We start from the raw sequence: 72089 nt of genomic DNA, 5'->3' as shown, positions 1-72089 counted from the left end.
GTTCTACCAAATTTACCTCCCTATTGTATCCATGGCGAAAGGCTGTCTGTCTAGGCTACATTATGAAATTAATCTGAACAAAATCCACCAAATGAATTACATCCTTTTCCACCAATGTTGCCAAAAAGCATAAATTCGAGATTGGTCTATAATGATCTGCCTTCAAAGGATCTAATAATTTATCTTTTAAAAGTGGGTATGCTACAGCATACTTCCATTCTGATGGTAACTCACCCGTCTGTAAACTCTGATTTATCATGGCCAGAACCAATGGTAACAGGCCATGGTTTGATTATAATAACCAGTTTGAAGGAACAGAGTCCAGCAGGAGAGTAGGTTTCTTAACCTGATGCACCACCTGCTCCAAAGACTCCAAAGAAATAATCTCAAAATCATTCTAGCATACTTCCTTAAATAATGGACTCATTATTTAAGACAATCGTAGGGACAGATGCACTACCAACAACCTGCATCATAACCTCAAAGATTCAGTTTGACAGAGTCTAACCTCTTTATTCAACTAATGCAACCCAGAGGGATACCATTGGGTCTGCCTATTCCCATTTACCCTCACCTTACATAACGGTGCAATTCCCTCAAACACCCTGTTCAATGTTTCAATCCAAACAACAGCTATCTTTCCTATGGACATATCCAAAAAATCAGGTTGAAAAATTCTGACACAACGGGGGTACAGGAGCAGGATCTGCCCCACCCAGAAAACACGAAAAAAAAACTTCCCCCTGCTGCAACTTCCCCTACAATTCCTTTCTTAGGAGATTTGTACAAAAAGCATTATTGCTTTATGGTCTGGCCAAGACAAAAGATGCCCTATAATATCCATAATAATAACATCTGAAAACAAATTAGAAAACACCAAATCTAAAATATAACCCCCTACATGGGCCAATTCATGTACCCACTGAATCAAATCTTAATTCTGATAAAATGAATAAACTCTTTGTAGGGTAATCTATCAGTTCTCAATTCAATCAGGGGCCAACTACTACAAATCGCCAATCCTCCTCCTCTACAGGATGAGTGTATAAGTATACCAAATAAAACTCTTCTCCAGGATGTAGCAAAGTCTCAGTAACACAATCTCTGGCGACTTCTCAACTGATAGAAGGGCTCCAGTTCTCCTCAAATCCAGCCCACCTTAACAAGGGAGAACCTAGCATCATGGATGGGGCCCAAGGGAGGAAGCTGAAAACCCAGGTCCAGAGTGGAGCAGGGAGGCTCAGACCAGAAGGAAGAAGCTCCCCAGCATATGCTTGGACTGTATCTGGCCGATATTCAGCACTATTTAACCAGCCAGGAAACGCTCCTGACTGGTTAGACAGCACTTAGCTGGCAAAGCACTAATATTCAGCGTGAGAAGCTGGTTATCTCTGCTGAATATTAGTGGTTAGTGCATATGGGCTATCCGGCTATATCACACAATATAACCAGCTAGCTGCAAATATTCAGTGCTTCACCGGCTAGAAGCCTAAATAGCAGTCCTATCTTTGGCTGCTATAAACTTAGGGTCCTCCTACTAAGATGCATAGAGGGGGATATTCAAACTGGGGCGCCCATCTCTAAGGATGGCCCCATAAAGGGGCAGGGCAACCTGTATTATTGAAACAAGATGGGCGTCCATCTTTTGTTTCGATAATATGGTCGGGGACGCCGAAATCATGAAATTTAGGTCGACCTTAGAGATGGTCATCCCCGGTTTTCGGCGATAATGGAAACCGAGGACGCCCATCTCAGAAATGACCGAATCCAAGCCATTTGGTCGTGGGAGGAGCCAGCATTCGTAGTGCACTGGTCCCACTAACTGAATGGAAAAAGCCCTTCCTGATCCGGAAAGGAACGGGTATGCATGAAGGAAATTGCATGCAAATGAGCTGCTTGCTTGTTTACACACAATTTCCTTCCTAAGGAGGGGAAGCAACAGCAGTTGAGGATGTCCAATATGTGGATGTTTCTGTGAGAAGGACATCCATGCCTTTGCTATGCCTCTGACACCCACTTTATTAATTTATTTATTTGGATTTTGGATCACAAGTAGTAGCAGTGGGATTTGAACTGGCCACCTCTAGATTGCAAGACCAATGCTCTAATCACTAGGCCACTCTGCTACTCCTCCACTCTACTCTACTCCCTTGAAATTTGGCCGTCCCTGTGGGGGCCAGTTGAGGACGTCCAAAATGTTTGAAAGAAGAACGTCCATGCCTTCATTATGTCTCCGCTGACACACACATACCTCCCCCCCAGGGACCTGCATACTGCCCCCCCCCCCCCCACCCCCACAGGGATGGCCAAATTTCAAGGGAGTGGAGTGGAGTGGCCTAATGGTTAGAGCACTGGTCTTGTAATCCAGAGGTGGCTGGTTCAAATCTTGCTACTGCTCCTTGTGATCTTGGGCAAGTCACTTAACCCTCCATTGCCTCAAGTACAAACTTAGATTGTGAGCCCTCCTGGGACAGAGAAATATCCAATGTACCTGAATGTAACTCACCTTGAGCTACTACTGAAAACAATGTGAGCAAAGTCTAAATAAATATAAACTTCAGCATAGGGGATTCTTTTCCCATCACACTTGCATCCCAGCTCAAAGGACTCCTCACCGCACTTTGTACCCAACACAATCGTGTTTTGAGCATGACGTTCTCTGCTTCTGGGAAAATCTTGTTTAATAAAGCAGCAAACTGATCATTCTCCAAACTTCTCTGTGAATTTTCTTTGTAAACCCTTTCCCATCCCTATCCCCAAACATACCTCCATATAAATTTACATGCTCCCAAGTTGTATGTATATAAGTTACATTTACTATGTACTGTATCAGCGGACAATTTTATAAAAGTCTTTTTCCAATGATAAAGCAATGTTTGACTTGTGAAAATTTATTTATTGGGATTTATTAACTGCCTTTATGAAGAGATTCACCTAAGGCGCTGTACATAAGAATAGTAAAATAAACAAGTATAAACATAAATACAGTGAAAGAGGAACACTTGAAAACAGCAAACTGAAACCTAATAATAGGACTACCATGAAACAGGATCAGAAATATACATATTTAACTGCACTGAAATTAAAATAACAGAGATATAATACAATGTCAGCATAATACTAATGAAACATATAATAAGCATGCATTAGAACATTCAACTAACATAGATATAATACTAATGTACACCATTCTTTAAATTAGTCACCTTATTTTCTAACTCCTCTAACTCTCTTACCTATTTATATGTTAACCATCTCTATGGCCCCATGTGCAACTTTCTTTAATTTAGTTGCCTTACTTTCTAACTCTTCTTACGTTCTTACCTTACTTTCGACCATATCTCAAACAATTAATTATTACCTGAATTGGTTATTACTCTATTAACCATTAACTTTCTCTTTGCCTCATGTACAATTTCTCATTCATAATAGATTTTCTAAATGTTAAACATCCATAGCTATCCCAGTATGTTTAGGATACTGTATTGTAAAATTGGATTCTTACAACAAATTATTTTCTTATGCATTATTCTTTGTTATGTATCCTATACTGTTTATTGTAAGCCTCATTGAGCTCTGACTTGTTTGGGATAATAAATCTATATGTTCCATCTTTGTTTATATCCTACACTGTCAATTAAAATGTTCTATTACGTATTGTGTTGATATTATAAGTAGTATACTATGCTATACTTTGTATTGTTATTTGAATATTTTTACTGTTGTAATTGCCTGTTCCTCATGCTTGATTTACTCTTACCGTACACCACCTTGAGTGAATTCCTTCAAAAAGACGGTAAATGAATCCTAATAAATAAATTGTGATGTTCTACAATACAGCTTACCATATAGCTGAGGGGCCAAATGCCCATATAAATAAATATATGGATTGGGACAACATTTGTGGTACAGAGTCAGTTGGGATAAATAGATGGGAGACTAAACTCAAGGCAAGTTCTTAGTACAGTTAATCAAGATATAAGGAACTGGTCTAAGTTACAGTGTGTGTAGCAAACTAGTTCAGGAAATATGTTTGAAAATTATCCTCCCTGAGTTCATTTTGCTACAGTGCCAATGGATCCCAGCTGATCTCTGACATTCACTCACTTCTTCACAATTAAGGATCCTCTGTTTATTCAGTCACCTCTTGAGTTCTGCTACTGTTTTGGCCTCCGCCATTTCCAATAAATGTAGAAAAACAATTGCATAAAAGTAAGCAAAAAAAGGCACCATCATGACAATTGCTCAATTATACTTTGGAAAGCCAGGTAAAAAAAAAAAAACAACAAAAGAAAAGTCAGTGACTGCTTATTCTTCAGTCAGACACACACTGAAATGTTAAAGCATCATCTCATTTTCGTTGGGTTTTTTTTTTCTTGGTTTTAATCACAAAGTTTATAAATGCTAAGCTTACAGTAGGGCCTGTTTGTTTTATTACACTAGTTGAGATTCCTGCTGTTCTGTTTTGTAGCTTCATTTCATATTTCTTCTGGGAAAAAAACAACAAAATTGAGGGCTATTAGTTGTCATTTCAATTTAGCCTTTATTTAACTTCCAGCTGTTGACCGTGAATCAATTAAACCAATCCTCGGATTGTGCCAGAAAGGAGATTTCCCCATGTAATTTCAAACATAAGCACAAAAATCTATATTCATACAAATTGTGGCCAAAGATGAGTGAACACCTGTGTAAACAAAACTTACTTTTTCGTGAAGTACACCAAAGCTCAATTCCAGTGTAAAAACAAATCATCACAAGAATGCCACTGAGCTTAGAAGCGATATTTACAGTACCTGTATATCACTTGAGTGTTTGCAAGATCTTCATAATCTGTGTTATGCTGCGCAATCTGGCTCTGAGACGTGGTTTGCTAGTCTCTGAAGACCAGCCCTTGGCTGAGGAACCTGCAGACTCATAAAAGCATCTGACAGACACTGAGACACCAGCTGTTGTAGTCAAGGAGAGGAGATTATATCTAGTCTATTGGTACTTGAATAAGTGGGATCTGGATTTCTCTACATATGTGAAGTTATATCACCCTATGTAACTCTCAAGAAGGCAGACATCAAGGGGATACTTAGTAGAACAAAGGAGAAGGGGTCAAAAGAGAAGAAATGAATGCTGACAAATCATCTGACTTTAATCTCTGTATCCAGGAGGCTGGTCTGGTAGGAAGATTGTAGCCCAAGAGGAGACAGGAGATTGTGAAGGAGTTTTGCACACTACTAAGGGGGAATTCATCAAGGTGCACCGTGCAGTAAAGGTTTGCTCTTTACCGCACCTTGATGCCTTGCGGGATTCAACAACCTGTGGGATCCCAGTACTGCAGGTTGCTGAATCCTGGGCCAAGAGACTAATTCTGCTTGCAAACTGGACTGCAGCTCTGTGTCCCTCCCCTCCCCCCGATTTAACCCCCCCCCCCCCGACATAAGATCCCCCTAAAGCCTGCACACCCACCCCCATAGTGACTACCTTAGTGGTTATTGGTGGTCCAGGGCGGTCATTCGATGGCTCATCAGGCAGAACCAATGCCCAATCGCCACTGCCCACTCCGGGCACCATCCTCAAAATAGCACCCCTAGTGGTAGTGTACTGCTAGAGGTCATATTTCCAAGTTGTGTTAGGGTATTTGTATAGTAATGAAATGCAAAACATGTTTGCATATTTTGCATCTCATTACTCACTATCCCTCAGCAACTTAAATATCACCTCAATATTTTTAGAAAAGTGGCTTTTGGACTGTTTAAGTCACATTAAGGGCCAACTAACGTAACTTAAAGCCCTAACACTGCTTGATGAATCCCCCATAGTGTTCTTTTGGTATAGAATACAAACATTAAAAACTCATTTGTTTGTCAATCCATCTGAAAGTCCCCTAGACAAATCGTTGGACTACTGTAAATCTGTTTTGCTTCCAGCAAAAATAAAAGTGTGGTGAGGGAGGAAGGGGACCATTTGGAGTGATGGGCAGCTGTAAAATTTTTGTTTTTCATCCTCTCACATGCCATTTCCAGGAATGTTCATTTTATTTGAGTTTTCTTGTCCATTCTGTCATTACGGGAGCAATGCCATTGAGAATGTGCATTATTTGCCAAGAGGGTACACTATTATTGACAGACAAAAAAAAATACACAAAATGTAGTGTTTTTTTTCCGCTCATTTTTGTTTGCTAATGACATGTAATGACATTGGATATATCATTGCAAATGACGGCCCATCCCTAGTCATTTGGACACATGCTGACCTTTTATGCCACTATTCCTCCTATCTTACAACTTGTAAGCCACTGGTAGTTCGTTATGGGGCCCTTTTACTAAGGCGTGCCCAAAAGTGGCCTGTGCTGGTGTAGGCACATGTTTTGGATGTCCGCTAGTCCATGTCTTGAGTGTACCTGGAAAAAAAAAGGAATTTTTTTAATGTGCCGGAAAATGGATGTGTGGCAAAATGAAAACCATCGCGCGTCCATTTTTGTATTGAGACCTTACCACCACCCATTGACTTAGCTGTAAGGTCTCACACACGCTAACTGGGCAGTAAGTATCCAGTGCACGCCAACAGCCGATTACTGCCAGGTAAGCGCCCTGCGGTAGAAAATAGAAAATATTTTTTATTGCGTGTTTGGACACACACCATGCCTTCCATACTTGTAATAAAAATATTTTCAAATAAATAAATAAACTTACTAGCTGGGCTATGCGGTAGCCAGGCAGTAGTGCTAATTTGACGTGCATTGGACACAAGTGGAGGAGCATAATTGAATGGGGCGCCCAAGTTTTCATGAGGGCGTCCTTGCAGGACAGCCCCGTAAAGGGGCGGGCCAACCCGTATTATCGAAACAAGATGGGCGTCCATTTTTCGTTTCGATAATACAGTCGGGGACGCCCAAATCATGAAATTTAGGTCGACCATAGAGATGGTCGTCCTTAGGTTGTTTTTGAGATGGTCGTCCCCGGTTTTCGGCCATAATGAAAACCGAGGACGCCCATCTCAAAAATGACCAAATCCAAGCTATTTGGTCGTGGGAGGAGCCAGCATTCATAGTGCACTGGTCCCCCCTCACATGCCAGGACACCAACCGGGCACCCTAGGGGGCACTGTAGTGGACTTCACAAATTGCTCCCAGCTACATAGCTCCCTTACCTTCGGTGCTGAGCCCCCCCGCAAAAAAAACCAAAACCCACTCCCCACAACTGTACACCACTACCATAGCCCTAAGGGGCAAAGGGAGGCACCTACATGTGGATACAGTGGGTTTTGGGGGGATTTGGAGGGCTCAACATTTACCACCACAAGTGTAACAGGTAGGGGGGGGTAGGCCTGGGTCCACCAGCCTGAAGTGCACTGCACCCACTAAAAACTGCACCAGGGACCTGCATACTGCTGTCATGGAGATGGGTATGACTTTTGAGGCTGGCATAGAAGCTGGCAAAAAATGTTTCTAAATTTTTTTTTTGGGTGGGAGGGAGTTGGTGACCACTGGGGGAGTAAGGGGAAGTTATCCCCGATTCCCTCAGGTGGTCATCTGGTCAGTTCAGGCACCTTTTCGAGGCTTGGTTGTGAAAAAAATGGACCAAGTAATTGAGTCATCCAAATGCTCATCAGGGACGCCCTTCTTTTTTCCATTATTGGACGTGGACGCCCATCTCTAAATCACGCCCCAGTCCCGCCTTTGGTATGGTGCCAACACGCCCCCGTGAATTTTGGTTGTCCCCACAACGGACAGCAATTGAGGATGCCCAAAATCGGCTTTCCATTATGCCGATTTGGGTGACCCTGAGAGAAGGACGCCCATCTCCCAATTTGTGTCGGAAGACGGGCGTCCTTCTCTTTCGAAAATAAGCCTGATAGGCACCTACGCACCTTTGTAAAAGGGTATCTATGTAACTGTAATAATCTGTTTGAACTGAGTAGACCCCATAGGCGTCACCTTTGCCTGATTCATCTCCATTTGGCCTCCCACACATTCTTATTCCCCAGTTTGCCCAACTAGCTATTTTTCACTGGCTGCTTTCCAGTAGTTAATCAGCTTCTTAAAGATGGATTAATAATTATTAAGCAAAGGATAAATCTGAAGTAAAGAGTGAAGAAATGTAATTTTCTTAAAATTCTGTGTCAAAAGGGACAGACTAAGTCAGACCTGGTATTATTCAATTGCGTGCATGGAGGTAGTAATAAATGGAGTTAATGATGTGGCAATAGCATACATAGTAGCTAATGAATGACATATAGTGATTATTAGCATAGTGGGTTGCAAACCAGAGAATTCTACTTACCCTCCTTGTGAATGTGGGTAAGTTGATTTACCCTCTTTTGCTTCAGGTGCAGACTTAGACCCCTGTTTACAAAGTTGCAGTTATGGCATTAACGTGTTAATGTATGTTGCAGTAAAAAAAAATACCACAATAAGATGGACATTTTACCACAGCTTAATTTACTGTGGGAGTCAAAGAAATAATGCAACTTGCAATCAACCATGCAGGTTGAGTTATTCTGCCTGAAGTTCTCAGGGAGCATTTCTTTAAAAGGCCAAATTGAAATGTGGTCTGAGGGTTCCCCCTCCCCCTCAGAAAAAGCCCCTAAAGATACCCTCCCTCTCCTCTGAAGACACATCAGTTTAGAAGAAGTCAATCCCTACTCCACCTGCATTAGACTCCCCTGGATCCCCCAGGACTCCCTAATATAGGCCCCCAGGGCCTACCTGAAGTATTTTTTGTGGCAGGGGTCCCAGGGCAGGAGCAATCACCACTCATTCCTGCCCCTACTGGCACTGGGTTCAAAGTAGTTCCCCTGACTCCTAGTGTCTCGGTGATCTCAGGCTTTGAGCTGGTATTATTTTTCCTGGAATAATATAGCATGTGAAGTTCAATGCAAATTGCATTATTTAATTTACATAGCAATGAGGTGTTTTGCATGTGTTTACATGCTTTGCATATAACAAAAGAGAGGGAACGAAGTACAAACTAAAGTCCAAACAAAAAAAAAAAAACACAGCACCACGGGCCTTTAAAAATGGAACACAGTTCTTTAATGAATGAGCCTTGACAAAAAGACCCGACACGGGCCGTGTTTCGGTGACTAGCACCTGCGTCAGGGGTCACAGTGATGACGTGGAAAACTTGGGGAATAACTCGAATATATTCCTCTACAATATATTATTCCTTACCCCATGTCTCATATAGTAAAAGCTACAAAGCACCAAGGCACTTTCACTTTCTGTATCCAAACGGATGAAAAGCTTTTTGGATACAGAAAGTGAAAGTGCCTTGGTGCTTTGTAGCTTTTACTATATGAGACATGGGGTAAGGAATAATATATTGTAGAAGAATATATTCGAGTTATTCCCCAAGTTTTCCACATCATCACTGTGACCCCTGACGCAGGTGCTAGTCACCGAAACACGGCCCGTGTCGGGTCTTTTTGTCAAGGCTCATTCATTAAAGAACTGTGTTCCATTTTTAAAGGCCCGTGGTGCTGTGTTTTTTTTGTTTACATGCTTTGCATGTCATTCTTATGTAGCTCACGGTACCTTAAATTAACATGTGTTATGGTAAAATAACACATGATTTTGCCATTTAATGTACATTGGGAGGCAAAAATTGTGTGTTATTTCCATAATGCACATTAGTAAATACTCTTCCAATAATAATGAGCTGTGCAACATGCAAATACTCAGCTTTCAGCTGCAATAAATCAAGGAATAACTTACCACCTTTTAGATATGGTTTGTTTGGCAATTACAGTTGGTCTTGGTCTCCCTCCTCCCTCCATCCTGACATGGCTATGTTAGTGCACTGCCTTGTCATTTATTAAAGACTCTTGATAAGTTACAGAAACTGACATAAAAATATGGCAGGAATGGTGCTTTTTTAAATGTCAGCAAAAAAATGTAGACAACAAAAGTAACACATCCTACACAAGTAACTATCCAGGAGAAAACCTTTATTGGCACCAGTATGGACCTGACACAGGTTTTTGCCATGGCGTCCTATTGTGACTCCGTTGCTCATTGCAGCTTTTTTAAGCTTTGCCTTTTCCTGCACCACTCTGTGAGCTGTGTTCATCTACATTTACATATGCTACTTGCTCCAGGATTATATGTTTTCACCGATATCTAACATCCATAAGTGTTTCTATGACCCCTGAGGCAGGCAGTTTTGTCTCGCCAAAACACAGTCTTGTGTCAGGTCCACACTGGTGCCAATAAAGGTTTTCTCCTGGATAGTTACTTGTGTGGGATCTCCTTGCATATACTCCCAGAGCTATTACTTTTGTTGACTTCTCTACTTTTTTTATTGACTTTGAATTTTCGTAGAGGTGGTTTCCTGTTTTTCTGCTTTTTAAATGTCAGCTGTACCGCAGTAGATCCTTTTGTTATACAGAACTGACCAGCATTTTAGTTGCCTGTGATAGTAGGTAAACAGTCTACCTGAAATCTATTCATGCTGCTCTGCATTTTTTCCTATGTAAAATTATGCACATTACGTTTGTTTTTGATACAGTTAATCATAAAAAGTTAAACTGTAATGTTATCAGAACTAGGCTTTAGTGCTCTTTTTTTGGTAAATGGGCGATATCCAGTGATTAGGGATGGTAGATTTTCTTTCTCCTGATGATCGCCTTGTGGAGTCTCACAGGGGTGTTCTATTTCTCCGTTGTTATATAACATCTATATGAGTTCTCTTGGAAAGGTTAAGCTGGAATCTGGTGTGAAACCTTTGTCATGTGCAGATAATATTTTCTTGTTAATACAGATTAGATGAAGATTCTTTGGTTTAGTACAAATTCAGCTAATATTCTTAGCCATCTCTGTTGTTTAGATGGATCTCAGTTAACAGCAGATAGAACATCTAGAGTTTTGGGGGTCATTTTAGATTCTGCTATGACAATGAATGATCAAATTAAATTTCTATTTCAGAAGGTTTTCTATAAGTTGAAACAACTCGGTTAGTCTGTTCTTATTTTATCCCTAATCGCTTTAAAGGGAAAGGGGAGATGGGACTTGATATACTTCCTTTCTGTGGTTACATATTATGTACAGGTACTTATTTTGTACCTGGGGCAATGGAGAGTTAAGTGATTTGCCCAGAATCACAAGGAGCTGTAGTGGGCATCAAACCCAGTTCCCCAGGGTCTCAGGCCGCTGCACTAACCACTAGGCTACTCCTCCACGCCTGCACTAAAGTACTAGTGCAGTTATCAATTTTAGCACAATTGGCTTAATGTAATTCTCTGTATATTGGATTTACTCAAAAGCAACTACAGAGATTGCAGCTATTTCAGAATATGGAATCTAGACGTATTATTCGTGAAGATAAATTTGATCATGTGACCCCATTGCGCTGATTAATTTGCATACTGGGCTAGATGGACCATCGGTCTGACCCAGTATGGCTACTCGTATGTTCTTATGAAGTCAGCACTTGGCCGCTTAAGTGCTGATATTCAGCCCTGGATGGCCAGGTTTACCGCATAAATGGGATTGCATAAAAGTCTGTTCTATTTTTATGCGGTTAACCATGGCCGCTTAAGTGCTGAAAATTGACTTAAGAAGCTATGTTTTAACCGGCTTAAAAATAGCCGGATATTCAAAGCCAGAGACCACACAGGACTCCGGCTTTGAATATCTGGGAATAACGCCAATGGAAGGTGAGCAAGAATGTGCACTGCTGATGGCTGAATAATGACCCCTGCGTGCATAAATGTACGCTTACCTGTGAAAGTGCTAGTGTTCTGTCATTTTCTGCATGCAAGTAGTACATAAACAGAGGTGATCTAGTATAGAATTGCCCTTCACAACTGAATTTGATATGCCGGCATTAAACATTTTCCAGACGATATTCAGCGTTATTTAACCATCCAGGAACAGCTTCTGGCCGGTTAAATAGCACTTAATCAGCTAAGTGCTAATATTCAATGTGACATAGATGGTTATCTCTCTCTGCTGAATATTACCACTTAGCGCATACCCCCAGATTCTATATAGTGCATCTAGAGATCTGCGCCAACATCCAGGCATATTCTATAACAGCACGCATAACTTAATTGGCTTAATAAGCCAATCAGCATTGATAACAGTACTTAACAAGCGATAATAAGCACTAATTGGTAATAATTAGAATTTACGCACACAGCTGACTAAGTGTATTCTGTCATGAACTGCGCCTAAATCCTAATGCCTGCAGTTCAAAAGGGGCATGGCCATGGGCAGGGAAATGGGCAATTTGTGGACATTCCAAAATCTACGTGTGTAGTTATAGAATATGGCTCAGTGCACATAAATCTACATGCAGGGATTTACGCCACATTTTCATTGGTGTAAATAGAGACACGTAGTTTTAGCGCTGGGATATCAACTAAGCGTATTCTATATACCATCCTTAAATCTAGACACCACTTACAGAATACACTTAGGCAGAAATATTTAGGCACCTTATATAGAATCTGGCCCATAGTGTCTAACCAGCAATATTGCATAATATAACCAGCAAGCCACAAATATTCAGCGCATCACCGACTAGGTTTGGAAGCCAAATCGGGCCGCCTAAATAGCAGTCCTATCTTTGGCTGCTATAAACTAAACAAGCCAGCGCTGAATATTAACTTGGCCAGTTACCTTTAAAGCAGCCCCCAAAAATGGATATTCCTTGCCGGTCACCAGAAACAGCCCAGCACTGAATATCTGGGCTAAGCACCAATCGCGGGACTAAGCCGGCCTGTCTCCCGCAGGCTGAATATCAACCAGTTTATATCTTATTGTGGGGTTTCCTTTCAACAGGTCAAGAGAATTTGGGATTAATCTAGGAGATGTTTAATCTCTTGGTTTTTTTCTTACTTTTTCGTCTATCCAGAATATATGGGCTGGTGCAACAACATTATTGACCAAATTCAGTAAATGGTGCCCAAATTTGGGCACCGGAAAAAATTGGCGCCTAGCGCTATTCTATTAAGGATGCTCCAGGTTGAGCCCCCTTTATAGAATAGCATGTAATGCCAATTCCCATGCCCAAATTTGGGTTCCAGGACACAAATTTACCCAAATTAGGGTACTAGGACCCTGCAGAAACCCGGTATAATTCCTGGCGCCCAATTTGGGTGCACATCCATGATTTTCTATAACACTACATGCAAATTTCCAGAACACTCCTGATTCTCCTATGCCCCTCCCGTGGCTACTGTCATGTCTCTTACCTCAATGCAAGCGGCATCCTTGGGCTGCGCAGGGTCCCGTCGACACGCACACTTGACTGGCACTGCCCTGAGCCATGTGTGTGTAGCTCTTCTCTAGGTTTGTTCAGAGAGTGGTGGTTGCAGGCTCCTTAATTGCTTTGCTTCCATGCACCTGTGTCTGCTCTCTGCCTGGCTTCCCTTGCTTCTCTCCTATTGGTCTTCTGGTTCCTCCTTCCCCTGCTCTTGTCCTATGGCTGTGCTCCTTCTCCCTGCTGGTTCCTGCTGATGTCAGACGCCAACACTTTATCAGCTGAGCTCTTCCTGGACTCCATGCTTCGGCTTCGACTTTAGTAGGTGTTACTTGTTCAGTAGTTTGCTTCTTATCTACTTGTCCCTCGTTGCCTGTACCTGGATCTCTCTGTTGACTGTTGCCTGCCTATTGACTTTGCTTGTACCTGGATTACTCTCTTGCCTGCTGCCTGCCTATTGACTTTACCTGTGCCTAGATTACTCTCTTGCCTGCTGCCTGCCTACTGACTCTGCCTGGACCTGGATTACTCTCTTGTCTGCTGCCTGCCTACTGACCTTGCCTGTACCTGGATTACTCTTGTGTCTGCTGCCTGCCTACTGACTCTGCCTGTACCTGGATTACTCTTGTGTCTGCTGCCTGCCTCCTGACCTTGCCTGTACCTGGATTACTCTCTTGACCTGCTGCCTGCCTACTGACTGCCTGTACCTGGATCACTCTCTTGCCTGCTGCCTGTCTGGCTGTCACATTCATCACCCCGCTTCCTGTTCCATCTCGTAAGTCCTGCAGGCCGCACGCACCTAGGGGCTCAACCTCTGGGGAACGGCGGTCAGCGCAGGTGAAACCCGGGGTTGTCCAGCCACCAAGCAGAACCTGGACCGAGTACCGGGCTCAGCAGCGCTCTACTTGGTACAAGAACTCACAAGTCTGACAGTAAGCCGAAGCCATGAGTTCGCCGGACAAACCCAACCTGAGTTGGCCCAGGTTCTTCAGCAGCAACAGGCCCAGCTAAACCGTCTGTCCGGAGTTCTACAGGATGTGTGTTCCCAGATGTCAACCCTTCAATCCCAACGACAGCCTCCTGCTGCATCGTCCGGATCCATGTTATCTACTCCAGGGTTGCGGCTTCCTGAACCTCCCCGGTTCAATGGCACCCCTTCTGCTTGCCAAGGGTTCCTCAACCAATGTCTTATGCTGTTTGAAATGCAACCAGCAGCCTTTTCTACTGATAGACTCAAGATAACCTATATCATCTCTCTACTCTCCGGATCCCCCTTGGCTTGAGCCTCTCCTCTCTGGGAGCAACGGGACCCTTTACTTACTGATCTTGGAGAATTTCTTCACCGCTTCCGGTTAGTTTTTCGATGTGCCGGGACAGCCCTCCTCTGTAGTTGCAGAACTTCTACGAATTCAACAAGGCAATTGTTCTGTTGGTGCCTATGCCGTTCGCTTTTGAACCCTAGCTTCAGAGGTAAGATGGAACCAAGAGGCCCTTATGGTCATTTTTTGGCAAGGACTCAACAGAGAGGGCTCACCGTTGGGACAATCAATTTTGCCTCTACTGTGGGCAGGCTGGCCACTTCCTAAGACATTGTCTGAATAAACTGGGAAATGCCTAGACCCAGGGTCACTGAAGGGGGTGGCTCTGGATCGTTTTTCGCCTCTTCCAGATAACCTTGTCTCTGTTCCAATCTCCTTGCATTGGAAAGAATTTTGAGTTAGCACCAAGGCTTTGCTCGATTCAGGAGCAGGAGGAAATTTTATTGACCCCAGTCTCCTGAACCAACTAGGAGCTCCTTCAATTCCTTGCAAACTTATGCTACAAGTGACCTCCATTCAAGGTTTAACTCTTCCCTACTCCATCACTCACGTTGCCCAGCCCTTGCAGATGCTAGTTGGAATTTTACATAAGGAGGAGATTCAATTTCTGGTGCTTCCCTGAGCCATTCATCCCGTTATTTTGGGCCTACCCTGGTTACAACAACACGCACCAAATATCAACTGGACTACTGGTGATACCTGCAGTTGGGGTTCTCAATGTTTCGCTACATGTTTCACACCAGTGGTGCCATCACGAGGACTATTGCTGCCTCCCCAAGGGTCTTGTGCCCGTGTGATGCTTCTCTCCCCAAGGAATACCGTGATTTCCAAGACGTCTTTAATGTGCAGGAGGTGGACTCCCTTCCTCCACATCACCCTTTTGACTGCCCCATTGAGCTACTCCCAGGCAAAATGCCCCCTTGGGGCGGTTCTACACCCTTTCTCGGGAGGAATCTAATACCATGCGGGAATATATTCAAGAAAACCTCCGTAAGGGCTTCATCAGACCCTCTTCATCCCTGGTGGGGGCAGGGTTCTTTTTTGTTTCCAAGAAAGTCTGAACGAAATAACCATCAAAAATTGATATCCGCTTCCCCTCATTCCAGAACATTTTGATCGTCTGCAAGGGGCATCTATCTTCACCAAGTTAGATCTCTGAGGGGCATACAACCTAGTCCAAATTCGCCATGGGGATGAATGGAAGACCACTTTTAATACCCATGAGGGACATTTTGAGTATTTAGTTATGCCGTTTGGCCTTTGCAATGCACCTGCGGTGTTTCAGGAATTCATCAATTTTATTTTTCAAGATCTTCTGTACTCCTCGGTCATAGTTTACTTGGATGACGTCCTGGTTTTCTCTACTTCTGTTAAGGACCATGTCCATCATGTGTGTACGGTCCTTCAGCGCCTCCGAAAGCCACCGCCTATTTGCCAAGCTGGAGAAGTGCTCATTTCATCAACAGTCTATCCTATTCTTGGGATATATCATCTCCTCAAATGACCTCCAAATGGACCCTGCTAAACTCCAAGCCATCAGAGATTGGCCTGTGCCCCAGGGTCTCCGGGCCTTGCAACAATTTTTGGGCTTTGCTAACTACTACTGGCAGTTCATCCATTGATATTCCATCATCACAGCCCCTCTCACCACGCTGACCAGGAAGGGGGCAAGGGCAACATCTCCTCTTATTTCCTCTACTTTCCCTTCCTCCCGTCCCCCATGGGAACAATATTCTCTCTTCTTTCTTCCCTTCTGCTCCCCTCCCCTCTCTCCCTCCATGGACACTTCCTCTCTTCTTTCTTCTCTTCCCTTCTCCTGTCCACTCCCCTCCTCTCCTCTCCCCTCTATGATCATCCCTTCCCCCTCCAAAGGAACCATCCCCTTCCTTCCTTCCTTCCTTTCTCCCTTCCCTTCCCATCCCCTCCCCTGCATGGGCGCAATCTCCCTTGTTTGTTTATCCCATTCCCTATTTCAGACCCTGGCATCTTTGCCTGGCCTGTCTGCATCTCCACCCTTTTGCCTGCACTCTGAAATGTCGCATTTTCCTCCCCCCCCCCCCCAGCCACCCTATAGTCTCTCAGTTTTCTCCCACGGGTCCCACCATCTTTCTCTGCCTCTCCTCTCTCCCAGCACTCTGGCATCTGACACTCCCTAGCTCTCCCTGCTTGCCATTAATGTCGCTTGTCCCAAGCCAAGAGCCCTCCCTCTGTAGCATCCCACCAACAGGGAACAGAAAGTTCTGTTAGAGGAGGTGGGAGCTACAGATGGAGGACTCCCAGTTCGAAAGAAGCAGCATGCATCTAATGCTGCACACCTTCTTTGTGCTGCAAACAGTAAAGGCAAACTAGGATGGGGAGGGAAGGGAGAGAGAGATACCAGAGCTCTGAGTGCGGAAGGAGGCGGGGTGCCAGGAAGCGGAAGCAGTGTAAGCAGGAGAAAAGGAAAAAGCTGAAAGAAGATGACAACAGGAGAGATGGGGAGAGACACAGGTAGCAGGGCAAGGAGCAGGGAATGTAATCCGATTATCGCGTTAAAATTATTAACGCAAGTTAAAATTTTAACACAATAATCATGTTAAAAACACGTTAAATATACAGACCTAGTTAAAAGATATTCAGTAACTGCAGAAGAACTTTGACAGACTAGGAAACTGGGCATCTAAATGGAAAAAAGTTTAATGTGGACAAGTACAAAGTGAGGCAAGTGGAGAATATTCTACTCCTTGAGATTATATATCCTGGATGATTACACTATATTTCAGAAAAAGCTCAACATTTTTATTTCAAAAGTTCTTGTTTATATCATGAGATTATACTGTTTTGCCATAATTTTCATTGTATGACACTTTCTGCTCAATAGTTATTCTTTTGATTATTATTGTTCAGCTTTGTAAGCCACATTGAATTTTATAGCTGATGTGGGATAGAAATGTGTTTTAATGTAATATAATGTAATGTACCTATAAGTACATGATGGTGGGTTCCACATTAGCAATCACTGTGGAGAATCCAGTAGGTTAATATCTTTAATGCAGTGTGCAGTGGCAATCTAAAATGAAAATAAAATATTAGGATTTGGTAGAAGAATGGAGAATAAAACAGAGGACATCATAATCCCTCTGTATAGGTTTATTGCAAAACTGGATCTTCAGCCCGGAGCACAGATAACTGAAAAAGGTTATGATAGAGATCCATAAAATTATGAATGCGGTAGAACAAGTTATTTACTACTTTGAATAGTATTCAGAGCAGGGGACACTCCACAAAACTATCTGGTAGCAGTTTTTAAAGTAGAAGGAAGTATTTTTCACTCAGTGCATAATTCAGCTGTGGAATATCTTACTGGAAGATATGGTCAAGGCATCTAGCATAACTGGATTTAAAAGGGCACGTTTTTGAAGGAAAGTCCATCAACAATTATTAGTTCCATTGTCTCAGGTACAAACATAAAAAAACAGTTCCATAACTGGATGCATGCTGTTACATGCTGTTCTATAAGAATGCATAAGTGCCACAGTAAAAAAACAGCAATGGAGAAGGGGGTATATACCTGGGCAGAGCATAGGATGGACATGAATGTGTTTCCAACTTGCATGTCCAACTTATAGAATACTATGTTATATGCTTTGCATCGTGTTCTTAGGCATGCCTATTTATACCAGGCTGGCATAAATGGTTGCAACTCATTTAAGCGTAACAATGCAGGTTTATGCTAGCTTTCTAGAATTGGGCTCCTAGATGCATTTATAGAATAAGCATTGGGGTGCCTTAGTAGAGGCGTCCTGTGGTAAAACTGCCCCCTTAAGCCCTTTTGGGAAAGGGAAATACCTCCTGCACCTAAATGTAACTTGCCTTGAACTACTGAGAAAGGCAGAAGCCAAACCCAAATCCTTTTCCCAAGGATCATTCTAGATACTTTCTAGTGATCCAGATTGGTCTGCCCCAGCATGGCACTTGCTATGGTGTTATGTATTTTTGTGCCCAAGGAATAAACACTATGGGGCCAATATTCAGACTGCAGGAGGTAGCCGGGCTGCCTCCCACATTGGCGCTGAGCCCGGATATTCAATGCCGGGTCATTTCCGGGGACGGGCATTGAATATTCGTTTTAAATTTGGCTGGTTTCAACTTAACCGGCTAAGCCGATATTCAGCACCGGCCGGTTAAGTTGGAAATGGCCAAAGTTATTACACTTATTGACTCGACCAAAGATGGCTGCCAAACTTAACAGACTTTGCGCTGAAAATCAGCAGATAGCCAGTTATATTGTGTGATATAACCGGCTATCTGCTAGGTGCTAAACAGCGATATTCAGGCGGAGATAGCCGGCTATCCCCAGCTGTATATCACCAGATAGCCAGCTAAGTGCCATTTAGGCAGCTATGAATCTATCCATCAATGCACATTTTTGTTGGCCTCTTTTTCTGGAATTACCTTCCGTTGTCCTCCATTCTGAGATTTCTTATAAGAAGTTCCAGACATTATTAAGAACTCATCTCTTTAATATGGTATTCGAAGGATCTTCTTGAGGTCATAACGTGGGGCTTCCCTTCTGTATTGGACCACCAACCCCTGGCTGTATATGTACATTTTACTAACATTCCATGTGTAATCCTTTGGTTGATGTGGTCTAGGCGGCTGCTTAGACTATACCCAGGATAAGTGGACAAAAGGGGTGCACACTATTATTTATTTTTTGGGAACAGGTGGGACTAGGATTTACCCAGAAGTCTAAGCAAGCTCTGCATCAGACCACACAATGATGGAGACCACACCAGTTCTTTTGCTGAAAGCCAGAACCTTTACTGTTCAATTGACGAGGGTACAACTTCAACCATTTCAACACAGATGGCCAACTATTTACAATAGCCTCCTCCTTTCCTCCAATCAAGCACAGAAATTACACACTGCATCTCCTTATTCTTTTTGTTACTCAAATCCACTCACCAGTGTGGTGAGGGCTTAGCTTGGCTTGCACAGTTCACTTCCTATTACACTTAAGCAGATGTTACTTGTTATCAAAAATCAATTAATTAGTAATCACTTAAAGGATATCTAGGTGAACTGCTCCCCAAAACTTCTGATGGTGCCGGCGCCTATTTTGTATGCAATCTGTTGTGCTTAAAACATGCGCCGGCACCATCAGCAGTCTGCTCTCCACTCCCCCCCACGCCTTCAACCTGGCTACGCTTCTGGCAGACTGCCTGGATGTCACCACAGGTATCCTGAATCAATCCTCACTCCTTCTTCCCTGGACTACACAGGGCTGAGAAAGTTCCCCATATCTCCCCACTAAAAGAAGCCAGCAACTGGGTTTCGGGTCTGTTACTTGTCCCTTGGTCCTTGAATCCTTGCTCCTTTAGCAAATGTCTTATAGTGCCAACTTGTAGGAGTATAACAGGCTGATTCTGCATTCAGGATTATTGCATCAGGCTGGACAGTAGGGATCTCCCTCTTCTCATTGGTCAAAGGCAGGAGAAGGAACCTAAGACAAATTTGGCGGGCAAGCAAGAGGCTTATAATACTTAGAGGGGAGGTTACTGCTACTACCAGACCCTTCCCCAAATAAATCCTCCTACCCTTCCTTCAGTTTCTAGAGGCTTCTACCCTATTCCCTTTAGTTCTATATGTCACGTTCTCAAGGCTGGAAACTAGGTTGTGAGCCCAGTGGCGTTCCTAGGGGGGCTGGCACCCGGGGCGGATCGCCGATGCGCCCCGCCCCCTGGGTGCAGTGCCCCCCCCCCGGAACAGCGCGACGCCCCCCCCCCCCCCGGTGAAAGAACCCCCGATCCCCCAGCGAAAGAACCCCCACCCCGGGTGCACGCCGCTGGGGGGGGGAGGGGGGGTGCCGGGCGCCTGCCGGCTCTTCATTTTCATGCTTCCTCTGCCCCGGAACAGGAAGTAACCTGTTCCTGGGCAAAGGGAGCATGAAAACGAAGAGCCGACAGGCGCGCGGCACCCCCCCCAGCGGCGTGCACCGGGGGCGGACCGCCCCCAACGCCCCCCCCCTTGGTACGCCACTGTGTGAGCCCTTGGGCCACTGCCGAGGAGCGGCAGTGGCAGGCAAAACCACCCCACGCTAGAGACAGGGCAAATCTCGGGCAAACAGTTAGGCTTCACCTGCACTTGGCCACTTTTTACCAAGAGTTGAGCTCTGGGCTTCAGGTGGCCGGCAGGACTTGCTGGACAGGGCAGGACTGGATAACAGCAAGGCAGCATAGGGACTGAGGGTCAGAGGGGAAAGGGAGGAACATGGGCAGCAAGGCAGGAGACTGGGCAAGGAAGGGAAAGCTAAAGGGCAGAACAGCCACTAAACAGGGAACAAACACTGACTAACAAGACACAGAACTAAGAGGTGCAAGCAGCCCCAAAGCCAGAACACAGACAAACAGAAACTAAACACAGAATTACAAACAAGAAACCAGGCAAGGAAAGCAAGTAAAACCTAAACTAAACTAAACTAAACACAGACTAACTAGAAACAGGCAAGAATCTCAGGCAAACACTGGACTAGCAGAAGTGCAACAAGCACCAACATACCAGGGCCTTAGACACAATGCAAAGGCAAAGCAGCAAGGTTTCAGAATGGCTAATAAGCCCAGCAGCACCTGGAGCTCAGCTGCAACCATCACCAGGAAACTATGGGTGCTGTGTAGGTTCAATCCAAGCAAGCAAGTCTGGCAGGCCAGGAGATCCGGACCGGACTAGGCTGAAATCTGGAATGGGTGACGGTCCACAGCAGCCACTGGTTCTGGCCACCAGAGGGTGAGGTGAGTACAGACGTGACACTATACCTCTATGGAAACTTCTAATGGGAAGATGTTATTTCCTGACAGGTGCAGGTACAGAAAAAAAACAACAGTTTCACAGAAAGGCCACAACAGAAACTGACTCAAAGCTGTCTATCTAGTAAAGAGGAAATGCACAGAACACTGGCGCCATTCTCTACAGCACCAGAAAACACTGGCTGAACACCGATTTTTTTTTTTTTAGCAGCCAATGCTCAACACTAACAGCATGCAAATTATATGCACACTGTTAGTGTTGAGCATCGGTCGGTAAAGGGGTCTAAGTATTCCTGGTACTTTCCCACAAGAGCTGTGTGCATGTCCAGTGTATTTGTTGGGGGGAGCTCCCAATGTGCTTAATTCCCTGGTGGTCCAGTACACTCTTGCTGACTGCCCCAACCTAAAACAAATCCCTGGTCTTTCAACTCCCCCAAACCTTAAAAAAATTCCCGGTGGTCCAGTGGACCCCTCCTGACTCCCCCATATAATAGCCTGGTGAACCAGCAGGCCCAACGACCTGACCTCCTAGTCACCACTGGCCCTGGTGGTCTAGTAGAATCCCACCTCCACCCCCAGACCCCTCCACATAAAGTTTTCATTTTATGGTACTTAGGCCCTCCCAGTGCATCCCAGGAAGCATTGGGCAGGGGCAGAGCACTGACATTTTGAAGAAGGCGGGCCCAGAGGCAGGAGGGAGTAGCCATCCCTCCTGCCTCCTACCAGAGGTATGTGGAAGGGGCTGGGGGGCTGGGATTTCACTAGACCAACAGGGCCAGTGGTGACTAGGGATTTGGGCTTGGCCCGGCCAGGGGCTTGCCAGGTTGGGCCGGTGGGCCCACTGGACCACCAAGTTATTTGGGGAAGGGAATTGGAGGGGTCCACTGGACCACCAGAGATTTTTTTAGGTCTGGGTGGTCAGGAGGGTTTTTTTTTTGGGGGGGGGGGGTTGGGAGGTCAGGAGGGGTCCATCAGACCACCAGGGATTTTTGTGGTTGGGGGAGAGAGCCTTGGGCTTGAGCAAGGGTTTGGGGTTTAGGGACCAGCATACTGCCACTTTGATTTTCCTGTCAGTGCCTGAGCCAATCAGCACTCAAGTACTGACAGGAAAGTTAGCACCGGACCCTAACGACAGCTCAAGAGCTGTCAGTAGTCAGGGCCGGTCTTAGACAGAGGCAACCAAGGCGGCCGCATAGGGCCCCGCGCCTAAGGGGGCCCCGCGCGGCGTGCCTCAACTCTGCCTCGCTCGTGCCTCCGCTCCAACCTCCGCCACTGCTCGCCTCGGACGACCGTCTGCATAATCATCATCACACTCCCGCTCCGCTCCCACCACCACCGGCGCGGCGCCCACCCCCGGATTGGGCCTGCTGAGCCCGCCATCAGCTCCCGAGTCCCCGGACCCCGGCGACTAACTTTGCAGCGATGCCAGCGAGCCAGCCCAGGCAGCGACGGCCCCTCCCCTGACAGCAATGACAGACAGTTGCAGCGCGACGGCTCACCGCCAGGCTCCAGCTTCCTGCTCAATGTCCCGCCTTCTGATGTATTTCCTGTTTCCGGACCGCGAGGGCGGGAGTCACTGAGCGGGAAAAGCTGGAGCCTGGTCCGAGGTGGTGAAGTGACCCATCGTCGCTGCTGACGCCTACAACAAAATCAATTGGATTCCATTAAGGCAGGCAGGCAGCAAGCCAGGTATGATTGATAGCTTTTTTTTTCTAGGAAGAACCTTTTTAAATTAAAGTACTGTCTGTCTCTGTCTGTAGTGGTTTGAGAAATATTTCAGCTGCCTGTATGTCCACCATTTTGTCAAAGGTTTTTTTGCTTGTGGGACCCACCCTTGCTTCCAGTGAGCCACAGTAGTCTCCTTCCTCCCCTTTCAGTCCCTGCCCACCTTTACCCATAGATATCCTTTTACTCATCTTTTACCTCCCTTCTTCAATGCACCTTAATTTTATTAATTCTTCCTTCTGAGCCTTACTCATCCTCCCCTAAGTGGTCCCATATGCCTCATCCTTCCCCAGGGTTCACCCCAAGTCTCACCTGTACTCCACACTACACCTTAGTCACCCTCCACCCTCCCAGTATCATTCATTCTCTCACTAGTGCTGCCACACATCCCCATCCATCTTCCTCCCTTAGTGCTCTCCCACTCCAGATCCTGTTATCCTTTCCCAATATTTATGTCCAAGCCTCTCATCTCCCCAGTAGCCTGTATTACAGCCTTAGTCATCCTTGCTGCAGTGCTCCCTTAACTTCATTCATCCTTCCGCTCTCACTCATCCTGCCTCCAAAGTGAATAGAAAAACTAAATGCACAGACAAATATAGAAAAAACTATTTTATTCAGAATGTATTAATTGGAATATGTCAGCCTTTGGAAATGTGCATCTGTGATATTTTGCATGTCGTATTGCTGCATGCTGAGTCTGACTTCTTGAGGTAACTTTCCAGGTCAGTATTTTGCCTTCATATCTGTTGTGTCATGTGTTTTTCATGTGTGATCAAGGTGCAGTATCCTGTTAGCATGTAGTATTTGCAGCCCTTCTTGTTTTTTTTTTTTTTCACGAGGTAGTGTATTGGTGTTTTAGAGCCTGGTGTAATTACAGTTCTGCCTTTCCACGCATAAGGTTATAGCTTGTCCTGTCCTTGGAATTAGTGCTCTTATAGTTTGGTAAGGTTATGAGTGTGTTTTTGCACAAGTTTGTGTATAGTGTTTTGCAGTGGAGAGATTGTGTGTCCACACCTCTGACCCCCCCGGGGTTATGAGAATTGGAACTACTAATTGTAGTGGACTTGAACTGAATAATTTCTGGGGAGGGGGGGTTTCATGATAGCATTGTGCTTATTATTTCAATCAGTTTTTCTGTACAAGTTTAGCTTCATTTGTCTTTATTTGAAATTTCATAAATAAAAAATTTTCTAAAAATTGAATAATCTTATGTATAACATGTTTATTTTTCCCAGATGGACATATGTCTTTCAGATGATCCCTGCTATATTGGGGTATAAAGAGGAGAGGTGGCTACACAAAACCCTTACAATGTTTTTGTGGCAGGGAAAGCGAGCACGTACTGGATTAAATAAACTTATGAGACCTTGTCTAAAAGGGGGGCTGGGGCTGCTTGACCTAAAACTTATAACAATGGCATGTAGTTTGCAGCATTTATCAGATTGGTTTCGCTCGAGGGAGTTTTTCTCCTGCACTAGAGTGGAAACCTCACTGATGGCTCCAATGGGATTTGCTTACTGGCTTCATGCCTCATCTGAAGAACTACCAACTCTGGGCCCATATGGGTCTCTTTTGAACCCTTTGCGGAAAGCATGGAAATGGTTGAGCAGGAAAAATAATTGGAACAGTGTAGTGTCCCCACTACTACCCATTAAAGGTAACTTAGCATTCCCAGAGGGGGGAAAATCTACTTTGTTTAAGAAATGGGAGATTTGTGGTATTAAATACTTATTTCAGGTAGTATCCAAGACAGGGACCATCAAAACATTCCAGGTCTTGTGTGCAGAATTTGGGCTCGGACAGAAACACTATTTTCAATACATGCAACTTAAGCACTACATACGAACATTGCCCACATCAGATCTCACTCAGCAAGTATGGGAATCCATGAGCGATATGCTGGGTCTGGAAGCACAATTAAAAGTACCGCTTAAGTACTTCCACCACCACCTCAGAGACTTATAGGGGACACTGGACTACACACAAGTGTCGCAACAATGGCATCAAGAGTTGCGGTGGAAACCGGACCCAGAACAGATCAAACTGTGCTTGATGAGTGTGTATCAAGTGACAGAAAATGTGGCATGGCAGGAAATGCATTATAAATTTATTATGAGGCTGTATATATCACCACACAGGGCTTATAAGGCGATCCTGAGGACAACGGACGACTGCCCAAAATGTGGAATTGTGGGAGATTCTCTAGGACATATGTTTTGGTATTGCACAAAGGTGACCCCTTTCTGGACAAAACTGGGACAACAAATATCACAAATATGGAGCATACACTGGCAGCCAACGCCGGGACAACTTTTTGATGTCTATAATGTTCGTGGCAAGTCACCAGAGGGACTCAAATCGTTTTTGAAAAGAGTGGTCTTGATGGGTAAACGTACTATACTACAACTGTGGCTACAATCAGAACCACCTGGAGTACCACCAGTGCTTTTTTTGTAGAAAAAAAGGTGCCGGTACTCATTATGGGCGGGGTCACCACATATGGCTCCACCCCTATGATAGCCACACCCACATTAACCACATCCCCTATACCAGCCATGGCGCATATAAACAGACATCATTGAAAATATTACAGTACTATAGGAGAAAAAAATAACGTGATTTTTTTTCATTATAAATAATCTCTGTAAGCTCTTACAGCTCCAGTATACCCAGTGCAAAATAAGACAGCCAATGTAAATTCTCAAATTGGACATATTACAAACACTAAAATGAAAATAAAATGATTTTTTTCTACCTTTGTTGTCTGGTGACTGTTTTTCTTTCCATATTGGTCCCAGTCTGTGATTCTCCTTTCCTTTGTTTTCGCTTAACTCTTCTGTGCCCTTTGTCATTTTTGTCTCCTTTTTCTTTGCTTTCTTCAATATTTTTCAGGCTCTCTCTCTGTCCAGATTTAATTCATTCTTACTATCCATTCTTTAATTTCCTTCATCTACCTGTGGCTTTTCATCTTTTCCTCACCCTTGTTCTCCCCATGCCCCTTCCTCTTATTCTCCAGTCTTTCTCTAATCCCCTTTTCCATCCAGCAGCTCTGCTTTCTCTCCCCATCCTTCCAGTGTCTCCCCTATTTCTTTCTGCATTCTTCCATCCAGCGTCTTCCCTCTTTCTCTCCCTATCCTTCCATTTTCCCTCTCTCTCTCCCCATCCTTCCATCTGTTTTCCCTCTCTCACCCCATCCTTCCATCTGTTTTTCCCCCTCTCTCTCCCCATCCTTCCATCTGTTTTCCCTCTCTCTTTCCCCACCCTTCCATCTGTTTTTTCCCTCTCTACCCAATCCTTCCATCTGTGTTTTTCCCTCTCTCTCCCCATCCTTCCATTTGTTTTTCCCCTCTCTCCCCAATCCTTCCCTCTGTTGTTTTCCCTCTTTCTCTCTCTCCCCATCCTTCCATCTGTTTTTCCCCTCTCCCCAATCCTTCCATCTGTTTTTCCCCTCTCTCCCCATCCTTCCATCTGTTTTTCCCTCTCTCTCCCCAATCCTTCCCTCTGTTGTTTTCCCTCTTTCTCTCTCCCTAATCCTTCCCTCTGTTGTTTTCCCTCTTTCTCTCTCTCCCCAATCCTTCCCTCTGTTGTTTTCCCTCTTTCTCTCTCTCCCCAATCCTTCCCTCTGTTTGTTTCCCTCTTTCTCTCTCTCCCCAATCCTTCCTCTGTTGGTTTCCCTCTTTCTCTCTCTCCCCAATCCTTCCCTCTGTTGTTTTCCCTCTTTCTCTCTCTCCCCAATCCTTCCTTCTGTTGTTTTCCCTCTTTCTCTCTCTCCCCAATCCTTCCCTCTGTTGTTTTCCCTCTTTCTCTCTCTCCCCAATCCTTACCTCTGTTGTTTTCCCTCTTTCTCTCTCTCCCCAATCCTTCCCTCTGTTGTTTTCCCTCTTTCTCTCTCCCCCCAATCCTTCCCTCTGTTGTTTCCCTCTTTCTCTCTCTCCCCAATCCTTTCTCTGTTGGTTTCCCTCTTTCTCTCTCTCCCCAATCCTTCCCTCTGTTGTTTTCCCTCTTTCTCTCTCTCCCCAATCCTTCCTTCTGTTGTTTTCCCTCTTTCTCTCTCTCCCCAATCCTTCCCTCTGTTGTTTTCCCTCTTTCTCTCTCTCCCCAATCCTTCCTTCTGTTCTTTTCCCTCTTTCTCTCTCTCCCCAATCCTTCCCTCTGTTGTTTTCCCTCTTTCTCTCTCTCCCCAATCCTTCCCTCTGTTGTTTTCCCTCTTTCTCTCTCTCCCCAATCCTTCCTTCTGTTCTTTTCCCTCTTTCTCTCTCTCCCCAATCCTTCCCTCTGTTGTTTTCCCTCTTTCTCTCTCTCCCCAATCCTTCCCTCTGTTGTTTTCCCTCTTTCTCTCTCCCCAATCCTTCCCTCTGTTGTTTCCCTCTTTCTCTCTCTCCCCAATCCTTCCCTCTGTTGTTTTCCCTCTTTCTCTCTCTCCCCAATCCTTCCCTCTGTTGTTTTCCCTCTTTCTCTCTCTCCCCATCCTTCCATCTGTTTTTTCCCCTCTCCCCAATCCTTCCATCTGTTTTTCCCCTCTCTCCCCAATCCTTCCATCTGTTTTCCCTCTCTCCCCATCCTTCCATCTGTTTTTCCCTCTCTCTCCCCATCCATCTGTTTTCCCCTGTCTCTCCCCAATCCTTCCCTCTGTTGTTTTCCCTCTTTCTCTCTCTCCCCAATCCTTCCCTCTGTTGTTTTCCCTCTTTCTCTCTCCCCAATCCTTCCCTCTGTTGTTTTCCCTCTTTCTCTCTCTCCCCAATCCTTCCTCTGTTGTTTTCCCTCTTTCTCTCTCTCCCCAATCCTTCCTCTGTTGTTTTCCCTCTTTCTCTCTCTCTCCCCAATCCTTCCTTCTGTTGTTTTCCCTCTCTCTCTCTCTCTCCCCAATCCTTCCCTCTGTTGTTTTCCCTCTTTCTCTCTCTCCCCAATCCTTCCCTCTGTTGTTTCCCTCTTTCTCTCTCTCCCCAATCCTTCCCTCTGTTGGTTTCCCTCTTTCTCTCTCTCCCCCCAATCCTTCCTCTGTTGTTTTCCCTCTTTCTCTCTCTCCCCCCAATCCTTCCCTCTGTTGTTTTCCCTCTTTCTCTCTCTCCCCAATCCTTCCCTCTGTTTGTTTCCCTCTTTCTCTCTCTCCCCAATCCTTCCTCTGTTGGTTTCCCTCTTTCTCTCTCTCCCCAATCCTTCCCTCTGTTGTTTTCCCTCTTTCTCTCTCTCCCCAATCCTTCCCTCTGTTTGTTTCCCTCTTTCTCTCTCTCCCCAATCCTTCCTCTGTTGTTTTCCCTCTTTCTCTCTCTCCCCAATTCTTCCCTCTGTTGGTTTCCCTCTTTCTCTCTCTCCCCAATCCTTCCCTCTGTTGTTTTCCCTCTCTCTCTCTCTCTCCCCAATCCTTCCCTCTGTTGTTTTCCCTTTTTCACTCTCTCCCCAATCCTTCCCTCTGTTGTTTTCCCTCTTTCTTTCTCTCTCTCCCCATCCTTCCATCTGTTTTTCCCCTCTCCCCAATCCTTCCATCTGTTTTTCCCACCTCTCCCCAATCCTTCCATCTGTTTTCCCTCTCTCCCCCATCCTTCCATCTGTTTTTCCCTCTCTCTCCCCATCCATCTGTTTTCCCCTCTCTCTCCCCAATCCTTCCCTCTGTTGTTTTCCCTCTTTCTCTCTCTCCCCAATCCTTCCCTCTGTTTGTTTCCCTCTTTCTCTCTCTCCCCAATCCTTCCCTCTGTTGGTTTCCCTCTTTCTCTCTCTCCCCAATCCTTCCCTCTGTTGTTTTCCCTCTTTCTCTCTCTCCCCAAGCCTTCCTCTGTTGGTTTCCCTCTTTCTCTCTCTCTCTCTCCCCCCAATCCTTCCTCTGTTGTTTTCCCTCTTTCTCTCTCTCTCCAATCCTTCCCTCTGTTGGTTTCCCTCTTTCTCTCTCTCCCCAATCCTTCCCTCTGTTGGTTTCCCTCTTTCTTTCTCTCCCCAATCCTTCCCTCTGTTGTTTTCCCTCTTTCTCTCTCTCCCCAATCCTTCCCTCTGTTGGTTTCCCTCTTTCTCTCTCTCCCCAATCCTTCCCTCTGTTGGTTTCCCTCTTTCTCTCTCTCCCCCCAATCCTTCCCTGAGTTGGTTTCCCTCTTTCTCTCTCTCTCCCCCCAATCCTTCCCTGTGTTGGTTTCCCTCTTTCTCTCTCTCCCCCCAATCCTTCCTCTGTTGTTTTCCCTCTTTCTCTCTCTCCCCCCAATCCTTCCCTCTGTTGTTTTCCCTCTTTCTCTCTCTCCCCAATCCTTCCCTCTGTTTGTTTCCCTCTTTCTCTCTCTCCCCAATCCTTCCTCTGTTGTTTTCCCTCTTTTTCTCTCTCCCCAATCCTTCCTTCTGTTGTTTTCCCTCTTTCTCTCTCTCCCCAATCCTTCCCTCTGTTGTTTTCCCTCTTTCTCTCTCTCCCCAATCCTTCCTTCTGTTGTTTTCCCTCTTTCTCTCTCTCCCCAATCCTTCCCTCTGTTGTTTTCCCTCTTTCTCTCTCTCCCCAATCCTTCCCTCTGTTGGTTTCCCTCTTTCTCTCTCTCCCCAATCCTTCCTCTGTTGTTTTCCCTCTTTCCCCAATTCTTCCCTCTGTTGGTTTCCCTCTTTCTCTCTCTCCCCAATCCTTCCCTCTGTTGTTTTCCCTCTTTCTCTCTCTCCCCAATCCTTCCCTCTGTTGTTTTCCCTCTTTCTCTCTCTCCCCATCCTTCCATCTGTTTTCCCTTCTCCCCAATCCTTCCATCTGTTTTTCCCCTCTCTCCCCAATCCTTCCCTCTGTTGGTTTCCCTCTTTCTCTCTCTCCCCAATCCTTCCCTCTGTTGGTTTCCCTCTTTCTCTCTCCCCAATCCTTCCCTCTGTTGTTTTCCCTCTTACTCTCTCTCCCCAATCCTTCCCTCTGTTGGTTTCCCTCTTTCTCTCTCTCCCCCCAATCCTTCCCTGTGTTGGTTTCCCTCTTTCTCTCTCTCCCCAATCCTTCCCTGTGTTGGTTTCCCTCTTTCTCTCTCTCCCCCCAATCCTTCCTCTGTTGTTTTCCCTCTTTCTCTCTCTCCCCCCAATCCTTCCCTCTGTTGGTTTCCCTCTTTCTCTCTCTCCCCAAACCTTCCCTCTGTTGGTTTCCCTCTCCCTTCCAAGTTTCCCCGGAGGAGCGCAGTGTCGTAGAGGCAAGAGGAGGAGCGTATGCGGGGCAACAGCCAATGCCTAATGGCTGTCTACAGTGCCGGGGTGCCGCGTTTCAGCCAGGTTTGAAGTTTTTTTTTTAAATCTTTTTCTTTGTGTAGCGGCCGCTGCTGCTGAACAGGAGAAGCAGCAGCGGCCGGAAATGGGGGCTGGCACTGCGTGCGGGACATGGGCTTACGGGGCGGGGGGAGCAAAAAAAAAAAGGTGCCGGTACGCCGTACCGTTGCGTACCGGCACAAAAAAAGCACTGAGTACCACAATGGCGAGCAGCCATGATGCAATGCTGCATGCTGGAAAAGAAAAAAGTGGGAGACTTGGCCTCGAAAAAAGGAGACCAGTTCTGTAAAGTCTGGCTACCATTTTGGGACACTCTGACACCTGTTGCGAGAAGCAGGATATTGAACTGTTAACAGAACCGGTAGGGGGGGTAGAGTTGAGGGTGGGGATAGAGAGGGGGGGAGTTAAGGGAAGAGGGGAGAAAACTCATAAACCTGATGACATTTCTTATGTGCTGTTTGCTTTATTTGCTGTATTGTGTCTAAGTGTTATCAATAAAAATTGATTAAAATTTTTTTGAATAATCTTATCAATGGGTGGAGCTGGGGTGGGGGCAGGGCAAGGATGGGACCCCACCAAATTGGTCTGCACAGGGCCCCGCACTTGCTAAGACCGGCCCTGTCAGTAGTTTCCAGTTGTTAGGGCAGGGGGTTTTGTAAACCAGTTTTCTGTGCATTGCTTGGAATTGCTAATGAGCTCCTTTTAATAATAGCGAGCTTATTAGCATAGGATTTTTGGACACTGCTTCTGTGTACGGTAAAGCAGTGGCCAAAAGCCTCTGTGCATTAGTCGCAAAATAATGTTTCATTTAGACTGGCTAAAACCAGTCTAAATGAAACACTGCAAGTCCAATTTGCTTTGAGTATCTCCCCCTGAGTGGTAGAAGGCCTAAAGATGAGAGCTAGAATAAAATGAAGCCATCCTTTTCCTATTGGCTATCAGGACTGCATAGGCTATCAATGGAAGCACTAACTTTCAATGGATTGCTAAACTGTACAGAGCCTAGAGAATTCAGACAGCACAAATTGATGTTGAAATACCCATGATGTTACATATGGAATGGCTGTTCTTGTGTGATTGTCCTTTCTATTAAATATGGCATTCTTTTCTGAATTTTTAATTTGTGACTTGTACACCTCTCAAACTTGATCTTCAGATTGGGCAGAATAGAAAGTTTTAAATAAACCATAAACCATAAATTGAATTACCTTCAAGTTCAGTGTAAGGAGACAGCTCCAAATATCTCAAAAACATAAATATTTCCTGTTATTTGTACCATAGTTAAAACTGCTCTTTAAGTCACACCTGGTTTTGTCTGGCTGAAAAGATATGCTGAGCTAAAGTAACTAAAAACATTATCTGGTTAACTTTATGCTAGTATAGTCAGCAGCCCAACTTAATTAAATAGCGACCACCTTTTTAACATGAAAAATACAAAAATTGTATTTTTAAATGTTTTCACTTATTTGTACACAAATCATTCAAATTGGCATTTATTTAAGACAACATGAACAATCCATGCTCATAAAAAATAGCAGTGGATGCAGGTTTTTTGACCCAAAATGCTGATTTTTTTGACTGTCCCTCATCCTATCATCCTACCATATAAATACTGGCAGATACTCAAAGTAATTTAAGCATTCAGGAGAAGGTCCTGCCTGCTTAAATCATCTGGAACAGCCCAAACACTGATATTCAGTGACACTTAACTGGGCAGTGTCACTGAATATCAACTCTTAGTGGCCTAAAAAAAAGTGGACAGGTCAGGGGCGGCCTTGGGGAGGAGCCAACAGTTATGCAGGTGCCAGCAATATTCAATGCCTGGACCTGCATAATTAAATGGGCAAAATCAAAGTCTGTCCTAATTTTGGCCACTTAGCTATGTGTATACCAACACTGAATATTATCCGGCACCCGCATAACTATGCAAAAGATGCTTGGAGCCCTGGGATCCCCTTCCTGCCCCCCAAAACAGCTCTGCCATCTGATCCCTCCTCTCCCCACTCTGTAACATTTAGTACTCCCTTCCCCTGGAATATCTCCCCAACCCTGTTTTAATCCAACTTCATTTAGAATTTGTTTTAAGATTCTTACCTTGATTTTCAAACCTGTACATGATGAAACCCTTCACAGGATAGGAGGCAATGTTCTTCTGCAGATTAAGAATTCGTTATTGGACAGAAAACAGAGGGCAGGGTTAAATGGACATTTTTCTCAATGGAAAAGGGTGAATAGTGGAGTGCCACAGGGATCTTTATTAGGACCTGTGCTATTTAACATAATTATAAATGATCTGGAAATTGGAACGACGAATGAAGAGATTAAATTTGCAGGTGGCACAAAACTATTCAAAGTTGTCAAAACACATGCAGATTGTGAAAAAATGCAGAAAGACCTTAGGAAACTGGAAGACTGGGCATCCAAATGGCAGATGAAATTTGATGTGGACAAATGCAAAGTGATGCACATTGGGAAGAATAATCCAAATCATAGTTACCTGATGCTAGGATTCACCTTAGGAGTCAGCACTCAAGAAAAAGATCTAGGTGTCATTGTAGACAATACGCTGAAATCTTCTGCCCAGTGTGCAGTGGCGGCCAAAAAAGCAAACAGGATACTAGGAATTATTAGGAAAGGGAAGCTAAATAAGACCAAGAATACTAAAATGGCTCTGTATCACTCCATGCTGAGACCTCACCTTGAGTATTGCATTCAGTTCTGGTTGCTGTATCTCAAAAAAGATATAGCGGAATTAGAAAAGGTTCAAAGAAGAGCAACCAAAATGATAAAAGGGATGGATGGAACTCCTCTTATATTAGGAAAGGCTAAAGAGGTTAGGGCTCTTCAGCTTGGAAAAAAAAGATTGCTGAGGGGGAATATGATTGAGGTCTAGAAAATCCTGATTGGTGTTGAACGGGTAAAACTGAATCAATTTTTCACTCTTTCAAAAAGTACAAAGACCAGGGGACACTCAATGAATTTACATGGAAATACTTTAAAAACAAATAGGAGGAAATATTCTTTTCACTCAAGGAATAGTTAAGCTCTGGAACTCATTGCCAGAGGATGTGGAAACAATGGTTAGTGTATCTGGGTTTAAAGAGGTTTGGGGGTCCTTTTACTAAGCTGCAGTAAAAAGTGGCCTGTGCTAGATTGGGCACATGAAATTAGCACGAGCTGGGCCATTTTTTACCACAGCGAGTAAAAAGTCACTGCTTGCCCCTAAATTGGTAGCATGGAATGTTACTATTAACTGGGATTCTGCCAGGAACTTGTGACCTGGATTGTCCACTGTTAGAAACAGGATACTTGGCTAGATTTTCCATTGGTCTGACCCAGTATCGCTATTCATATGTCCTTATGTTCTTCTTGTATATCTTCTCTTTTGAAAATGTATAATCCAAAACCTCAGTTATTCTCTGTGAATAAAGGTTTGCTTGAGGTGCCTTCTTTTAGATACATTAAGATTGATATCTATCAAGAGTCTCTATTTTGAGTTTTATTACCAATGATTTGGAATGGTCTCCCAGATACAGTTTGTTCCATGTCAGCTCTTCTTGAGTTCCAGAAATTATTTAAAGCTCATTTTTTCAGCAAGCTTATTTTTGATGATAATAGATTATTATTTATTTATTTGTTACATTTGTACCCCACATTTTCCCACCTATTTGTAGGCTCAATGTGGCTTACATAGCGCGGGTTAGGAACAAATATAGATGCTATTAGAAATGAAATAGATATGTACAGACATATTAGGGAACATAGAGAGGGAGGTTATGTAAAGCTCATTAAGTTCATAGCAAGCTTGGGTTTATCTGAGTTGTTGGACTCAGGCAATTAAGTTGGATCATTAGGATATGCCTTTTCGAACAAGTAAGTCTTTTAGTGATTATGGCACATGTAGAAATTACAAGAAGAGTTTTACTGTAATATTTTAATTTGACTGCTGACTTATCAATGTATTTAATTTAAGAATGTATTTTACTTCTGCTTGTATTGTTTACTAGTAAAAAAGGCCTGTTTCTGACACAAATGAAACGGGCGCTAGCAAGGTTTTCCTCGGAGTGTGTATGTTTGAGAGAGTGTATGTGCGAGTGTGTGTGTGTGTGAGAGAGAGAGTGAGTCTGGGTGCAAGTATGTCTGTGAGAAAGTGTGTGTGTGTGTGAGAATGACAGTGTGTGCAAGTGCATATGTGAGATACAGTGTGTGAGAGAGAGAGAGTGTGTTTCACACAGATACAATGTGTGCGAGAGAGAGTGTGTGAGACACAGACTCTCTGTGAGACTGAGTGTATGAGACCAAGAGAGTGTGTGAGTGACTGTGTGACACATAGAGAGTGAATGTGATACAGTGTGAGACATAGAGTGTGTGAGAGACAGTGTGTGAGAGAGAGAGAAAGACATTGACTGTGAGAGAGAGTGTGTGTGTGACAGAGATACCTCCCCCCCTCCCCTCTCTGGTGTCAGCCCCCCCCTCCCTCCCTCCCTCTCTCTGGTGTCAGGCCCCCCTCTCTCTCTCTCTCTGGTGTCTGAGCATTACTGTGCAGGATGCTGAGCTCTGGCTGTGCTTCAAGGAACTGATCAATCCTATTTAATAGAATGCACCTCCAACATTCTGAAGCCGAGAAACCTCATGTGGTTGGTCACTTCTGCTTGTGACGAACCCGGAAGTACTCGAGGGCGGAGCTTACAGAGATGGAGCCTGAGCTTCAGAAGCTTAAAACCCTTCATTGACGCCAGGGAGTCAGCTTCAGAATGTTGAGGTTGGTTTTTATTATATAGGATGATGATTATGTGTGTTCTGCTATAACATACCTAGTTTTGAAGATAGCGCGGGATAAAAATATTTTAAAAATATAATTAAAAGGGGCCTCTTTGTTGGAAGGTATACCAGAAGTGAATACTAATAATTTAGTCTTTATTTCTATTATCTGGCTCTATTGATAAATCATGCACAGTACTGAACAATAACATACATTTACTGGATTCTGAATGGAGCTATAATCAGTGGTCCCTGGCTGAAAGTTACCATTGTGATGACTGGTGTAGATTAAAGGTGGGGGGAAAGGCTTAAAATGCCTGCCCCCTGTTGTTGTGAATAAAAAGATCATGGTGCTGTATCCCAGGTGAAGCTGAATCTGAGTAAGCTGGAAACCCACAGGAAAAAGAGAACTGCTTATACAGCTATAATTCAATGCATGGAAAATCTAAAAGATGTGTTTTTCATGGATGGGGGCCTTCTTTGTTGGACCTCATTACAAAGGAACTTTGGCTTCAGATTGATTGAAAGAGTAGAATGGGTAGTGGGAAGAGTAGGGATCATATCTCTTGGGACCCCAAAATGCCAGCTATGAAATCCATTGTCTGCTTCCTGTATGGACAGGGGAAAAAAAGCTTATGTGCACTCAAAATATGATTCTGGTACTGCAAGCCCTCCTGAGAGGTAAGCCTGCTAGAGTTCTTTAATTTTTTTTTCCAGTCTGCTCTTCTCCTTTCAGTGCATACACTCACAACTCACCAATGCGTATGCTTTATTAAATGGCCTACAAGATGCTTGACGGTATGCATGGTTATGATAACGAGACCCTGCCAGCAAATAAAAGCACTGGAGCTCACCAGGCATGCTGTGATACTACATAAAATAATTTTTATAAGTGCATGCTTTGTAACTGTGTGCCTGTTGGAAATGTGACCCTGTGTAAATCCCATTTGGTATAATAGTGCAATAATTTAAGGATTATTGTTTCACTTAACCCCACATTATTTCAGTGTCCTCGAGCATAATGAGATGGAATTTCTGTCTGCTTAATTCATAATGTAGCTTTTTACATAATTCATCCATTCTTTGCATCTGATAGCATCTGCAAATGACTTGTAGCACTGATTCAGTGTATAATTGTTTTCTGTAGTCTTGTTTGCGGTAACATCATTTCACTGAAGCTGATGGAGGGAAATGAAGCTGATTCTCTCGTATGTAGAGTGCAGAATGCCATAACATAGTCTAAGTAAAATAGAGCTCAGTTTAAAAAAAAAAAAAAAAGCCCAATGAGTTGAAATGCAGCAGGATGGATTGTGTGGAATAGACTTGGAAAGTCAATAATGAATAAACGCAGCAATGCATAGTCCAGAAGCTCAGAGGAGTCTTACATTAGGGTTAGCCTTTTGGCTCTGTAAAAGCTTCTGCTCTTTCGATCAGCTGAAGCTGCTGCAGATGCAGTATTTACAGGGGGGAGAGAGAAGGGTGAGCGAGGGGTGAGAATAAGAGAGTCTTAGATGGCATGCAATAGCTACACCTAGAAGTCAGTTTTGAAGCTACCTATTTTGGGGCAAAATCTGTGCACATATTTTCCTCCCAGAATTTGCTCTGAGTTTCAAAGAAAGGAAAGGGACTTGCTATACTGCCTTTCTGTAACTACATTCAAAGTGGTTTACATAGTATATAGAGGTACTTATTTGTACCTGGGGCAATGGAGGGTTAGGTGACTTGCCCAGAGTCACAAGGAGATGTAGTGGGAACTGAACCCAGTTCTCTAGGATCAAAGTCTGATACACTAACCACTAGGCCACGCCTCCATACCAACTATGCCTCTGCTATGAATATAAATATAAATATGAATATGATTTTTTAGAAGCCCTATTTGTTCTATGGGCATGCATAAACCAGCATTTAGGCATGTATATTGCATTCACATTTAAATTCTGATTTTAGAAAGCTGAGAAATACATGTCCAAATTACAAATACATGCATATGGCAAGAGGGCATGGTCTGGGCTTAGCTTCAGTGGGACTAAACTATACACCAGCATTCTCTATTTTATATATATGTTTGTTTATTTATTTATTTATGACATTTATCTCCCGCATTATCCCAAATAAGTTCAGGTTCAATGTAGCTAACTATAAATGTAGCAATAATACAATACACAAACTTCATTACTATTGAATAACAAGAGCTGGGTTCCAAGCATACCAAAGAGCTAACAACTACAAGTGTGAGTAAGGGATTTACTAAATACAAATGCTTTCAATAGCTTATGAAATAAGAGGTAATCGGTAACGTATCTTAATGGATCAGGCAGATAATTCCATACCTTCGTACTGATGGTCTGGAAAATCTGTCTGAGAATAGAGAACCCCGGGTCCGGGTGGCAAATGATTATGATTAAGTAACAATTAAATCAGGGGAGACAAAAAGCTTGCAGCTAGATGAGTCTGCTTATAGAAACTAAAATGATAATAATTTATTGAGCATTGAGTTAATGTTGAAATAACTTGAGATAGATGCTAGACATAACACATATTTCTAAGCTAGCTGAATGATAAAGAACACAGAACTATGCCATGTCCATGAATTATAACTTGCTTTTGGGAAATCATGGCCATGTCAAATTAAGTGACTTGACGTGAATTAGAAAGATAAAATATCGGTCAGCTTGTTACTAATATGTTGGATGGACAACTGCTGACATATTCTGATATTACAACAATTTTCCATGATTCTGTTGAACTTTCATAAGAAAGGTAATGATTAGTGAGTAGTGTTTTCCATATGATGCTGATAACATGTGATTCTTGAATCTAATGATGATGTAGCTTTGATTGCTTACCAATAAAAAGAAGAGGGCTGAAGTGTATCTCTGAGCTAATCCTGTAGAATCTCTGTGGTTTAAGAGACTCAGAAGTTCACTCCTGTATATGTATGTGTATGTGTTGTGTATGTGCTTTATTTCAATTTCACTTGACCTCTTCAGGGGAATCTAGGATAAAGAACCGATAGGTCCCCTGGTGGGGGAGGGCATATAAAGATCAGCTTAGCCCTACACGCTTTCAGTACCTTGATAGGTAAAGCATGTATTATGAATAGATTTAGATTTTAGAAGGTGAATGCACGTTTATGCTCAGATCAACATCAGTATTTACAGCTGGTTCTGGGGAAAACTAGTTTATTTAATGGTGCTCGATTTGTGCAGTTCTCTACCGAAGGGATTACAGAAGTTTACTCCCTTAATCCTCCAGTGTTTTATGCTCCCCTCCACTTTGAAAGTAATCCTGGCAAATGTTGTTGAATTGCAAAATGGGTGCCACTAGGACCATAGCTAGCTATGTGTGGTTGGTGTGGGCATAAAGGACACAAGGGAGGTGGGGGTGCCAAAATTGCCTCCCTTGCTTGGCCATGATGCAGGGGGTGGGACAGGAGAGCTTGGGGGCATGCCACACAGGATACTTGTCTGAGTTGCTGTGCTTCTGGTTGCTGCCACTATATTTAGCCAGTACATATACATCCAGTCCGGCATCCATTTTAGAAAAGACTTTGTGTTGGCAGATCATGCTAACATACAGCAGATAAAGACCTGTATGGTTCATCCAATTTGTCCAACAAGGAGGCCAGAATTATATTTGGCATTCCGTGCAGGTTATAGTTCTTCATGATTAAACAATGACATCTGTAACCCAAGGGCTTAATAAAATAAATAAAATTACCTGAGTCCCAGAGTTCTGTTGTGGCCAGCAGCATAGGTCCTTGGAATTGGCTGAGACCTGAGCTTCTGTTGGCTTGGTAACAGCAGCTGGCAGTTGGCAGAGTGGAGCTGACAGCTGAAGTGAGTGGAGGGGCTGCTCTGAGTGGGAAAGGCAGAGGTAAATTTGAGGAAAATAAGAGTTATTGGAGTGAGTTTGGGTGACAGTAAAGGTATTAAGGGAAGAGTGGGAGAGTGAAGGTGTGATTGGGGAAAGGTCTAAATTAATTTCTTCTAAGTTTGGGAATTTTGGGTAACTGCTGAATGAATTGCAGGGGGAAATAAGTTGAAGTGTTTAAATGAAAGCCAGTTGAGAACAGGGTGGTTGTGGTAAGGGAATATTTAAAGAAATCAAATAGCAGGAAACAGTGAAAGAATTTTGGTGAGCTAGGTAAATGTATGGGGAGTATTGTGGAGCTGATGATGGAATGTTGAGTGTGGTGCATATGATGAAAGGCTGTCAGTCACTCTTTCTCAGCTTAGGGAAATAAAAAAAAAATAGCAAAGGCCTGGAGTGAAAGGGAATTTTGGTTAATTTTATTTTGTTAGTTTAAATTGGCCACAGTATTTGGTAATACTTCCCAATAGTTTTAAAATTGTAAATTCAAAATGCAAGAGAGGCAGGGTTTTGCCTTCTTTTAGTTATTTAAGCAAAAGGTTTAGGAAGAAGCTGTATACTGGATCGGACTGTTGGAGTTCCGGAAAACAACACGGGCCCCCACGCAAGAAAGTCTAAGCTACACACCAACGAGAGAAAACTTGCCTCAGCTAAGTGACTTTGGGAAAGCAGGGAAAATCTAAAAAGGGAAAAGGGAAAGTTGAAAGAAAATCATACTTACCTTATTCTTCGGTGATAGTGGATGAGCAGTTGGAGATATCTGTGAATAGAAGAAATAATACCCAAAGAATCAATTCTTAAGTGTTATAGCAAAAGAAAATATATTTCATGTTTGTTTTGAGAAATTTATGAATCTATAGTTGAGGGGATACTTATCTAATAAGTGCTATTTAATGACGAAGGAGGTCTCTGCAGAGAGAAAACAAGTAAAATAAAGTTATTAATGGAAAACCTGTTTGGAAAGATACAAAGTTAACATTTGGGGGGGGGGGTCTGATTTAAAGAGGAATTCATTTGTTGCTTATTATACAAGAGATAAGAATGCTTTAAATAAACTTGTTATATTGTTTCAGACAATCTAATTTGCCTTACTGCCTCCAAAGAAATAGGGAGAAATCCTGAATTTAGTTTATATTTCCTCACCTATCCTTCGAGGGTAGGCGACGAAGTTAGTTTTTGTGGTCCTCTCCCCATTCCTGGGTGCTGGGTTCCGGAAAAGCTGCCATGACTACTGACATCAGGCTAACCGGAATCCTGTTTCTACCTTACATCACACCCAGGCGTGAGGGGCGGAGCTACATTTGGCGTAGTTGGCAGGATTTTTCCTGGTTTTGGGGGTACCACGTTTCGTAGTTGGGTGAGGTAGGAGGAAAGGAAGGGGAAACAAGCTCTGTTTCCAGATGACCACTACCCTGAAGGAAGCCCAAAGAAGTTAGTAGAAGCCGGAATCTAAGAAAAAAAAATTACTTGGGAGAGTTTGAGCTCAGACATTGGACCTGAGCAAGGATGGGACATGAAGCATATTTTGTTTTGGAGGGTACCTTGGAAGAATTTCGGAATTAGAATTGGAACACCAACGTCTACAATTTCTACTTTATTACGTTTGAAAGGTATCTGAGTATTTGCAGTGGAGAAAAGAGAAGTTTGGTGATAAAAAGGAAAAACTTCAAAGGAAATCGTTTATTTAAGTGGGAAGTTGGATGAGGAAGGAGAGCCTGTGATTTACAGAAAGAGTGTGCCTGATGGGCCGAGGAAAACTGCTCAGAGCACCAATTCCACTGAACTTCTTGGTGAGAAGCCCAAGACACAGTATCCTGACCAGAGAAATTTGAGGAGAGAAGATTTTCCCACCAGCACTGATAACCCAGTGTTGCAGCAAAATCTAAGAGGCATGTATGCAGTGAGAGAGTCCTGGAGACCAATTAGACCTGTGACTTGTTTCTGGTGCGGGCAACGTGGACATAAGAGTTGGCATTGCAACGCTTTTCTAGTTCTGGGAGAAGTGAAGGGACAGAAAATAGAAAAAGCATACTCTCAAGACCTGAGGCTGCTGAATGAGGAACATCCTAAGAAGGTATGGCAAGAATTGGCAGAAACCTCTTGGAGAGACAAGCTGAATATTGAAGAGAACGATGTGCATAAAGATTCTCAGAAACCAGAGTTGCAGTGTGGTGGTGCAAAATCATCTCCATGTCAAGGCTCTTTGGTGTTGCAGTATCAGACTATCATGGAAACAGGTGCTGATAGTGTGAACAAGGGTGAAAAGCCTAACTGGGACATCTCTTCTGGGATGGAGTCTGTTGGACAACAGTGGGAACTAGTTTCAGGAAACCCACAAGAAATCCTGGGTCAAGGGTTGTAGTCGGCTAAAGAAATGGAGACTCTGATTCCAGCAGAGCTGACAGTTTTAGAGAATTTTTCTATGCCCGGATTAGAGAGAAAAATCTCTGCGGAAGAAGGAAGAAAAGAAGTGTTTGAGAATAAGGAGACTGGAGTGGAAGTGAAGTGGTTTCCAACAGAAGATACTCAGAGTAAGGAAGAGATGAAGGAGGAAAATGCAGATATCGATGGTGTGGGTCAGGCTGAAGAGTTGCAGGAAGTACTATATGTACCAGAGGTGGAACAGAATGAGATTAATCCGGATTTCCAGAAAGCAAAAGAAGCATGTTCCTCTGTAGTAATTGAAGAGAAAATTGGGTTGTTGACAGCTGTAAGTGAAGTATGTACTGGTGAAGTGAAAGAAGAGAAGGCGGAGGTGGTCCAAAGGTCGAGTATCAGTAGGAGAAACATATTAGAGGTTGAAGAAAGTGAGATACATTTTACGGTGGAGAACAAAATATGTGAAGTCGAGTGTGAAAAAGGTGGTGAAGATGGAGTGGGGTCTGAAAAATTGGTAAAGTGGGTAAAATTGCTGAAGATTAAGGTACTAAGGAAGGAAATTCATTTGAACAAAGAGAAGAAGCAGATCGGAAGCGACTACTACAGGTCAAAAACAAGGTCAGAAGTAATGTACGACCAGATAAGAAGGGTAATGAAGTTGCTGAGAAGAGAATTGGATCGTTGTGGTTGGAATTTTAAGAAAAGAAAGAAGGAACCAGCAGATGGTACAGAAGCCAGTTACCCACAACATTTACCACAATTGGCTGTGAGAGATGAAGCTCTCAACTGGGAAAAAAATGAAAATTGAGACTGATATTTACCAAGGGGGAAAAAAAAGTTTCATTCCAGATGAGTAGTGGTTCATCTGGAGGTGAGTTTGATTTCCTTTGGGTTTTTTTTCTTGAGACAAATATAAAAAAAATTGGAAATGGAAAAAAATTGAGGAGATAGTAGTGAATGTGTCTGAGTTAAAATGGGAGTGGTGATGCAATATTGGGGACAATATTGTTTTTTTCAGCAAGTACGAATGTAACCCGAGGGGTTAATAAAATAAATAAAATTACCTGAGTCCCAGAGTTCCGTTGTGGCCAGCAGCATAGGTCCTTGGAATTGGCTGAGACCTGAGCTTCTGTTGGCTTGGTAACAGCAGCTGGCAGTTGGCAGAGTGGGGCTGACTTCTGAAGAGAGAGGATGTGCTGTGCGGTGAGAGAGAGACAGTGGTGTGAGTGAATAATGAAGTAGGGGGAATCTAGCGGGATTTTTGGTTTACTCAGTATACTAAGGCAGGTGGGAGTGAGAAGGTATAATTGGGAAGGGTTTTACCTAAATTATTCAAAGCTGGAGAGTTTGGGGTAATGGGTGGATCGATGGTATAGGAAGTGGGTTGGAGTGTTTGAAAGGTAGTCAAAGGAGAGTAATATGCTTGTATTGGGGAGGGAATTTTAGGAAATCCAATAATAGGAAGAGAGAAAGAATCCTGATTTGCAGTGTGAGTGCATGGTTAGTGCTGGGATAGAATGTTAATACTGGTGCTGCTGAAGGAATGTTGGGGAGATGTGCTGTAAATGAAATTGTGTCAGCCACACTCCATAGCTGAGGGACAATTAATTCAAGTGCAGGCCTGGAAGCATAGGAGAATTTGATTTATTTTATTTGACTAAGGCTATTGGGCCACAGTTTTTGGTTAAAACTTCCCATATAAACCCTACAGCGAATATAGGGAGGCAGGGTTTTCCCTCCATTTACTTTAATTAAGTGGAAGGTGTAGGGGGAAGCGTGGTGCCGGATAGAGTGCACAGATTGCAGAAGACAGCATGGGCCCCAACGCAAGAAAGATTACTTGACATCGGAGTGAAAGAATTCTGCCGAAGCTAAGTGACTTGGTGAGACACAGGGACAATTCTGAGGGTTTAATTGAACAGGGAAACCTGAAAGAGGAAAAGATACTTACCTGATTCCTCCTGGAAAGTGGGTAAGAGGGACGACATCTGCAAAAGACAAGAAAATAACCCAAAGAATCCATTTCTTGGGATTCCAATAAAAGAGAGAAAATATTTTGGTTGAGAAATTTAGGAATGAAAGTTTAAGTACTTATCCGATATTCATTCTGTTTGATGCAAAGATTCCTGCAGGGAGGTAAAGAAGTGAAATAAGTGCACTGAAACTACATTAATTTAAACAATACAAAATTTCTAGTTAAGTCTTCTGATTTCATTAACATTACAATGGTTAATTATACAGCTGAGAAATGTTCTAAATAAATCCTTTAAATTGTTTCACAGTCTAATTTGTGAGATTGTGTTTTGTTGTCCAAAAGGGGGTAAAATCCTGAAATTAGTTTTATTTCCTCACCTATCCTTTGAGGGTAAGTGACATGGTTAGTTTTTGTTGCTTGCTCCTTATTCCTGTGTGCTGGTTTCCGAGACTGCTAACATCTGGCTTCCCGGAATCTTAACATCATAACATCATCCACAGGCGTGAGTTGGGCATAGCTACACATCACAAACAGGGCAACTGGCAATTATATATGATGCAATCTTGGAACATAATTCCACAGTACCATGCCAATAGTCCGAAAACTGGTTGTATCGGGGCCAATATTCGAAATGATTTAAACAGTCTGTCGCGTTCTCGAGGGCCTTGGCATGCTGTCAGGTCCTCAAGGCAGCACTGGGAATTGTGAGCCCTTGGGCCCCTGCCGCAGAGCGGCAGAGGCAGGCAAGACCGTCTTGGAACTGGACGTCCGGAAGGACCGGACCGGAACTCTGGACTGGAAGTAGGCAACTGAACCAGCAGAACAGGAACCACTTCACCTGTACTTAGCCACCTTTCCGCTAGAGTTGAGCTCTAGCGTGCGGGCAGCCGACAGGACTTGTAGGGCAAGGCCGGAACTGAAGATCCAGAGGACCCACCTCGGGTCTAGGAAACACGAGGGAACAATACTAGACTGCACTAAGCGCTGCAAGCAGCCGCTAAGCCAGACACACCAGACAGACTAGACAGACAGAAGCTTATCAGGAGCAGGGACTAGGGCAGACATGCAAGCAAGGAAGAAGGGGAGACAGGGAATACCCACAGGGCAAACCCACTAGCTAGGTCGAGGCAGGTAACAGGATAAATCCCCCAGAAGATACACGCTAGCTAGACAGATACAGGAATCAGGATACATAAGCAGGGATCCGGATAAGCACACAGGATGTACAAGCAAGGTACAAGGTAGACACACGGGACAGAAGGTAGCTAGGTGGAGCGGAAAACCGGATAACACTAGCTAGCCAAAACCAGGACTCAGGACAAACAAGCAGGGACCAGGATGTGCACACAGGATATAAGGTTCAGGATGTGCACACAGAATATACAAGCAGGGAGTAGGGCAGGCTGCAAACACAGACGGGGAAACCAGGGCTGAACAGCAGGCTCTAAACACAGACTAAAGGCAGAAGGCTAGCAGCCAGGATGTGCACACAGGATATACAAGGTTCAGGATGTGCACACAAAATATACAAGCAGGGAGTAGGGCAGGCTGCAAACACAGACGGGAAACCAGGGCTGAACAGCAGGCTCTAAACACAGACTAAAGGCAGAAGGCTAGCAGCCCACGCAGAAGGGCAAGCTACTGGGAACCGAAGGGCACTAGCCCACACAGAAGGGCAAGCAGCCCACAGGTACTAAACAGAAGGGCAAGCCCACACAGAGGGGCAAGAAGCCCACACAGAAGACAGGCTTAGAAGCAGTGCAGCAACACACTAACTAACCTGTCGGCCTCTGGGCATGACACCAGACAATGACACCATGCGAAGGCACTGACTGCAAGCACAGGCCTTTCTTATAAAGGAACTCACTGATGAGTCACCACCAGCAGGACAGAAGCAGGAAGTTCCTTGCCTCCAAACAGAGGCTTGGCACACAGAGGAAGTGAGCCCACAGGAAGGACAAGCAGGAGCCATCTTGGATACTGGCATAGAGGAGGCGGCAGCCATCTTGGAAGAAGCATAGCCCACACAGGTGAGGTCCAGTAAGGCAATCAGCACACAGAGCCAGAGAGAAACTAAGACAGAGACAGACACAGAGACAAGCAGAAGCCAGCACAGCCACTGACCCCCAGAAACAGGGTAAGTATGAGGGTGGTCACGGCCACAGACGTGACACAGTCAGAAACTGCTCCTGGCCAGTGAAATCACTTGTCCTAACCAGTAATATTTTGTGGCACTTAACTAGTTAGTGCTGTCCAAGGAGTAGGGAAGGAATGTGGGGCAACCAATCTAGGTGGGACACCAAAAGCTGAATAGATAAAATCTTTATTGCCAGTGACTATATATAAAAGACTCAACACGGTTCCGTGTTTCGGCAAATGGTATGCCTGCCTCAGGAGTCAACATATCTGTGCCAATTGTGGCTATATTTTCAGTTGTGCAATCTTGTAACTAGAAAGCTACCTTTGCTAAATTGTACAGTATCGACTCAAAAAGCACAGCACCAAGAATATCACTTAAAGCGCTTTAAGCAATATTCTTGATGCTGTGCTTTTTAAGCAGTTACTGGACAATTTAGCAAAGGTAGCTTTACAACTACAAGGTTGCACAACTGAAAATATATCCACAATTGACACAGATATGTTGACTCCTGAGGCAGGCATACCATTTGCTGAAACACGGAACCGTGTTGAGTCTTTTATATCTAGTCACTGGCAATAAAGATTTTATCTATTCAGCTTTTGGTTAAGTGTCACAAAATATTACTGGTTACTGGTTAGCCCCGAACAAGTGATTTCACTGGCCAAGAGCAGTTTCTGATTGGTTAAATTATTTCAAATATTGGCCCCAATACAACCACTTTTTGGATATGGGCATGGTACTGTGGAATTATGTTCCAAGATTGCATCATATATATTTGCCAGTCGCCAACTCCAGGCTTCGCCCTTTCTGCCTCGCCTCACCCCATGCTTGGAATAAACTCCCTGAGCCCATACGCCAGGCCACTCCCTGCCCATCTTCAAATCCTTGCTCAAAGCCCACCTCTTCAATGTCGCCTTCGGCACCTAACTACTACACCTCTATTCAGGAAATCTTGACTGCCCCAACTTGACATTTCGTTCTTTAGATTGTAAGCTCCTTCGAGCAGGGACTGTCCTTCTTTGTTAAACTGTACAGCGCTGCGTAACCCTAGTAGCGCTCTAGAAATGTTAAGTAGTAGTAGTTTGTGATGTCAGTATTTAATCATGAAGAAGTGTAACCTACATGGAATGCCAAATACAACTCTGGCCTCCTTGTTGGACAAACTGCCCCACATCCCTTCCCTACTCCTTGGACAACATCTTCCTTCATAGGGAACACTTCTTGGTGTGTTTGGCATTAAACTGGCTTGTACCGGGGGGGGGGGGGGGGGGTCACGTGATGCCTGTCACCTGAACGGCAGCAGGAAAGTGAGCTCCACCAAATCTCAGCAAAAATCTGTGAAATATCTGCATGTTCCACAAGTCTGCAGATCTCTGTATGCTCACGCTTTGATTGGGCACCGCTCGAGTACGGCTGAGTGAACAAGAGAGTGCTCTGGGAGAAGGCATGCCCACGAGGAGCCAGAGAGGCCTGAAAAACAAAAAAGCTCTATCTCTGAAAGTACCTAAGATGGCGACAGGCCAGGAACCTCAACAGGCGAATGTGCTGCAGCCGGGAGATTGAGTCAGGGAGATTTCACTGACAGTAGCAACGGTGCTGGAAGACCGTTTAAACAAAATACAGTCAGCGGTCGATGAGATAAATGAGAAATTCGACACGCAGACCCGGAGAATTGCTGAGGTGGAGCGGCGGGTGTCGGCACAGGAGGAAGCAGCACATGGCATGGCATCACAGATTGTGGAACTGCAAAAAGAGGCAGCAGCCCAACGTGATCGTTTGGAGGAGCAAGAGAACAGGAATCGCCAACAATCTGCGGGTTATTAGGCTGCCTGAGTCAATTCAAGACAAAGAGCTCTATCAGTTTTTTAGTTCTTGGTTGCCAGCACAACTGGGCGTCGAAGGATGTACAAATACATTGCAATGTGACCGTGCACACCGGATTGGGATGCGAGGAGAGAGTGAGAGTAAACCACGCATGGCCATTGCGAACTACATGAACTGGATGGAAAAGGAACAGCTGCTGAAATCCTTTCGTTCCAGAAAGTCGGCTTTGGAATATGAGGGTCAGAAGTTGTTATTGTTTAATAACTATTCTGCTATGGTAGCGCAAATGCGCAGAGCTATGGCGCCAACATGCACATCGCTGCACAGAAAAGGTATACAATTTTCGCTTATGTATCCAGCTAAACTCCGGATCTGGCATGCAGGGAAATCTGTTCTGTTTTCGGAAGTGTCAGCAGCCCAGGCCTTCCTGGATAACCTTTATAGAGAGGAGCCAAGGGAGCACGCTAAGTGACTGTTCCATCAGATGAGGGGCCTGGTCATTTTTTCCTCATGATTCTGGATACTATCCCCAACAGATTGGTTTAAAAGAGATTCTATAATCGTGGTCCTATGTGTCAAGGAACTTTACTACAGAGGAGCAGCTATGACGGAGAGAATGGGGAGCTTGTTTGGAGCATGAAGAACCTTGTTCCATCAATGGGCCACGAGGAGCCTCCAGCTTTGTACCTTTTTATTTCCTGGATGGTTTGGTTTGTTTGTTTGTTGGGGAGGATGTTCAGAGGGACTGGGGAGAACACTTGGGCAGAGAGGGTGCGGGGTGGATTTTTGCTGTGTGATTCAGGGAGGGGGAGGATGGCTCTCTGGAACATGAGGGAGGAGAGGTTTAACCGGAGGGACTGGGAGAGGGGGTGGGATGAAGGGAATGGCATGAATGTGATGACTGGGAAGGAGGGGGAGTATGATTGTGGGGAATATGGGGTAGTAATAGGGAACAGTATCAGAAGAGGGGATAAGGGGATAGAAAGTCTACTTGGGACAGTTTGTTGTTGCTATTTAAGGTGGGTCGTTGCTCAAGGGTTGAAAGTCTAGCAGGCTCAGCTGGGAGGCCTGTAGGACAGTAAGAAAGTACAGCATGCATAATAATGCTCTGCCTACTAGCTATGGTTAATTTAAAATTTATATCCCTTAATGTGGATGGAATACACTCGCCTGTTAAGCGTACAAAAATTTTATCCTGGTTGAAATCTGAAGGGGTTGACATTGCTTTTCTGCAGGAAACTCACTTGTCCAGTGCTGAACATGCAAAGCTGAAAAGAACGTGGTTTGTTCATCATTTAACTCTAGACAAAAGGGAGTGGCCATATTAATTCACAAGCAGCTCCCGTTTAATACTCACAAAATAATTCAAGATAGAGATGGCAGATATGTTATACTCCTAGCTGAACTTTGGGGTCACAAGTTGGGCTTTTGTAACCTGTATGGCCCTAATGTATACCACCATAAAGTTTTTTCTGACATAGTGGCCAAGCAGCCCAAGCTGATCCCACATTCAGAGTACCAACTTGTTTTGGGAGGGGATTTTAATACCTACGCAGATCCCACTATTGACTGCAAACCAGCTAAATCATGGGGAAAAGCTTTGGAGAACAAGGGAGTTAACTTTGTGATGCACCAGCTGGGGACAGTGGATATATGGCGATTACTGCACCCACATGACATGGACTTTACTTTTTATTCACATCTACACAATACCTACTCTAGACTAGATTATTTCCTAATCTCACAGTCACTATTCTCAATAGCAAAAGAGGTCCATATCATTGATAATTCCCTGTCAGACCACTCTGCTATATCTCTTGCTATATCCTACACAACAGATTTGTCGGAGAGGGTGTGGAAGTTCTTGCCCTCACTGTACAATGATGCCGCATTTCGAACTTACCTGAGGGAGAAATGGCTAGATTATCAATCCCACAATGAGACCCCAGATGTGGGCGCAGTTACTTTTTGGGAAGCATCTAAAGTAGTAGTAAGGGGACATATATTTGCATATACATCGAGCAGGAAGAAGTTAGAGGCTGAGCTGTTAAAGCTATCACAAGAATATCAGTCTCTTCGAAGGCAGCATGTGAGCAGTCTGGACAAGTCTTCTAAGGGTACTATGGTGGGGATAAGACAACAAATTGACCAGTTGCTCACTAGTCAAGCTGAGAGGGATATTTATTTCCAAAGATTTAAGTTGTTTAAGTGGGGCAGCAAGGCTGGAAAACTTATGGCCAATCTAGTGCATCCTCACAAAAAAAGACAGGTTATCACTTCCATTAAGGACGGAGCAGGGCGGCAATTCCATAAGGAAGCCCAAATACAACACCAGTTTGTTCAATATTACCGTTCTTTATATGGAGTGAGAGAATTAGACCCAGGACAAAGGGACGCCTTTTTCAGAGAATTACCAATCAACGGGTTTACCACGGATCTAGCGCGAATTTTGAGCAGCCCCATCTCTGCAACAGAGATCAGACAGGGTATTAAGGCATTAAAGTTGACAAAAGCTCCAGGCCCGGATGGTTTTGGTCCAGAATATTACAGAATATTGTCGGAGTAGTGGCACAACCTCTGGCCAATATGTATAACAGCTTGGTTCAGCAAGGGGCAGATCTCCATCAGAATCTAGCGCATATTATACTGCTACCCAAACCCGGGAAGGACCCTTCGCAAGTGGGCTCGTATCGCCCTATATCCCTGCTTAATCAGGATGTTAAACTCTTAGCTGCTATTCTTGTGCGGAGGATGAATGTTTTTCTCCCTAGCATTATCCATGAAGATCAGGTGGGTTTTGTTCCTGGTAGGTACGCCTCCATGAATCTCACCTGAGCCTTAGCAGCAATACATGTATATAGAGGGAAGGGGGGAACAGAGGCCATAACAGGTCTGGACATGGAAAAAGCATTTGACGGTATCTCATGGCAATATCTATTCTGGGTAATGGAGAAGTATGGGTTACAGGGTAGGTTTGTTGACTGGATTCGGGCCTTGTATACCAGGCCACAGGCGAGATTACTAGTCAACAACAAACTGACAGAGTGTTTCAACTTATAGAGGGGTACCAGACAGGGGTGTCCATTGTCCCCACTGCTGATTTTATTAGCTATAGAACCTTTGGCCATTATGATACGCCAAAGTGATAAGATTCAGGGTCTTCAGGTGGGGGGGGGGGGCAGGAGATCTGTATCAATCTCTTTGCGGATGACATCTTGCTCTACCTTGCAGATGCCCCTTTACATCTTGAAAAAGCATTAACTTTGGTTAAAGCATTTGGGGCTATAACCCCAATAAGAGTTTAAGGGGTTTAAGAGTTAACTGCAACAAGTCTGAACTTCTTCCCCTCTCAAGCAGCCATCAAAACCTCCGCTTTGCGAGCCTGTCCATCCCGCCGGTACAACACCCGATGCATTATCTTGGTATATATATCAGCACTAATCCGGCTGTGGTGTAAAGGCAGAACATATTGGATCAGATAGATAAGATCAAGCACTTATGTTTAAGGTGAAGGGACCTCCTGATCTCCCTGCTGGGCCGAGTAGCACTGGCCAAGATGATCTTACTCCCTAAGTTGTTATATCCCTTGCAAACCATGCCCATCTGGATCAAAAGACAAGATGAACGATTATTTCGTTCCATATTGCGTTCTTTTATATGGAGGCAAAAGGGGTCGTGCATAGGACACCAAACATTAGTACTTGGTAGGGAGCGAGGAGGACTTAGTCTGCCGGATCTCCATATGTATAACGTGGCAGCATGGATGAGAATTGTTTTTGAAGGGGTTATAGGCCAGTCGAAAGAACGAACTTCCGCATATCACTGAAGACTCATCTCTTTGACAGAGCATATCAAAAAGATCAACCCATGTGAATATGCACAACTCGCCTATCTAATTTCAGAACTGTTTCTTAATATCTGCTTGTATACTATTACTTTGTTATTTGTCATCATGCTGACCAAGATCATGCAATACTAAATGTTTATTTTACTAACATTCTTCCACTACTCATGATGTATTGTAAGCCACATTGAGCCTGCAAAGAGGTGGGATAAGGTGGGATACAAGTGCAACAAATAAATAAATAAACCCTAGTGAACTGGTGGGAGAGATGGTATTCACCTTATGTGTTTATAAACTTATTATATACACCACCTGGTTTAGGCACAAAGTTAAACTGGCAGTTTATCTATCTTAGACCACTGTGTGCTGCCTGGAATTGATGGCGGAGTCGACAGGCATGCAGCCCCTACGTATCTCCTTTTTTGCGTTTTGTGGGACATGTGGATTTTCCGGCAGGTATGGGCCCTTTGATCTTTCAGCAGTGGGCAGGGAAAGGTTGCAGTACAATAGGACACATGCTCCTCCCAGGTGAGGATAACTTCATGTCTTTCTCCCAGGCAAAAGAACGTTGGCAGATCCCCAATAATCACATGCTACACTACCTGCAGGCCCAGCACTATTGGCAGCAGATGAGGGCAAAACATGGGGAGACTTGGACATACGGTAGCTTGGACTGGGCGGTTCAGAACATGCCACCCTCTGGGAATAGATTGTCCACATGGTATAAGGTGGTAAAAATTACCATTCCGGAGGGAGGGACAGAGGGCATTCTCTTCCGGTGGAATGAGGATATGGGAACACATTACTCACATCCCCAGTTTTACACACTGTTCACAACTCTATATGAAATGGTTAAGTCTGCAGAACTGCAAGAAACCCAATATAAACTGCTACATTGAGCTTATATCACCCGTGAGAAAGGGGAAAAAATGAAGATGTGGGACTCAGACTTGTGTCAAAAATGTCAGATAGGGCTTAGCACTTTTTGCATACCTTTTTAGAATGCCCCAAAATGACCCTATGGAACAGGGCTTTCCTTATTCTCAACAGGGTGCTGCAATTGACGGTGGAGTCCTATTCTGCGTTATTGTTAGGGGATCAGTCAGACTTGATTACCCAAGGTCTCTCCCAACCACAGAGGAGATTCCTTTATATGTCAACGCTGGTAGCCAAAAAACCGATATTACAGTTCTGGACAAGTGAGGAACCAGCACCATACTCATGCTGGATGGCAAAAGTGACAGATGTGGCTTACCATGAGAGCACGATCTATAGGCGATCCTCTAATTTGTCTAACAGTAGCACAGTAGCACGGGCGTTCAGTAGGTTCACCAACACTCACTGTAAACTAGATACCTGCCCCAACTACCTATCCGCTTCATAACAGATCTCACATCCCACCTAAACTACATGCTTCAGCAAGGTTTCTTCCCAAAGGAAAAAGGCAATATTCTACTCACCCCGATACCAAAAGACACCACGAAAAAAGCAAATGAAATCACCAACTATCGACCAGTAGCATCCATCCTGTTGTCAGTCAAATTGATGGAAAGTATGGTAGCCAAACAACTTACAGAATACATAAACAAATTCTCAATATTACACGAGTCTCAGTCAGGTTTTCGCCCTTTACACAGCACAGAAACAGTAATTCAAGCAGGAAATAGCAATAGGTAACAACAGGGCTTTTTTTGAGGGGGTACTTGGGGGGTACTGAGTACCGGCACCTTTTCCATTGTCTGCTAAAATTGGCCCATGGACCCCAAGTTTTAATGAAAGAGCTCAGGCTCTACACACCAATTCTGCCTTGTCATAGATTCTGTGACTAGCTGCAGGGGACCTGGCTATTGTAGGGTGGATCCCTCAGTGCTCACCCCACCCCTGACGGGTGGCCTAACATTTGAGTACCGGCACCTTTTTTGCTAGAAAGAATGCACTGGGTAACAACATCCTCCTCCTCCAATTTGACATGTCTAGCACATTCGACATGGTAAACCATAATATAATAATAAGATTACTCGACAAATTTAGAATTGGTTGCAACATACTCAACTGGATCAAGGGTTTCCTAACCACAAGAACATACCAAGTAAAATCAAAATCAAACATATCATCACCGTGGAAAACAGATTGCGGAGTACCACAAGGATCACCGCTATCGCTGATCATCTTCAACCTAATTATGACCCCACTAGCCAAGACCTTATCCAACCTAGGCCTTAACCCTTTCATCTATGCAGACGATGTCACCATATACATTCCTTACAGAACTACCTTGGCAGAAATCGCTAATGAAATCAAGCTCAGCCTGAACACCATGGAATTGTGGGCAAATGCATTTCAATTAAAACTCAACAAAGAAAAAACACATTGTCTCATCCTTTCATCCCAACACAATACGCATAACCCCACAACTATCAACACTACAGATCACACCCTCCCCGTCTCAGACAGCCTGAAAATCCTCGGTGTTATAATGGACCGCAACCTTACACTAGAGAGCCAAGTAAAATCTACAACAAAGAAAATGTTCTACTCAATGTGGAAACTCAAACGCGTGAAACAATTCTTCCCGAGGGAAACCTTTCGCAACCTGATACAGTCAATGGTACTAAGCCATCTAGACTATTGCAATGGAATCTCTGCGGGATGCAAACAACAAACGTTAAAGAAACTTCAGACCGTGCAAAGCATGGCAGCAAGACTCATCTTCGGAAAAACGCAATTTGAAAGCGCAAAACCCCTCCGCTAAAAACTTCACTGGCTTCCAATCAAAGAACGCATTACCTTCAAAATCTGTACTATGGTTCACAAAATTATCTACGGTGAAGCACCGGGATACATGACAGACCTGATTGACCTACCAACCAGAAATACATCCAAATCAACACGTTCGTACCTAAATCTACACTACCCACGATGCAAAGGACTCAAATATAAATCAACCTACGCATCCAGTTTTTCCTACATCAGCGCACAACTGTGGAACGCACTGCCAAAAGCCTTGAAAACCACGTACGACCACTTACACTTCAGAAAAACACTAAAAACTCACCTGTGTAAAAAGACATACCCTACCGATCCAACATAAATGACTGATCCCTGCAACACATCACTAATGATCATAATGGACATTACACAACTCTTCCGCTGAACGAGTCTTTTATGTGGTCCTACCACATGAACTCATCCTAACACAACATCACCTTGTATTTGTTTACCCTGGAGCCTGTAACACCTCTCAGGCGCTATGTAAGCCACATTGAGCCTGCAAAGGTGGTAAAATGTGGGATACAAATGTAACAAATAAATAAATAAAACAGGCAATACACATCTCTTTGGCAACAACTCTTAGGTGTGGTGCTGTCCCCAGATCTCCAAGAACTACAGAATTGAGAGAGGGTGAGGCAGGAATAGGGGGGAGGGGGGTTGGGGATGGGAAATAGGAGTGTGTATGATGGTATGCTAATTGGGCTTCTTCTTAGATGTGAATGTTTGATTTTACTAAGGGAGGGTGATGTGATTTTACTCTCACATAAGAAAAAGTATGTGTCAGACTCTCGTGGAAAATCTGGACTCGTGAGCCCTTGGGCCACTGCAAAGGAGCAGCAACAGCAGGAGAACCACCCAAACAAGAGACAAGGCAGAACTCAGGCGGACTGGTAGAAACAGGACTGGAACCGCCAGACTGGAGCTGCAGCTGAGGCAAAGCAGGTTGGAGCAGGGCAGGAACAGCTAGACTTCACCTGCGCTTGACCACTGTTCTCCAGGGGTTGAGCCCCTGGGTGCGGGCGGGTGGCCAGCAGGACTATGGGACAGAAGGGAAAACCAGCACTGCAGGGTCCAGGAGGCCAGCAAACAGTCAAATAGCCCAGGAAACAAGCAAGAACAAAGGCAGGCAGTAACAGTAGAATACTCCAAGAACCAGGCAGGGTCAAAGGCAGGCAGCAAACTATAGAATACTCCAGCAAACAGGCAGGGTCAAAAGCAGGATAAGAAGTAACAGGGTAGCACTGCAACAACAGTCACTGACAAGAAGCTCATCAGACGACCTCTGTTGCAAAGGCAAAGCTAGAAGGTTCCCAGGTGCTTGATAAAGGCAGTCCCAGCTGAGGTCACGAATAAGGGTGAGGCTTGATTGCAGGAACAGCAGAGCACGGCTTGGCAAGAACAGGATCCAGGAATGGATTTGGCTTGACTGGAATGGGATTCAGGATTTTCAAGCAGGCTTGGCTTGGCTGGAGGAACCCCAAAGTAAGTCCAGCATGGAATATAGTCACAATCGTGACAGTATGGGACCGCTTTCTTTGATGATTGTTATACTTATGACAGTTGTAAACTTATGCATACCTGTTGTATAACGCCTTTCTTTGTACTGTAGATGCTTGTTCTGTATTGACGTTGATAAATACATATTAAAAAAAAACTGGTTTGTACTACTGAAAAATGTCCAGTTAGCACCCAACTCCAAAACAGCTATGTTGCGGGCAGAGTCAGCACTTGGCTGATTAGGTGCCAAAATTTAGCATATAACCGGCCAAGGTAACTGCATACAGTGGCGTTCCGAGGGGCGCTGTCACCCGGGGCGGATCCCTCCCCCATGCAGCACGCCCCCCCCGGTGGATGGACACCCCCCACCCCGGCGAAAGAACCCCCCGGGTGCACGCTGCTGGGGGGTGCCGCGCGCCGGTCAGAGTCATTCGTTTCCATGCTCCCTATACCCCGGAACAGGTTACTTCCTGTTCCGGGGCAGAGGGAGAATGGAAACGAACGACACTGACCGGTGCGTGGCACCCCCCCAGCGGTGTGCACCCGGGGCGGACCGCCCCCACCGCCCCCCCCCCCTTGGTATGCCACTGACTGCATAAATAGGACTGACTTTTATGTAGTCCTATCTTTATGCAGTTCGCTAAAGCTAGTTAAGTGCTGAATATCCTCCTTTCTTCTACTGGTTATGTCCCTGTGCAGCCTAGCATCCTTCTGGCCAGTTTTCCCTCTAAGGGGAGTGCGTGAGTGATCACTCATACATTCCAGGAGCGTCACTCATGTTTTTTACACAGTCATTCATAAACTGTCACATCCCTCCCTGTGTTTCCCACTCCCAATGCCCAACGCACCTGGAAAGTCAGGACACCAAACCTAAGCCATCAAAAAAATGCTATGAAAGTAAACTTCAGAATCTGTATCCATCATTAAACCTGGACTAGCCTTCCTGTCGGATCCTGTGACCTTCCTCGGGGTGGCAGTCCACATCTCTGCAGCTCCTTCAGCAGTGGCTGACACCATCTTCCAGGCATGTGCACGCATGCGTACATGTGCACGCCAAAGGAACTTGTATTAAGAACTGGTGGCAGGAAGCACTGGACCAGTGGTGTAGCAAGGGTGTTGTCAGACTAACTGTAAAATAGTGAGTCCCTGTGCCAAACAATCCTGGCCTTAACTGAGGAAGGAGATGGAAAGCAGGACACCGGAACCACCACCGGGCGATAGTAAGCAAAATCAGAAGTCAGGTCCAGGCATAGTCTCTAGGCAGGCAGCAAGCAGAAGCAGTAGTCAGGTCCAGGCAAAGTCTCTAGGCAGGTGGCAAGCAAAAGCAGTAGTCAGGTCCAGGCAAAGTCTCTAGGCAGGCGGCAAGCAAAAGCAGAAGTCAGGTCCAGGCAAAGGTCAGATCAGGTCAAGCAGTAAGTAGAAGCAGGCAAGTCACACAGACGCACAGGCAGGTCTACAAAGGTAGAAGCCGAAGCAAGTTTGTGGGGGAGAACTGCTCCTTAAATAGCCCCCTCCATCGGGGCGACAAGCATCAGCTGGTAAGAGGAAGCCAGACAAGAATCAGCTGGTAAGGAAGGCTCGCATAGGTTAACCCGCAGGAGGAGGCGGAGACTAGCCAAGAGCGGCCAATCAGGACACCGAAGGTGGGCCTGAGTTCCTGGGCTCTGCACCCGGAAGTGAAGAGCGTCCCCCTGGCACGGACAACATGGCCAACGTTCCAAATCAGAGCAAGGGCGAGGGCAGGGCACTGATCTTATCCTGACGGCTGGAGGAGCCAGTGGAGCGAGGAGAGGAACGTCGAAGCATCGGCCCGGCCAACATGGCCGACGCTCGCCTTCACTGACGCAGGGCCGGAGAGCAGACCGGCCGCGAGGAGTGCGGAACAGGTGAGGGACGCGACAGGTGTGGCAGTGGGGGCGGTCTGCCCTGGGGCATGTTGCAAGGGGGTGCAGGGAGCAGCTGCGTGGCTGTCGGCTCTGCCAGTTCTCTGCCCCCTCTGATGTTACTTCCTGTTCCGGAGCAGGGAACCAGCGGAACCGACAGCCGAGCTACTGTACCCCCAGGAGGTGATGCACCAGGGTGATACGCTGGGGGGAGTGTGCAGCAGCGATCCGCCCCGGGTGGCAGCCAACAAAGGAATGCCACTGCATTTGACCCTGCCTTCCCCTCAGTGTCTTGCCTTCTTGATTTCTGCCTTGAGCACTGCCAGCCTTGCCTGCCTTCCCCTCAATGCCTTGCCTGATACATAGGAGTTTCTTTTCTATTTATGGCATAGGGAAATTGCATGGGGGGGGGGGGGGTTGAAGGGAGGGCACATGTGATAATCCGTAATTATGGTGCAACAGTTGGTAAAGGGTTGTGGGAATAAGGGGTAAAAGAGGGGGATGAAAGGTAGAAAAAAATGTATTTTTAATTTAGGATACAATTGTGTGGTAGCTTTGTTAATCTACTCTAGAGGTTAATAAATATAAAATGAAAAATAAAGTAATGTCTTTTTTATTGGACAAACTTAATACACTTTTGACTAGCTTTCAGGGGCCAAAACCTCCTTCCTCAAGTCAGGACAGTATATTATGCTATACTATATATTTAGTCAATAAAAAGTTAATACCATATTTTCCTTTCTGTTTTTTTTAATTTGTAATATAGTGATTGGAATATGCCAGTTTTGGAAATGTACACCTGCTATCTTTATATTTTGCAAAGTACAGAGGGACATGCATCACTGCTTCTCTTTAATTGGTTGTTGCATTATATGTCTGGCTTCTTGGGAGTTCACTTTAATTTTTGTCTACACATTTCTATTTGTAGTTTGTGATTAATTATACTTCGTAGTGATCTATCTGTGTTCTGTGTGTGTGAAAGAGATCAGGTATTCTGTTAGCATTGAATGTCTGTTTAGGATCAATCTGTGGTAATCACACTTGTTTAGTTTTCCAGTAAGTATACTGATATGTTAGAGCAGTGTTTCCCAAGTTGGTCCTTGAGTACCTCCTTGTCAGTCAGGTTTTCAGGATATCCACAATGAATTTTAAAAATTCTGCTGTTTAAAATGTTTTACCTCCTGCTCGGCCGGCAACACTCAAGTCCACCAAGTACAGATGCCACTTCAGACAGGCTGTGGTTCGCTGTTCCTCTGATCCCGCCCTCATTTCCTGTTTGCAGAAGGGCGGGACACACCTGTGACAATTACCAACTGGTTATTTGACAATTGTTTAGTTTTAAACCCTGCAAAAATGATAGCCATATGACTTACAAATATGCAATCTACTCTGGTGCCTAGTCTTTACAATTCACCTATTTCCCAGGTATCACAATTCAAATATCTGAGAGTGATAGTTGATCAATACCTCAGTTTGAAGGCCTAGATTAATATCCTTCTCAAAAAATGTTTTTTTTTCTCTTAAACAGTTTTGCAGTTTTCATTTCTTCTTAGATGTTTTTTCATAGAAGAGTTTACTTTACGCTTTAATAGCTTCTTTTATTTAGATTACTTTAAATAATGTAGATTATGCAGGTTTACCAAATTCTGCAATTTGTCGACAGCAGACTGTAATCGCTATTAGACTCCTTACCAATGCTACTCATCATGACCATGTCACTCCCATTTTACATGACCATCACTGGCTTCCAATCCAATTTTGTATCCAGTTTAAGATTTTAACCTTGGTTTACATGCCTGGATTTCACCCGGCAGCGTGCTTTTTTCTGTGTGGCTCCCTTGTTGCGTACTGTGCTTTCTTTTCAAAGATTCAGAACAGCCCACATTTAAGTTAGCTTTTTCAACTCAGTAAAATATGACGCATCTGGAGATGATTCTGGACCAGCCATGCAGCAGTTTGCTGGAATTTCTAAGTTTTACATCTTACTGTATTACTGTCCTTAACTTTTATTGTGAATTTGGAGTTCTTATTTCCTCTACTATTTTTAAATTGATTGCATGAAATGTCTCTTATTATTTTACTTGAACTGTAAACCACCTTGCTGTGAGTTCATGAAATGGTGGTATATGAAACTTAATAAACCATAAACAATGCATGAAGGGTTCGGATATTTTTCCACACAAGGATATGTATTGTTGAATAAATAATTAAAATATCTCCTTTTCATCTGAGTTATTTATTCAGTGGTGTTATTTTTCTCTGTTGTTAGGGACAGGATCTAGATTAGGATCTAATCATGGTTTGAGTACTGATTGTTCTAAAAATGCAGATCATCCCACGGAGTTTAAAATCTTTTCTCAGCATGTATATGGCACCCTCACTATGAGGCTGCACAATACAAATACACTGACCTCGTGCTGCTGCTCATTGTCTGACTCAGACAGGGCCATCACAACAGCAGGGTGTAAAGAAAATATCAGCACAGCTGCCGGTTCCCCCCCCCCCCCCCCCCCAATCCAGCTGGTTCCTCATCCAATATTGAGATACCTGCTACTGAGAGGTAGTGCCTTCTTAAAAGTGGTAAGAAAGACTCCCAAAAGCAAACCCTCAGTTAAGCTCTGTCCTAGTACCTCTTATGTATTCAGTATGAATGTAATATAGATTAAAATTAAAGACATGAGTTTGAAGAACTCTCAAACACTTTCAACATTTTTTTTCCTTTTTCAGACCTAAAACAAAAATTGGAACAAAAAGGAAGAGAGTAATGAATTTGCTTGATGTAACAGCTAACCAAGTCAAAAACCTTTTTTTTTTTGTTTTTTAAATTGTGGCATTGTCATAAATGGAAAATGGTTTGGTGAGTTTCCAGTTCTTGGCTGAGCCAGGAAAGGGATTGTCTGAGCCTTTGCTATAATAGCCACTCGATGTTGCTGATCACTAAAAGGCTTAACAGGCAGCAGGTGTGGAATGCCTGTGGCTGCAGTCACAGCCCGTGTCTCTTGGCAGGGGTGGTTGTAGCGTGAGGATCACGTTATGAGCTTCTTCAAAGGCATGAAAGGCATGAGAAGAGGTTACTGCAGTGCATTATCAGCAAACTAACCCTATTATCCACATAAAGTTATAATCCTCTTTGTGAATAATGATAATCCGTTCCCAGCATGCACAAAGTAATTCGGAATTTTCTCTCTCTGTTGTAAGATCGAAACCCGAAAGACACGTGCATATGAAACAGAGAATAATTTGACATGTCTGGTACGCATATAGATCATTGTGGCAAGCATACTAAGCATATGCTTAGACTTTTGACTTGTTAGCATATATACTTAGGAGTAGAGAATGACACGGGGACAAAGTTTGTCTCCGTCCCCACCCCATCCCCGCAGGTTCTGTCTCCGTCCCCGCAGGCCCTGTCTCCATCCCCGCCCATCCCCGTGGGCTCTGTCCTCATCTGCAGAAGCCTTGAACATTTATGATTTTATATTTAAATCTTTTTATTAAAATATAAAAAGGAACAATATGCTGTGCAACTGTTGTATATAAATTGCAAATAGAGAACAATAATAACAATGAGCAGCTATAATAACCCTCCTTCCCACCACCACCCTCTACCCTTCCAACCCCAACAATAGGTGATTTCTACTACACCAAGGAATCCTAATTCACACTGTTAAAATGTCCAGGGGTATAAAATACAACCCGTTCTATTAGCCCTAGAGGGGAAAAATCAAACATATAAAAGGCGCGTGTCGTACTCACTCGCAAATGCGCAGTAGAGACTTCCCTCTCTGCCCCGCCCCCGCATCAATACGTGATGAGGGGGGTTCGACAGAGCGGGAAGTCTCTACTGCGCATGCCACAGACGTACTCGCAACTGCTCCACCCTCCCCCTCCCCCCCCGAGGTCACTGCTACCGCTCTCCCCACCCGGAGTCGCCGCCAACGCCGCCCCTCTACCCGGCCCAAGCACTGTCTTTCTTATTGAACTTACATCGCACCACGCAGATGCAGCAGGCACATCAGCAAAGCTGCCGTCAGGACGGGCTTCCTTCTCTGCCTGTGTCCCGCCCTCGCCGCGTTACGTCATACGAGGGCGGGACACAGGCAGAGAAGGAAGCCCTTCCCGATGGCAGCTTTGCTGATGTGCCTGCTGCGTCTGCGTGGTGTGATGTAAGTTCAATAACAGACAGTGCTCGGGCCGGGGTGGGGGGGGCGAGCAGCGGCGGCCTCGGGGGGGGGCCTTGGAACCTCCCCCCCATTCCAAAACTAGCCCGTTTACACGGGCTCAACGGCTAGTATGCCCTATAAAGCACTGTTATGGTTTTCTAATCTGTGGATAAATAAGAAATCATCAACAATCTCAGGATTCAATCTAGCTCTCCTTTCTTCCACAGTCCTTCCTGGAATAGAAATTGTCTTCTTAGAAGATGTGCTAGCAGCAGGATGTACAGGATCTCCCATGCAAATTTTGCTAGTTGTGGCCAGTATGTTTGCTTGTTTTTCCAAAAAATCAAAATATCCTTGTACGCATCACTTAAACATAAATAACAGTCCAGTTCATTAAGAGGCTTCAAAGTAGAAAATGACATGGGGACAAAGTTTGTCCCCTGTCCCCGTCCAGTGGGTTCTGTCCCCATGCCTGCCCCATCCCCGAGGGATCTGTCCCTGTCCCCACGAGCACTGTCCCCGTCCCTACGAGCACTGTCCCTGTTCCCATCCCCGTGGTTACAGCAGTTCCCCATCCCCGTATCATTTTCTACCTAGGCGTTCTTTTACTAAAATGTGCTGAAAAATGGCCTGCGCTGGTGTAGACACATGTATTGGACATGCGCAGGTCCATTTTTCAGCACACCTGCAAAAAAGGCCTTTTTTTTGGGCCGAAAATGGACTTGTGGCAAAATAAAAATTGGCGCGCGTCCATTTTGGGCCTGAGACCTTACCGCCACCCATTGACTTAGTGGTAAGGTCTCACATGTTAACCAGGCGGTAATCATCAGCGCACACACACTGATTACCACCCAATTAGCGCTGCATGCCGGAAAATTTCCGTTGCGCATACTGGACATGTGTAAAAAATTAAATTACCACCCAGGCCACGGGGTAGCTGGGCGGTAGTTACGAATTGGCGTGCACAGGCGCCTATGCGGCTTAGTAAAAGGGGCCCCTAGTGATCAAAATTAGTTTATTTTTATTTATTTATTTATTCATTTTATTTATTGCATTTGTAGCCCACATTTTCCCACCTTTAGGTAGGTTCAGTGTGGCTTACATGTTCCCAGAGATATGGTTACAGATTCCTGCGTAATTGAAATACAGAAAACTTAGTAGATTTGTTTAGAGATTGTGTAGTCTACGTTTACAGTATGCATGGGGTGGATTGGGCAGAATATGTGGTAGAAAGGTTCATAAAAATGAGACCATGGCATTACATAAAATGTAACCCTTATTTGCCTCAGGCAGCTTACTAACAGTACTTTTTAGGACAATTTGTGAGGTTAAGGGTTGGGACGAACAAAGCTGAAAGGACGGATGGCATAGCAGATCCACACACACTCCACATTTCTCTCACCCAAGATAGTCCAGGCAAGCATTTGTAAACTCCAACCATTTATTCAACTTGAGTGATGTAAAATATCAAGAGAACACTACTTTCAGGAACTATTTACAGTCACACAAAGTATTCATTATAAACTTCTTTCTAAAGGTGGTATCAAGACAGTATTTAACACCTAACGGTTACTTTAGCAGAAGTTAGTCGACCTTCAGATGTATTAGAGGTTTGCTGTAGAAAGCTCTTACAAGTTATTTTTTTCTTTCATGAATCCTGTTCCAGAAAGTGTTGTTTTGAGGTAGATGGCTATTTTCTCTTAGGAGGCTGAGCTCTTTGAGTCTGAGTGTACACAATCCTGGTATAGGGTCCCTTCCTGTTGGGAATATACTACTCAGTTTTCTAGCCTGGTGCTTCTCCTGGATATATGGTTCTTCTACTGTGCCCTTCCTTAATTTCTCCACTGAACATAGTGTGGAGGTCTGGTTCCCACTTCAAACTCCCCTTGGAACATTATAGGTTCTGCCACTGCACTTGCTGTGTTTGTCAGTCACAAGTTCCCCTTTGCATTTCGTACTCCAGGAGTACTACTCCTGCCACAATTCTGTGTCAAAAACAAAAAAATCAAAATTACGTGCACAAAATTTACAAATTCTGTAAAATTCTGTGCATAAAATTAGCAAATTCTGCAAGTTTCTCATAATTTAACCAATATTACAGCCCCCTACACAGATACCATCTATATTTTTCCAGCCCTCTCCCTGTACCCACACATAGAACCCACCTTAACATGCCCCCTCCCTCCTACATTCTCCCCCACACAAACATGTGCACACACACACAGCATCCACCATTTTTACAGCCCCCTTCCTCCACACGCACACACATACACAGAATCCACCTTTTTTTACAGCCCCCTCCCTCCACATACACCTACACCTATAAAATCCACCTTTTTTTTACAGCCCTGATTCTGACCCACCTTTTTTTATAGCCACCTCCCTCCACTCATAGCATCCACCTTTTTTGTACGACCCCCTCCACCCACCCACGTATAGTTTCCACCTTTTTTTTACAGCTCCCTCCCTGCCTGCACCCACAGGCTATCCATATTTTTTTCAGCCCGCCCCTGCACTCACCCATGAGTTAGGGGCTGCATGGGAGTACTTCGGGGCAGGAATGAACCTCATTCTTTCCTGCCCTGCCCATTGCTGCCACTCTCTGGCTCATGCCGCCACTTTTTCCAAATGGCTGCTGAGACTTCCTGCGGCAATCACACAAGATTATCACTTGAAGTCTCGGCAGTCATTTTAAAAAAGCAATGGCATGAGCCAGAGAGCAGCAGCAGCGGGCACGAAAGAGTAGGGCTCTTTCCTGCAACCGAAGAGGCTACTAGCCCAGGAGGATGGCAGGGGAGTGGTGGGTTGGGAAGGACCCACCAAGGATCAGGGAGGCAGCAGGGAGGCCAGCCATCCAGCCTCAGAGCACAAATTCGGCACAGCTGCAGAATTCTGCGCAAATTCTGCACTCCACAGATCATCCCTGAATTTTTTCTGCATATTTTACAGGCAGAAAATGGCTATTTTAAATTACATGGATAATATTTTCATGGTTACCAATTAGTTCCCAAAACAAACTCCTCAAAACACAGCCATGGCTTTTTATTTCTCAGCCATAAGAGCTGGGGCAACCTCCTCTCTTGCCATATCCTTACATACCAGCCTTCCCCCAGGCTGCTTGATCTGCAAACACTCAGGCACAGAAATCTTCCCCAAAGGCCCAATTCAAACTTCTCTTCAAAATTTACCTTCTTTCCTGAGTCCTCTCTTCAGCACCAGGGCTATTCCTCGCCCACCTCCGGTCTCAAGCTGCTCTTCCCTCCAGGGGCTTACACCATCCACTGCTTCTTGGCTAAGTGTCTATTTTGGGGTACTATTCATCCCATGCTAGATAACCCGCTTACCCCCTTGCAAGCAGGGTCGTAGCCAGACAGCAGATTTTGGGTGGGCCTAGGCACGAAGTGGGTGGGCACCAAGTGTTCTCTCCCCCCTCCACCAAAAAATATCTCAGCTGGCAGGACAATGCTTCTCTCCACCTTGGCAGCCTGCAGCAGGTATGCGCTGAAAAATGAGAATGGCACGCCAGTATCGTGGACAGAAACGTTTTTGTTACCATCAGGATGAAATCTTCAGCTAGCGGAGCTTGGGATCCCCAGCAGCTACCGCTAAACGTGTGCTACTGTTGGGTGGGCCTGAACCCTAACTGGATGGGCCTTGGCCCACCCAGGCCCACCTGTGGCTACGCCACTGCTTGCAAGCCTTTTGTGTCCACTGCTTCCTGGTTAAATGTCTATTTTGGAGTCCTCCTTTCCCTGGGCTAAATAACCCACTTCTCTGGGGTCCTCTATCAAAGCTGGGAGGGAGCTTCCTTCTCTCCCTCTCCTTTCTGTGTGTGGGTCCTATCCCTCTCTCTGGGCTGGACTTCCTAGCTATGGGAGTTCTCCAACCCCTCCTCTGGACCCCTCCCACTTGTGAGTGGCAGCTAGAGGGTTTGGAGTAACTGGAACCTTCTTCCTACTGAGGTGCCTTTCCTGTTGCTAAGAGACACTACAGTTCCCGCCATTCCTGATATTCCAGCCCATGTTTTAATTCTTCCCTTCTAAGCCCATATTCCCTTTTGAAGATCCCGTAAACCATTCCAAATTGAGGACAGAAGACTCTAAGAACTGGGACCATGGTATGACCACCACAGCACCTATACTCCCGGATTCTATATATGTCGTCCAATTTACACATGCAGTTTAATTGAATAATGAGCTAATTAGCATCAATAATTGGGCACTATCAATTATTGGCATTAATTGGCAAAATTTGGATTTATGCCGTATCTTGCAAAACGCTATTCTATAAAGATGTGGGTGTAAATCTTTTAGCATGGAATTGAAAAGGAGGCATGACCATACTCTAGGATGGTATTCATCCTAGAGTACTGATAGAACTGAAAAATGAGCTTGCGGAGCTACTGCTAGTGATATGCAATTTATCCTAAAAATCGAGCGTGGTACCGGAAGATTGGAGGGTGGCCAATGTAACGCCGATATTTAAAAAAGGTTCCAGGGGAGATCCGGGAAATTATAGACCGGTGAGTCTGACGTCGGTGCCAGGGAAAATGGTAGAGGCTATTATTAAAAACAAAATTACAGAGCACATCCAAGGACATGGATTACTGAGACCAAGCCAGCACGGCTTTTGTGTGGGGAAATCTTGCCTGACCAATTTACTTCAATTCTTTGAAGGAGTAAGCAAACATGTGGACAAAGGGGAGCCGGTTGATATTGTGTATCTGAATTTTCAAAAGGCTTTTGACAAGGTACCTCATGAAAGGCTACAGAGGAAATTGGAGGGTCATGGGATAAGAGGAAAAGTCCTATTGTGGATTAAAAACAGAGAGTGGGGTTAAATGGGCAGTATTCACAATGGAGAAGGGTAATTAGTGGGGTTCCTCAGGGGTCTGTGCTAGGACTACTGCTTTTTAATATATTTATAAATGATTTAGAGATGGGAGTAACTAGTGAGGTAATTAAATTTGCTGATGACACAAAGTTATTCAAAGTCGTTAACTCGCGACAGGATTGTGAAAAATTACAGAAGGACCTTACGAGACTGGGAGACTAGGCGGCTAAATGGCAGATGACGTTTAATGTGAGCAAGTGCAAGGTGATGCATGTGGGAAAAAAGAACACGAATTATAGCTACGTCATGCAAGGTTCCACGTTAGGAGTTACGGACCAAGAAAGGGATCTGGGTGTCGTCGTCGATAATACGCTGAAACCTTCTGCTCAGTGTGCTGCTGCGGCTCGGAAAGCGAATAGAATGTTGGGTATTATTAGGAAAGGTATGGAAAACAGGTGTGAGGATGTTATAATGCCGTTATATCGCTCCATGGTGCGACCGCACCTTGAGTATTGTGTCCAATTCTGGTCGCCGCATCTCAAGAAAGATATAGTGGAATTGAAAAGGTGCAACGAAGGGCGACTAAAATGATAGCGGGGATGGGACAACTTCCCTATGAAGAAAGACTAAGGAGGCTAGGGCTTTTCAGTTTGGAGAAGAGACGGCTGAGGGGAGACATGATAGAGGTATATAAAATAATGAGTGGAGTGGAACAGGTGGATGTGAAGCGTCTGTTCACGCTTTCCAAAAATACTAGGACTAGGGGGCATGCGATGAAATTTAAAACAAATCGGAGAAACTTTTTCTTCACCCAACGCGTAATTAAACTCTGGAATTCGTTGCCGGAGAACGTGGTGAAGGCGGTTAGCTTGGCAGAGTTTAAAAAGGGGTTAGATGGTTTCCTAAAGGACAAGTCCATAAACCGCTACTAAATGGACTTGGGAAAAATCCACAATTCTAGGAATAACATGTATAGAATGTTTGTATTTTTGGGAAGCTTGCCAGGTGCCCTTGGCCTGGATTGGCTGCTGTCGTGGCCAGGATGCTGGGCTCGATGGACCCTTGGTCTTTTCCCAGTGTGGCATTACTTATGTACTTATGGGAGCGGCATGGGCTGGTCAGGGGCGTTCACTAAAGATGGATGCAGTATTATAGAATTCAGGGTATATGTGCCTAATTTACACATGAGGATTTCACCAGGTTTCAGTTGGTGTAAAACCCTGCACCAAAAGTTGGGAGTAGATACCAGTGCTATGCCCTTTTGTATAAATGGCACCCAACTTAGAGCACTATTTATAGAATAGCAATCAGCGCAGATTTTGGGGTCATCATTTACTGAATCCAGTCCATATTGACTTTATAAAATAGATGTTTTTTAAAACATTTTATAGGCACCATCCACAAAAAAAAACAAAACAGTTTTTAAGGGAATCAAAGCATCTCACCCTGGAGTTAAGCACTTAGATGCAGGGTTAGAAAATTGTTACAGGCTTGCAGCCAAATAAAGCTGATGAAAAAAATGAGTGGCCTGGGAGAATGGCTTAGGCTGAGGGAGGGAAACTACATGCATATTGTGACAAAAGTTGGTTTTTAAGCTTGTAAATTGTATTATGTCTTGAAGTGTATTTCCCTAGTTTGGCCAGCAGGTGGTGCATGTTTATGTTTAAAGCTGTTACAGAGAAACGACTGTTCCCTATTTAGTTAACACAGATAATAGGTAACCTGCAGTGATTTGGCCAGCTATTTTTAAAACTTGTTGTTCTGAACTTTGATTAGCCCAGGAGCTCAAATTCATCTAGGAAATACTGGATTTTTCTCCAGTCTCAGCTTGGAAGTAGAGAAGAAAGACCTCTTTACTGAGACCCTGTAAGCAGTTATATTCTGTAATCTGTGAGTAGCTATATGCCCTGTACTTCCCAAACACAATTCAGGTAGTGAACAAATATTTAGATAGTTTTATAATTGATCCATATTCAGTTACCTATTATGTGCTGTTTTTGTTCCATCTGTTTTTATGGTACATTGTTCAATATTTTTCATGACAATATATATTTTTAGTTTATTTCCTCTGCGTGTCTGGACTGACTAAGAATCCTGGTGGTTTGTGTGTTGGGTCTGTGAGTGCTTTCTGGGAACTGTGAGGCCACTGGGAGTGTGGCCTTCAGTAACCTAGAAATCAAAGGAGATAATTTGAGAGCGGGTGACTTGTCCAGAGATGGTTGGGACCCAGTCGGTGGGAGGAGGGTGCTATTGTACGGCACAAGCAACAGGTGCAAGCATACCTGAGCTATGCTGGGGACAGACCCTCTAAGTGGCCATGGGGTAACCCCAGGCGGGTGGCTAGGCGTTTCATGACATATTTTATTTTTAAATGGGCATATGTTCTTTCTAGTGCATAGCACACAAATATAGCAGTTGCAAGCTAAATGGGTAATTTACCATTTTATTATATAGGCTTTATGGGGCCCTTTTACTAAGCTGTGGTAGAAGGGGCCCTGCACTAGTGGCAGTGGTCATTTTTGCCACACGTTGAGGCCCATTTTACCGCAGCTATTAAAAGGCCGAAAAAAGAAATGGCCATGCGGTAAGATTGCACTTACCATGTAGCCATGCGAGAGAGAGCACTTACCACCACACATTAAGGTGGTGGTAAGGGCTCTCATGCTAACCCGGTGATAACTGGCCAGCACGCAGCGCTGCCCAATTACTGCCGGGTAACCCCCTGTGGAAATATTTTTCAAATATTTCCACTAGCACCGGAAATGTCATGTGCTGGGTGTGGAACTGGTAGATCTAGATTACCGTGCAGTAAGCCCATGGTGGGCTTAGTAAAAGGGCCCCTATATGCATTGTTGGATTATGTTATTGTTGCTTAAATTATTGTTTGTCTTTTCTATGATTGAGTTATAAGTTTAATATAATTAAACACTTTGTTGGCTGTCCTGCACTAAAGTTGGCATTTATGTTACACAGATTAGGCTACAACTGACATTTGCAAGTCCACGAGTACTTGCTTCACCCAAATTCAGGATTTAGAAAGTTTTCCAACAGAAAATTCTTCACTGACTCAGTAGGTAGTGAGAACAACATCCTGCTTTAAATAGTGCTTTGGAGGCCCTGCATATCTAGGGGAAGCCAACTAAATACTTTTCATAGGATTTAAGATCAGTCTGCTCTGAATCAAATTAAACAGCTTCATTACAATATGCATGACCGTCTTTATCCCTTTTGGGATATTCAGAGTTGTTTTTGCATCAGTGACTTCTGGAATTAGCCACTGAAAGTCCAGAAAGCATGTTCATGCTGTGATATCACCACAATAAAGTAAGGGCAAGAAGCTAAAACACTTGCCCATACTTCAATCACCACGTTGTCTTATGTAAATTTTCTCAAAAGTATTTACATAACAGTGATCCATAGGATTCAAGGGAGAAGAAGGAAGGAAAAAGAAAAATGAGAATAATAATGGAAAAATGTAATATTCATACAGAACTTAAGAGACTGATATTGAGACTGGAGGAGGTAGCCCGGCTAACTCCCGTTGTCATCCACGAACCCAGTAATTCAATGCCGGGCCGTATCCAACATTGAATTTCAAGATTTTTTTCGCCACTACAAACATAACTGGTTAAGCTGATATTCATTGGCTGACTGGCTAAGTTATAGTGGTTAATGATAGACCTCCTATTTATGCAAGTCTATCTGGCTGCTAAACTTAGCCAGTCATCCGATGAATATTGGCGCTAACTGGCTATGTTGCGACCGGGCTAGCTGCTAAGCACTAATATTCAGCCAAGATAATCACCTACCTTGTGCTAAATATTAGCGCGTAGCCTTCTTAAGGCTATTTAGCTGGCCAGGAGCCATTCCTGGCTGGTTAAATAGCACTGAATATTGGATGGACAGACTTAAATACAATGTTTAACATTGGTTTGTGAACGTTCACGTCAGGTCCAGCTTAACCATTAAGTAGATGAAGTGGTCGCCTAGGATAGCAGGTTCTGGGGGCAGGAAAGAGTAGCTCTTGTCAAAGCAAACAATAGGTCCTGACAGTCACACTAATGCTAAGAATCTTCAGCACATACTTTTCCCTGTGAGGAGTGAGGTAAGTTTTCAAATAGCTCATTTACGCAGATAAGTGGTTTTTGTAAATTACTCTCAATAGAGGTTATTCTACAGTCATTTTCTGTGCATGAAATAGCATTAACCCCCTAATTCTATAAAAGCCGCCAAAAATTGTGCATGCATAATTGGGCGCATGCCCACTTTGCGTGCAGCATTTAATTGAATAATGAGCTAATTAGCTCCAATATCTGGCTTTTTAACAATTAATGGCACTAATTAGATTTAATTGGCATTTAGCTGTGTAAATTTAGACATGGGATCTACACCTAAAATTTACACATGATCTGAAAAAGGGGGCACGGAAATGGGAGGATCATGGGCATGATGGGGGTGTTCCTAAAATTAATGCACATCATTATAGAATAACGGGGATACGTGCCTAATATAGTCACATACATTTACACCATGTTTCAGTTGGTGCAAATGGCTGCGTCTAAAGTTAGGTGTGATTCCTGGGCGTAAGCGCTATTCTATAAACTGCACCTAACTTTAAGCGTGGCTTACAGAATAGTGCTCTTTAGGCACTGATTTTTTTGGTGCCATGTATAGAATCTAGCCCTAAAAAGGTAGTTTTTTAACCTAGATGGTCACATTTACCCACGTTTCATGTAGAATAATTGCATTTGAGTGCATGTGTGTGCACTTATGCATGTAAATGCTAGTATGGTGCCTAAGTGCTATTCTTGAAATACCCCCTAAACTTACATAGTACATATTTGCAAAGGAGATGTACATGAGGTGAAGCACGGGCAAGGTTCTTAATTATGCATTTAACTTAGATTAATTAACTTAGATTAAGGTTCTTAATTATGCATTTAACTTAGGGTCATCCACCTGTACCAGCTCTATGACTGGCATAAGTACGTGCACATAAATGCACCTATATTTTAGGCACCTTGATAGTCAGTTATGCCTAGGTTCCATTGTGGAATAAGGTCCTTCCATGTACCTTCTGACCCAAGGGCTTTCGGCAGCCACGCCTCGGATGAATGCTTCTGGGCAAACATGTTAAAGAGGCTGTCATCCATCAGTAACAGTGTGGCCAGAGCACCCCCCCCCCCATGCTGAAAACCCCTCTGGGCCCCTAAATCAACTCCCCCCCCCAATGGTAACCCAACTAGACTCCTCCAAGCTAAAGAGCCCTCCTAGTGACCAACTCTCTCTGTAAGTTGCCCCTCCCCAAACTTAGACCTAATTAGAGGCACCCAGTTATAGAATTATCCCCTTAGAGGGAAATTTGATAACAGGGTTCCTGGTTTAAGAGGGCAGGTAGATGCCTGCTTAGGCACTATGGGGGCAATTCTATAAAGTGGCGCCTACAGCTAGATGCCATCTATATGAGTCAAAGGTGCCATTAAATTGTCAGGTGCTAGGTGCATGAGGCCCTATTCTATGGTAGCGTCTAACTACAAGGGGGGCAAGGGGGGCATAAACATGGATGGAGAATAGGTGCGCTGTGGGCATGGCTCCCAGTTCCATTCATAGCTTATAGAATGCTATAAACCCATCTGCCATTGACATGAATGCCAACCCTATGCTAGTATTCTAAAATGGAATCTTGGCACCAAGATACCATTACAGAATTGGTACTAAGTGCCTGGTATTGGGGCACCTAGACTGAAGAACCAATTTATAGAATTGACCTTTATGTGTTTTTAAAAAATACTTGCGCAAGTGGCAGAAATTGTGCTTTGAATGCCAGCACCAATATGTCCAGGTGTAAAATATTCCCACATAGAGTATGTGAGTATGCATGTATACTAATGTATTGTATAATCTACACACATACTTTTGAACT

This window comes from Microcaecilia unicolor, chromosome 3 (assembly GCF_901765095.1).
Source record: "Microcaecilia unicolor chromosome 3, aMicUni1.1, whole genome shotgun sequence".
In the NCBI taxonomy this organism is placed as follows: domain Eukaryota; kingdom Metazoa; phylum Chordata; class Amphibia; order Gymnophiona; family Siphonopidae; genus Microcaecilia; species Microcaecilia unicolor.
Note: the sequence above shows the minus strand (reverse complement) of the source record.